Source organism: Apteryx rowi, unplaced genomic scaffold (assembly GCF_003343035.1).
Source record: "Apteryx rowi isolate R43461 unplaced genomic scaffold, aptRow1 scaffold_90, whole genome shotgun sequence".
NCBI classification, from domain to species: domain Eukaryota; kingdom Metazoa; phylum Chordata; class Aves; order Apterygiformes; family Apterygidae; genus Apteryx; species Apteryx rowi.
In genome coordinates this window covers 1,551,579-1,623,667 of record NW_020451205.1, presented here as the reverse complement: position 1 = coordinate 1,623,667, position 72,089 = coordinate 1,551,579, and the positions used below count along the sequence as shown (strand labels likewise).

The 72,089-nt window shown below is 39.8% G+C and overlaps 1 protein-coding gene across 1 annotated transcript; it reads left to right on the top strand.

Moving 5' to 3' along the window:
* The first annotated feature begins 46,106 nt into the window (after positions 1-46,106).
* ADRA1B (adrenoceptor alpha 1B) lies at positions 46,107-64,963 on the top strand. The gene is made up of 2 exons (XM_026091377.1): positions 46,107-47,199; positions 64,148-64,963. The coding sequence occupies exons 1-2, from the start codon at positions 46,227-46,229 to the stop codon at positions 64,708-64,710; spliced, it is 1,536 nt and encodes a 511-aa protein (XP_025947162.1). The 5' UTR covers positions 46,107-46,226; the 3' UTR covers positions 64,711-64,963.
* The last annotated feature ends 7,126 nt before the right edge of the window (positions 64,964-72,089 follow it).

The following is a 72,089-nucleotide window of genomic DNA, read 5'->3' as shown; positions in this document are numbered from 1 at the left end:
GTACAAGTGCATAGCTGTAGCTAAGGCTGAATTGGCATTAGCATATGAAATCCTCAGGAGTGTTTAACTTTATGAAGTCGTTGCATTTGGACTGATTTTTTTTTCTGCAAATTTTCCAAAAGAATTGGTTTTTAAGCTGTTACTAGGGCTGTGCATTTTAACAGACTCGCATTTTCTGGTAGACAATATCACTTTTTCCTATCCACTTATTCTCACTTCTCACTTATTCTTCCACTAACTTCTTAATTAAGAAAATAAAATAATAGCCATTACCCTGAACTGGAACAGCTTTACATCAAAGGTTTTAACAGTGTAAGCGTCTATGAATCTCATATAAAGAGCTTTGTACGGAAACTCAAAGCCTTGGCTGGGATTTTGTTACAGTCCAAATCTCAAGCAATCCCACTCTTGCCCCATTTGTAAGGCAGCTGATGATGAAATTCATGGAACTGCTTCTGTAGAAGGAACACTTATATAGACCAGGGGACCTCAGCCTGGAAAAGCTGCAGGAACGTGCTACAAAGATCTAGGAATCACAAATGGCATGGAAAGAGCAAAGGGGGAATGACTACACTCTGGATCTTTTGAAAGAGGAATGAGGGAGCATCTAGTAAAACCAGCATATGGCAGATTCAAAACTATACTTCTCCATATAGTGAGCTGGAATTTTTTGCACCATGGGATGCTGCAGATGCTAAAAGTTTGCATTGGTTGAAAAGTAACTGAAAAACTCCTGGGAGAAAATCCGTTAAAGACACATCAGCTGTAAACCCAATACGTCTGTGACTTTTCTCATTGCTGTTCCCCATTAACAACACCTAAGCAAATTAGATACAAACTTCACTTTTTCTTTCTTTTATCTTAGTTGGGCTTACACAGTCTTTATATCACTTCACAGGAGAGCACATTATGTGCCTTTCCAATGAAAGAGCCTGAGGCCAGTGTTGGGGCCAAGACAGGCTGCTGCAGAACTGGACAGGGAATTGCATCCTTCCTTTCTCTTTAGGAAACATAGGATAGAGGAAGTCAAGTTTGTTCCAAGAATCCAAATTAATCCTSCTCTAGACAAGATCCTATCCAGTGTTTGCTCAGCATCAGACAAAGCAGAAAGGACCACCACGAGAATCCACGAGCAGAAATGCTGGCTACAGAGAATTGGCTTTCAATTGCTGGATTGCATCCCAGGAAAAAAAGGCACAGGCAGATTCAGCAGGCAGAGGAGAAGTGTTTGGTAAGCCAAAAATCAAGAAGTGTAAGTGAAGTGGGGATGGAATTAAAACCCAATGGGCAGGAAAGCAGAATTTATGCATAATCAGGAAACTTGCTTTATAAAAGCCACAGGTAGCAAATAATAACTATGGATTTACTTGACAACTCTTGTAAGCCTAAAAAATATGATTAATTTTCAGATATATTTAGAAGATGAACCATGATGAACCAGAAGGTGAACCATTTCCTTCTGATCCCTTTCAGTGCTTGATTTCATTTCTTTCTGGTAGCCACTGATCCCTATAACCTAACTGACGCCTTTCTGAAGCAAGAGAAGTCTTTTTTATAGGTTTGTAGCTTTCATAGCACCATGGGGGCCAGACTGAAGGGTCAATGCATTTGCAATATTTGCAGTTGTAAAAGGAAACACTGCCAAGGTTTAAGAATTGTCATCATCAGGGAGATTTTGCAAAGTGTCTGTATCAGTGGTAGATCTACAAATTGTACAGGCATATTTGGCACATTTGAATGGGATGTGACCCAGAAAAGTCCATGTGTAGTTTAAGATCTACTTAATGCCCTGCGCTATACCTCTGCAGCAGTGGAATTGTACATAACATTAATAGTAGCAGTATGCCATGTGAAGAAGTAGCAAGTGAGGAAGCTTTTCCATATTTGAAATAACATTTGGGTCACTTACAGTACATGGAGGACACAGATTTTAGTCACTGGAATGAAGTAGAGGCCAGCTTGTGCTCTACCAGTGCGGCCGGCCCGTCAAACGTTGCTCTGAACAGCCAGGGCCAGGCTGAGACACACAGGAACCAGCAGGACACAACTGCTGTGCAATTCCTAGCAAAACATTTTAAGAACCTTTCCTTCTACTGTGTCAATAAGGTTCTACTTCCAGCAAGTTTAATGCTTGCTAAGGGGTAAAGCTTAAAAATGGCAGAACGGTAGTTTTCCGACATTATTTGTGTTGACTGTTACCATGAATCATGAACCATCTTCCATGCAATGTTGAATTTTTTCCTTCAACAGAAGGAGCAATACTGTTTTCCAAAACATTGCCTAACCAAGGAGTTCCTGGAAAAAACTTGGAGCCCATATGGCTGCCAAACGAAAGTTGTACCACTTGAACTGAAGAAAAAACAAAACAAAATCAAGCTACTGCCCTGTTATCTCATTGTATGTTATTATTAACTCAGTTTACACAGTTTGGTGGTTCAGTATATAAACTAATCAACTTGAAAGAAGAAGTTGTGCTATGGGATTTTTCAGCCTGTAGTCAACAAAGGGGAAATAAGCAGATGTTGTTCCCTTTTTAAGGCACACTGAAAAAGCAGCATTCCTGCTTGCTTGCAATGGATAGTTAATAGGTAACAGATTCAGTAATTGAAGTGTACTGTAAAAGCCATCTCAGGAGACTTGCACAGTGTTATCTCCATATTGAAGAGCTGTTTAAATATCACTCCAAAGAGCTTCAGCGCATCCAGCTGATGAGCTCCCCTTTCCAGAACACCGTACGCTCAGGGAAGGCTGCCGCAGGAACGGCGCGGTTCCAGCTTGGCCTTGATTTAAGCAGCACATTGTAAAAACACACAGCAGAAGCCTGATCTTGCTATTGATTCAGCAAGAACAAGTTTCAGTATTCCAGCGTTACACATCAAAGTATTTCTGCCATATGGGAATTTTCTAGGTGTTAGGCAGATTTTTTTATAAAAATAGAAAAGGAATGGCATTATCTAGGAGTATTCCTGCTATCACATTTCAATATATACTTTCCAACTTCACTTGACCAGTCACAGAACTAAATTGTCCAGGTTTTCCAAAACCAACATAGACTTCCAGGCATTATCATACAATAAATGTAAGAATTATTAACCACTATGGTACTATCTTGAAAGAAACGCACATGAGAAGGGTAGGGTCGATTATTGCTTTTGCGCCATTGTTTTTGCACACACTTGTCTTTTAAAGGTAGATTGACTTTGCCATTATGAACATGCTAAAAATTTGGCCTAAAAATATTGTACCATTGACATACAAGTTTGTGTATTTAATACTGATAATAAAACTATTTTCTGGATTTCTCTGCAAATTTCTGATAGCTCGTGCTCTTGAAATAAGCTGAAAAGTTGTAGTTAAATGGTGTATATGACTGGAAGCCAATAATCCTTTTCATAAAAAGGCCAATGTAATTAAAAATTCTGCTCTTGAAAAATGCTTGGTGCACAGGGACAACTCTCTTTCCCAACCACATCCCAAAAATAAATAATGTCAAACTTCCTCGTAGAGTCCTGTGAGGTATGTAAGGTGAGTGGAACTGGAGTTTCCACTGGGATTTTCTATTCTAATTAGGTCATCAAATTATTTTCATTACTAAATATAATTTAGTTATTTCCCTACCCTCATGTTTGCAGGTTTTAAAAACTTCAGTTAATAAAATTTCATTTTCCGCCATGAGTTCATTTGATCATAACCTCCTTTCTATAAATCACATCGTGGACGTGCACGCACTTCTTTGTGTGACGTTAATTTTGAAACGAATGTGTTCCAAGTATATTGAGCACATTTAATTTTCCTTCCAGAATGTGCCTTCTGTCGTAGTTCAGACAAACTTGTTGCTTAGCGGGATGAACATCCTCCAGAATAATTTTTAAACAAATTGCAGAAGTGCTTCTGAAAGCTTGTTTCGAACAGGCGGTTCACTGTGCTGACTGCGTTTCCGGAAGCCCTGCGGCGCTGCACGGGGACGACCCTCGCGCTCCGCGGAGGCCTCCGCACCAGGGCTCGGGCACAGCTCCAGGGGCTCCCGAACCGCACGCAAAGCGCCGTGGGGGTCAGCCTCCTCCCCGCATCAGYGCTAACATAGCGATTCGCACCGGGACAAGCCTCTAAGGCCCCTATGGTCAGCAGAAAAAGCAGCCGTGAACAGCACCCAATTGTTTTCGTTTTGGGGGGGTTTAGTTTTTATCTCAAAAGCAGCTTGACTGCATAAGAAAATACCTTAACATAAGCATGCTGCTTTAGGACAAAAGGCTCTGGTGCTTACGAGACAGTCACCAATTACAGTTTACTGACTGTACAAATTCCACTTAAAAGCAGATTCATTTTTAAAATTTGTGCATTCATACACAGTATAAAAAGATTACAGACAATATTAAATTAATTGTTTATCCATGACCCAATACCAGCAAAGATAACGGGATAGTTATACAACTATGGAAATTTTAATAGCTGGATTTCCTGATAAACTTCTGCTATCTTGGATGACTTTACACTCCCCATATCTAATGCTTGCTCAATGTGAAATTTTAATGACATGTCTGTTTACATGTTATAATCTTGTGGAAAATGTGCATTTTCTCTTAGGGTTTTTTTTTTGGGGGGGGGGGTATTTGTTTTCTCCTGATAGAATGAGAAAGAAGGAAAGACAGAAAAGCCTATTAGCATTTATCATTTTTGTTTTTCTCTTGAGCATCTTAAAATCATGAATTCTTAAAACTTAATGTTTGCCAGGTCTTGCTCATGTGTCTAGTAGTTCAAATGCCTCTTTGCTCTCTCCTGGCCCTTGAATCTGCTGTCGTAACATCTCAGTAGGTCTCTACTCCTACTTCCAGGCAGGCTCAAAGAACCGTAAGAATATTTTTTCTGCATAATAATTTATTTTATGTCCCGAGAAGAGCTAGTACCTTAGAAGCACAAACAGGAAAACATAGGAAGGCGATGAAAAGAAATCAATGCACCTTTTCCAAAAATCCACTTCTTTAACAAAATTATTGTCCCCGTTCCACCACTTATCTTCCAAACTACCCTTGCCGTAGGTTTGAGGGCTGAAAATGAACTTCTCCTTTGGCTGCCACGCAGCGTTGTGCTAACCGGACAGGCACGCATCACCGTTCGATTAAAAGCGCGCACGGACCGACAGCACGCTCAGCTGTGCTTTACGACGCGTCTCTAGGCAGAACTGCTGTTCAGCGCCCCTGCCCAGGTACCGCTGGCGTCTCTGAGCCCCTGCTCCCGCGCGGGCACCGCCGAGGCTCCCGCATGGGCACCGCCGAGGCTCCCGCGCGCAGCCTGCACGCGGCCCCTCGCCTGCGCCCTGCGCCGCCTCCCGCTCGGCAGCGGGCTAGCGCTTCGAACGCCGACTTCGTGGCTCTCCCGTCGCCTTATCCCACCTCCTTTCTGCTCTGGCCCCCTGGTGTTTAAAAGGCAACTAAAAATAATACAGTTGGGCTCTGGATGTTATTGACACAACCAGGTCTCGGCTTCCTTGGAATAATGATGTATGTGTCTGCCCCGTGTTGCCAAATCTAGTTATTTTCTGGCAAGTTGCACAGTACCTCCTTCAGGCCCCAGCTCCTAGAGTTGTGTAATTACATGAGAAAGCCAGCACCAATTCAAAAAACAAAATAAAACAAAAACAAACAAGCAAAAAACCCCCTTCTAGACTTCATGTTTGTGGCAAAAGGTTTGAAAACGCAGGGGAGCACACCCTAAGGCAAGAAAGATCCTGTGCTATCTTCTGGTTTCTTCATGACTTTTAAGTTCATTTCATAAATTTTCTGGGCTCTGAGCTCACAATTTTCAATGCATGGGTTTGGCACTGCTAATGTAAATACTCAGTAATTAGCACAAAGTGTCCCTCTGTTTTGGAAGCTGCTAAGTCACTTAGTTATGAAAAGTATTCCTCACTGCAAAAGAGCCTTCACATATTAAAGCACTACACGTTATACCCGTATTGCAGGCTCTCTAGTAACATGATCAATCTTACAAATGTTCAGTTCAAGCCACTATATTATTAAGTTATAATGAAGTGAAGCAGGATAATGCTTAAAGTTCCAGTGTGGCTAAATGGTTTTTCAGATTGCTAGAAATCTGTCTTATAAAAAAACCCAACAATGCATCAGTGTGTATTTTGCTTGCTGTAGTACACTAGTAAGGAAAGAAATTGCAATTCACATTACCATATAATTGTAATTCTGAGATATGACCTGTGTTTTGTTATAGACTGAGCTGAAATAATTGAACTCATTTCACTTAAGCTGGCCTTTTCAAACTGAAGAAAGGTGTTTTTCTACTTTATCTCCTTTGCAGGGCAGGAGGAAGACTTCTGCAGTTATCTAGCAAAAAGCAGCTGTTTAATGATTCTCTCCTCTTCTGTCTGTTAGCTGATATCATAAAAGTGAAGCCTTTGAGAGAAATCTTTCCTTTCATTTTATACTCCACATTATCTTACATCTACCAATATTGTCCTTTCTGGAATTATCCTCAAAAAAATGCATAATTATTCATATCAAAATTTCAAGACTGGCTTTTGGTGCTGGGAACATAATTTTGTGTATGCATTTGAGCAAAAAAAAGTTTCAGTACAATATGCACATATGTATCAAGAAGTTTCCCTCCAGTTTGTGGCCACTACACTGATTGGGGCTCTACCAGCTTCCGCAATCGAGTCTGTTGGGTGGCACCTGATCACGTCAGTTCCTTTCCACATAATCACCATTCCTGTAACAATTAACTTTGAACTTCTATTTCTAGTTACGTTTAAGCACACTGAGCATTGTCAGTACATAGAGCCTGTCTAATGAGGGACACTGAACCCTGAACCCTAATGGTGAACAAGATCCTACTAAGATGCATTTGAATGACAGGAAAAATTACATTTCTGCTCTGGCCTGCCTGTTAATTACATATTTCTGAAATCATAGAAGACCAAAGCAGTTAACCACAGCTTGTGAGCTACCACCTCCAAACTGTCTGAGGTGACATCTGGGAGCACACTGAAGACACTGGCTAACTTCATTTGTCCCTTGTAATTTCACATAGTGCCTAAGACATATGCCACCTTGCTATGTACAGCACATCCTGGTCATCCCCAGGAGCTGCTCACCTAGTTGCACCTAACAATAACAGATTTTAGCATCTACTGCCTTAATTAGACTACATTTTAACTAACTATTGACTCATTTAATATTTCTCTCCTGAGATATAACTAACTATGGCTGTAATAGAGACCTTTGCATGAAACCTATTATTACGCTGCTAGGTTGAAATTTAAAAGTGGCTGCTGCAACATGACTGACAAAAGGAAACAGGCATGGTTAAAAATGAGCCTACAGATTTATACTTTGGAAGTCAGATTTATCAACTTACTGTTCATTATCTCAAGTTAGCCACCTAGTTCATTGTCTGGGCACTCTCTATAGGCAATGAGGAGACAAATGCAAAGGACAACTCAACTCCCACAGGCCAGGAGGCGGTGACTATCTCATCCCAGTGCCTGGTCTCTGAGCGCAGCTTCTTCACGTGACCACTCACAAACTGACTCCTATGGACTTGCATATGGCCAACTTCAGCCACATTGAGCAGTCACTCTAACTTCAGCGTGACTCTTCTTATTCATCACTTAAAAGTAAATATTTATATATAGTTTTCTTGGTAATGTTAATTTCTTAAACAAAAAAAAATGAAAAGGGATTTTAAAAATGAGAATCCCATCCACTGCAGCTGTGAGAGTAACTCGGGTTCAGTACAGCACTTCATACTGTAATTGAAATCACTGTGGTCCCACTGACATTGCATTGAATTATGAGCTGCAGCTGAAAGTTGATAAAAAGATTCCTTTGTATTCACAGGAGTGTTTACATTTAATCTGTTTGTGGTGATGTGGCAGTTTGCATTGTCCTGCGTGTTCACCAGCTATTCCCCTCTTTCAYACAGAATCAGAATCACAAAATGGTTGAGGTTGGAAGGGACCTCTGGAGATCATCTAGTCCAACCCCCCTGCTCAAGCAGGGTCACCTAGAGCACGCTGTACAGGATCATGTCCAGGCGGGTTTTGAATATCTCCAGAGAAGGAGACTCCACAACCTCTCTGGGCAACCTGTTCCAGTGCTCTGTCACCCTCACAGTGAAGACGTTTTTCCTCATGTTCAGATGGAACTGTCTGTGTTTCAGTTTGTGCCCATTGCCTCGCGTCCTGTCGCTGGGCACCACTGAAAAGAGTCTGGCCCCATCCTCTTGACACCCTCCCTTTAGGTATTTGTATACATTGATAAGATCTCCTCTCAGCCTTCTCTTCTCCAGGCTAAACAGGCCCAGCTCTTCAGGTGTCCTTCACTAAGGGACCCAGTGGGCATAGTCCAGAGGGAAACCCAGGCACACAGCAGCAAGCAGGCAGGAGGAGCTGTCTAGGATTAGGGCACTAGCATCTCTTCTGCCACATTTCAGCATGGCAGTACAGCACCCACCGTGACAGAGGTAAGAGTTACGATCATTTCAGAATGCAGGAATACACAAAACAGTGAATTTACCTAGGCATTTTAGCCATATAGTCTTTTATTCTATTATTGCAAGGCACTTGCAGAAGCTATTATTATTAATACTGGAACTCATGAAAGTAATCTATTATTAATACTGTATACATTTATGAAAAGGAGGGCTTCGGATCCTGACCTTTCCTGCTGGCAATTTCTTGTCTGGTTCTCTAGAACTCACAGAAAGCAAAACATGCATCCATCTAAACATATGAAAACATACCATTTACTATCCTCTGGTACTTAACAAAATTGTGACTCTGTTACTCATCCAAAAGCAAAATGTGACTTTCTATATTAACTGTATTTACAAGGCACTAGATAATTCCAAAACAAGATGTGCTTGCTGAAATGTAAAGTGATAGGCTGTCAGCAACAGTTGGTGAAGGTCTTGTGCACAGCGTGGCACAACAGCCTGCAGCTTTCAAGTAATTTGCATCATTTAAAGAAGCCATCTTATGTTGTAGTAAATAGAGCTTTTTTCTGCATTATAGGAGGTGGAACATACAAGCAGACAGGCTCAAAACAATTTCTGCAAAGTTTTTGCTTCTGCAGAAGTATATCATCTCTGCTGTATGCCAATGGCAGTAAAATATTTTGCTCATTTCTAAGAGTCTTCCGCCCTAATGAGTCCTCCCTTCTTCCCTATGTCCAGCTGTCACTCAGTTTGAATGACACTGTTGTTATTCTATTTGTCAAGGTTTTAGAAGAGCAATACCAAAAAAGGTATTCAGTTTGGAAAATATGTTGTGTGTTCTTGGAACTGCCTATAATTGGTGACCTCATGACTTTATATTTAAACTCTGAAACATAAGAATTTATCTGAAGGAATAGTAAGATTTCATGCACATTTTGTTAATCATGCTCATTTAGAGTGACTTGAGGAGATTGTTTGTTTTGTTCCTTTTTTCTTAGAATTTACTTCTCAGTAATTGACAGCACTGGCCAGTGTTAAAGGTAGCGGACCCACTCCCACACGCTTCCCCGCTGAGGATCTCACCTGGCTCTTGTGCTAGCCAGTACCACCTCAGAGCAGCTCTGCCAATATGCTTCAGTCACCTCTTGCAGTTCCTAACTCCATCCCTCTCCTCTTCCGCTGTCCTTTTTAGGACTTGTCATTCACCATGCTATTGGGATGCAGTCAAGGACTACAACGTAAATCTGTAACAGAGACACAGCTGACTTCTCCATAAGGAGAGCCATAATGGGCAAGACCAAAGGTCCATCACACTCTCTGACAACGGCCAGCAGCAGAGGCATAAGAAAGTACTACTAGTACCAGAAAGTAATACTAGTACCAGGAGGAGCAAAGCACTACCGGCACATGCCTTTAATTCACGCATGCAGCTACACGTGTCCTTACTCCAGAGTGTTCCATATACAATCAAGATCAGAAACAAGTTGTGACAAGGTGACTTTCCATTACATCTTGAACATTGTGGTCAAGTAAAAATTGCTTCAGAAATATAGCCCTCGTTCCCAAAGCCACATTTACTTATAGATTGCACAGACCAAATCTCAAGATGTTTAGAGATGCAAACAAGAGACAGCTGCCAGTGATCGAAGCCATTATGTGTGCTTTCGGAGAAAATGAGGCAGGATAGGACAAGCTGTCACTGCTGCTGTCCCAGGTGCAGGCATTTGCACACCAGAGGGGCTCTGTCCACACACCCACCCAGGGAAAAGAAAGGCAAGAGAGCAGGAGCTGAATGGTGCCTCCTCTTACAAAGATTCCCCCGTCTACAGACGATTGGGGAAAGCAACAGGCAAAATCACCTTCGTTACAAACTGCTGCACAGGCAGCACTGTGCAAAGAGAGAAGAGCAGAGTTCGTGCAAGAACTCCACCTGCTCGCAGTCTGACTGCTTTTTGTGCATGATTGTAGCCCCAAGAAAAACTGTAATTACTTGCTTCAGCATGCATGGATAAGAGGAGGAGCAGATTTTTCACTTTAGCCTCTGCTTGAATTGGGGGTGGGAGGTGGGGGGGATTTCCTGACTCATTAGCATTGCCTGGAATAAATACATGTGTCACTGTGCCCACACGTACCATACTGTACACATCTCACATCAGGATAAAGTAGGTTCTTCTAGTAATCACTGATCTGTGTGGTTTTAGCTTTCAATAGTTAATAGCTTCTTGTGTTCCCTGACTGGGTTGATGTTGCAGATGTTTTTAATAAATGTTTATAACAGGCTCCCTTAAAACAGCTGGCTACTTATAGACCATATGTACACAGGCACACTTTTTTAGAATTGCTTTGTCTCTTTTGTTCCTGGTTTGTGGTCTTGCATTTTTGAACTTGTAATTTCATTTCCAGTTCCTTATTTATATATTTCAGTACACGGTCCCTGAACTATGCTTTGCGTTTTGATGAACATTTCCTTTGGTAAAAACAGCAGTACAGCAGGCCAAGCAGCCACTATCAGCTGAGCCGATTCTTGTGGTTGGAAGCAGAGTTGCTCTTATTAGTGCAATTAACTTTTGTAGCTTAAAAGAACATGTACCCTTGCTGATCTACAGTATACAGCTGGTGATTAAATTCCAAAAAATTCATTTCACCAAGACATTTTGTTCTATTTCAGTTCTCTTGGGATGATCACATGGTCAAAAGTTGTTGATATCCACTATTCTGTCATTAAAGAGAGCTGAGAAAGCTCCTAATACAGAGACATGAATTATTTCTTTTGAATCAGACTACAACAGACATCCTAAAAATATCGGAGGAGAAAACAGTGTCTTAAAAGCCAAAAAAGTAAGTAAACAATAGATAAACCTAGTCAAGGAGCAAAACAACAACAAAATCAAATAAAATTCCCCCCCCCCCAAAATCAAAAAACCCACACAAAAGCAAAAAAAAAGTTGTGAAGTTTCATTGGAGAAAGTCCCAAGGGATGGCAAAGTCAGCAGCGCACAATAACAAGGGCAGAATAACACCTTCAGCAGGCTGCAGAGTGGCTGGCGGGGAAGGGAAATCTGGCCGTGGAGATGGTATCTCTACGTGTATCCATCGTGGGTACAGATGCGCCATTTAAAGCCAAGTCTCTCAATCTATTGGCTATAACTTACATACCTTGTAGGCACTGGATGTGCAATGAATATTCAGACCTTCTTTTTCAAAGGATCAAGTAGGTTAGATTTTTCCCTGACATTGCTGGACATGTCACTAGTGCTTCTCTGAATCATATTCATTATATCAATGGAAGACAGACAGACCCCATTGGTAGGCACTTCTGCGTATTGACTAATGATTAGAAGGTGTTCCAAGTCTCACCTGAATGCCAAATAAAAAAGAAGAAGGAAAGACGAACCTGTCAAAGTTTGTAGAAGCTTTACTGGGAGACAAATTAACAATTGGTTCTTGAGAGAAGTGATATTCTTGGATATTTGCAAAACAAAGAATTCTTCTCCAAAGGTGTATATTTCCTGTGAAAAATGCAATTTTTATTGCCATTGAAATACTGCCTGAAAAGCAAATCATTTTCTGATGAAAGCTAATTTTGTCAAACAAAAGGCAGTAACTTTCATCAGGTTCATCACCGGTGTCCCACTGAAGCTCTAATTAAGTTGCATAATATTCCTACTTTCTTCTCACAGACCCAGGCTTTTCTCCCAGATATCTCGGGAGCAGTAATTCCCCCCAGGCACTGTCTCCACTCACCCAGGGACAGGGTCGCAGCATAGGCAAAACACTGCCAYGATGAGACACTTGAGTCACGTCTCTCCAAGGTAACTCTGATAGTACTTCTAGCTTCTACCCTGCCCAGCTCTCTGCAGATCAGACATGTTTCTAGATAAGCATCCAAATGTAAATACTTTTTTAATGCCAATGGTTCACCAAAGACTAGGGTCTACCTTAGCATATGTGTGCATACTGTGAATTGTGTAAATCTGAGTGCTCTCCAGACTCTCCTGTATTTTCTCTTGCCTATTTGTCATTGCATCCTTTCAGGTCTTGCCCCACTTTTTTGAAAAAAAAGCACAGCCCTTTGAACAACCTTCAGTTCCTTGTCTGACCACAGATGGGGCTTCAATCCCATATACCTTTACATTCATTTTTTTTATTAGTCCTTACTACATGCATTTCCTCAGCACTTCTCTCCAGGTCTTCTACTAGAAGAATTTGTTTCATCTCCATGCCTCTCAGATCATAAGCTTTTTAGAGCAGGGACTCGCTTTTTTTCTGTGAAAGTACATTCTTACTCTACTTTGTGCAGCATAGATTTGTACATGCATATTGCACATGCAGATTTATAGCACAATTGTAAATCTTAATTATTACCCATGATATATTTCCTGTTTTATAGTCCCATTACATTCTTAGTCAAATAATATCTGTCTTATGAAATTAAATAATACATGTTTTTGGAAACTCCCCTATAGCCAAATGTCAGTCATTGTGGTATGCTTGCTTGGAAGGCCGGAGGTACAGAGAAGCCAACAGAAATACTTCTACCCATTGGTGAGAAGTAAAATAAAAGACTGGCTAGCCTTAAATCTGAAACAAGCAAGTAAATTCTCTTCTACCCCAAGCCCTGCCTAAACCTCAAAAAATGTTAACATCTTACACGTGTCAAGAGTTATTTATGTAACTGTTTGCTTGTCAGCCACTGCAGTACATTCTGTCCCTTTGCTAAGATACTGTAAATTCATGATGATGAGTAAAATTCTCTTTGGCAGGAATATTTATATTTATCTGAAAAAGAAAATTATCTGCTTGCTTCAATGCTGAGATAGTCTTTCAGTGACTAGTGGTATGCAATTACAGCAAGCTTTCTCCCTGTGCAAGAGCACTAATTTGTGGCTGACAATGTTTGTTAGTTCAACAGGAGAATTTCAGTTTGGCTGAAGCTAATTTTCTTCCTGAATAGCTTCACATTTTTCTTCTGTTGTTAGATTTACAGGCTTTGTGCACATGCTTTCCTCTGCCTCATCCGTAGACAACTGTGTAATATCCTCCTGTGGGGATAGCTGGGTGCTGAAAGCACTGTATTTGCCAGCCTGGTCTGCAGCTTCCGTGCATCAGTGCCTGGGCAGGAGAAAGCAGGGCGCTCTGCTTGTAAAGCTGGGCTTGTAGCTCCGTCACTGTATCTTCCCTTCCCATGCAGTCCTAGCTGATGCACTCAAAGCTGAAACTTCTTCCTGATTGGTTTTCACGTAACAGCCAAATGTGCTCTCACCAACTGAGACTAAAGAAAACTTGAGGTTTTTCCTCAGTGGACCAGGACAATTTATGCCAAAAACCTCTCTAGAGCAGCATGTGCCAAAAGAAAGTTGACATCTGAGAGACAACAGTAAGTGTGACTCGGCTCTGTACACTAGTCTCACAAATGAGCCAGTCACACAGATGCTTTCGCTAAAGCACAACATGTTTAGTTTCCTTTTCCAAGTTGTAAAGGAAGCATTTTATTGTTTAGGGGACTGATGATCTGAAACCGGATGAATTTCTATGGCCAGTATTAGGCTGGAGGTTGGATTCAGTGATCTAATTGTCCATCTGCCCATTAAAACGACAACTCYATGAAACACAAGATGTTTTCCAAAGAAACAGAGCTATACAGCCTGCTGTTTGAGAGCAGCTGTAAAGAGCTCTCATCCTATCATTATGAAAAGATCAAACAAACAAAAGGGACAAGAGATCATCTTTTACGCTGCATCCCAAACATCTCCCTATGTGAAGAAGAGTCCAGACCTGACTCCTTTGAAGTTAATCTCTGCATTTCAAAGAGACCAGAACTGGACCCTAATTTTCTCTGCTTTTGTTTTAAACCAGAGTGCAGGAACAATGATTGCCATTAATGAAAACCAAATTGCAAGAAAGTTCAGCAGTTCATTTCAGTAATTCATCCTGAATAGTGGATGCTCCTGGGTTAGCATGGACCCCAAAGCATCGTATAGAAAGCCTTCCTCATGAAAGTCCAATAGTCCCTGTTCCAGAAAGCAGAGTCTGACCAGGAACAGTGGGCTCATCCCTGAAAACTCATGTGAGGAAATCAGTATACACTTGAGACTGGAATGGGAAACGTTAATATAATTGAATTTCCATTAATGGAATGCTAACCTCCTTGCTCATCAGAAAGAATGTGAATCATGACTTTATAAATACATGTCTGTAATTACAATCAGAATACTTTATAAAGAACAACCACCATTCTGGCTGGAAATCAGCTGTAAATTTTAGTGCAAAACTGAGATCTATGTTAAGCAAAATGTAATATTCGGTCTCACAAATGTAAATTTGGTACATGCTCTCAAGCAGTCAGTTATAAATTTAGGTAATATGCTCAAGCAATCATTTACTAGAAGTAAATAGCATATAAAAAAAACTAGAAGAAAAAAAAAGCTTTCCCTGGGACTGACCACAATTCCAGCTCATTAAATCCTCTTTTTTTAATGCAAAGTTTATTCTCATTATTTATCTTTATTTCATAACAGAGCACTTGTTCTCATGAAACATAACTGTTCTCACACCCTTTCACAATACATGCCAAACTTTGTTTCTGACATATTTAACTTTGCTGGTATTCCACTACAACTTGGAAAAACTAGTTACTGAATGACATGAGGGAGCCATAAACTTTAGCACAAGATGATCACAGTGCCAACAAGTTATCTGTAGGATCTATTGCAAAGTTAGCTGAGCTGCTGATCATTTGAAAAAACAACCAGTGATGAAATTCTAATACAAACAACACACATTTATTGCTATCAGGAAATCTTCAATATTTAGACAGGGAAACAACCTCAGATTTATCAGTATTTTCTCTCAGGCCAGACATTTCATTTTTACAAAAGGCAATAACCAGGCAATGTCATGTTTGCAGCTTGAAAGAGCCAAAATTGGAATTGACAGTTTATGCGTATTATAAAAGTTATTCTTTAATGCAACCATCACTAAAAGAAAGGAGATATGCTGTGGGAGAGAAGAGGTAAAAACCCAGATGATTATTTCTGAAAGAAAAAAAAAAGTCAGCTCTGCCTAGCAAGCCCTGCATTCTGCAAGTTGTTAGGGAGAGCAACGTTTTCAACACTTCAAAGGTCAAAGGCTAAGAAGGAATCTCTGAGAATCTTACAGTTTTCACTACTTTTCCCAATGTTGTTGATTTTTCTCTTTGCCATTTGTGACAATGAATTTAGATTCTTTTTACTTATTTATGGATTTTAAACAAACAAGACCTCGCCCACGCAATATGCAATACCCATGAGATATAACTGAGGCTAATAATTAAGATAAGCAAATCTAACTAATATATCATTTGTGACCTCCCATACATAAAAAACTTCCAGAGAAGCTAATAGAGGCTTACTTTGCATTTGAGAGTTCTTTCTAAACATGATTTTAAGCTACTTCTTAGCACAAAAAGAAAAAGCAGCAATCAAGGGGCCTGAAGAATTATCTTAAGTGTACATATAACTGTGTGCGCTACACTGATTCATATGACATAGTGATGCAGAACAGTTGTACAATGGGAGAAACATCAATTAGTGTTTCCATTCAGAAATAAACACAGGGGTGTCAGCCAAGCTCTCATCACCAAGTACCTCTCATCCRTACCCAAATTTCAATTCAAAAGAAGTTCCCATCCTCCTCCTTTTTCTTCCGCTTTGAATCCAGAAGCTGAATAAAAACTGTTAATTTCCACAAAATTTGATGTTTAAAATTCAAGTCTCATTTTTGTGCATCAGCCCATATCTAATTAATATCTGTTTTACTATTTTCATGTTTTCCATTTCACTGAACAAAACAGAGTGCTGATCTGTCCATCTTCTTTTTAAGACAGATATGAAGCTGAAAAACAGTACGATCTTCTCATTTATTCAATCACCCCCAAAAATGATGGCCCTGCCCTCTTTCTTTAAGCTATCATTGAATTTCATTCTGGTTGGAACATTTTAATAATAAAAGATATTGAGATCCTTATAATCGGTGAATATTCATTAATGCAAAACCACATAGCAATTCCTCATAATTATATCATGTGTCCAAAGCATTGACCATTGAGGGAATTTGTAACCAAAGTTATTAAAATGAATTAGAAAAGGAGATAGTAATTAAATCCCCACTACTGGAACGTAAAACTGCTCTGAAGTTAAACAATATGGGTGGCTCCTCCAGAAAGGGGAATRTTAGTAAAATTTCTTTCCTTATTGCTAGTGGAAAATTGAGATAACTTTTATGGAAAAATCTTTTTCTTTAACAAAAATACTTCAATAACATTCTTTATTCAATAAAGTATTTCTAAGATTTTTATCACTTCTATTTTTTCTACGAAAAACATATTGTTCAAGTCTTTCTTTTACAGGAGAGACCACTGTATTACCAGACCTGGTAAAACTCCACGGTTTTACCATTGGCTGCACAAACAGCTACGCGCTGCAGTAGAGTTACTGCCAAGAGCAAAGCAATTTCTCAGTGAACTACTCTTTTTTTTCCAAATGCAAGTGGTAATAACTAATCCTTTTCCTCATCTTGATCTCTCCAGATTTACTGGAGCCAAGACCTGAATTCAATCTCCCCCATCCCCAGTAAACGCCCACAGTAACCGGCTCTCTTTGCCGGCCGGCCGCCCTCTGGTTTGGGAGACGACTCTGCCCACGGGAGGCAGGAGCTGGGGGACCGCGAGCCGCCCTGGGAGCAAATCCACGCGCAGCTGTCCGGGGCGAATCCGGGAGCGACCCGAGCTAGCGCTCGCAGCTTTGCAGAGAAAGCCAGCCAAAACGTGCTAGCTATTAGGCAACAGCCTCAATCCCCCGAGGCAAATCTCCCGCTTTCTCCTCATATCAGGTGCTGTTTGCTCTCCTGAATGTTTTCTCCAGAAAACCAATTCAATGCAAGACTTAGTCCTGTATGTATGAAAAGGAATTTTAAATTACTACTTTTATAAAACCCGAGTGCATCCTTGTCTGCATTCACAACTGACAAGTTAAACATAGCTATCAGAAAATTCAGTGCTCCCATTTGAACCTCTGTAAAGGAAGATGTGTATATTTAGAAGCTAGATAAAGCATTTTACTTTCCTCTTTCTAACAAAGTCAGTCTTCCATTTCTCAAGAGAAGTCATATCAAAGATTAGCAAATTAAAATGGTAAATTTCATACAGAAACATGAATTAATATTTCAAGACTTTTATATAAAAGAAGTGTGAAACTCATTAGGCTGTGTGACTGTGAAAGCCTAAAGTATATTTTTATGAATAACAAGATCATCTTTAATTAATGTTATTCTTGAGACTACTGATGGAAATAATGATTCGCTGTCCATTGTTAAAACAGTATTGGAAAAAACACTCCCCTTCAGAGAAAAAAACAAAAAAAACCCCAAAACACAAGGAAATCTCTCATCCATAAACAACAAACAAAAGAAAATTATAATAAATAATACAACCCCAATTAATCATGCTGCACACATGAGCTCAGAATTTGTGTTTAGCTCCTGTATCAGTATACTGGAAGACCTGGTCTGTGCTGTAGGCAATTTTTAAACAAGCAAATACACAAATCAAAGGGTCAAGAAACAAATAGGCATTAACAGAGAAATTAGCATAGGTCTGTTTTGAATATTTTTGTTCCAATTTCTTGAGGACCAAACCTGTTTTGAGGGATACAGCTTTTGAAATAAACTGATGCAAACTTGTCTGAAGTCCCCATCGAATCAAGAAATACTTTAAGATAAGGGGAACACCGTATGTAATCGCCTTCGCTTTCTTCAGCGGTGCTCTGAGGGAGACGTGAGAAGCGCTGCGTAGTCTAAAAGCCGCTGAGAAAGGCTGAAAGGATCCCCTCGCGTCAGCACCGTGTRCATCGCTATCACCGACCCAGAAGCGCGCTCAGCTAAGGCCGAGGCTAATTCTTCAAGGAGCTGGCGACGCTGTTGAAGCCCTACCAGGGTAACAAGGCCAGCGCCTTGTCAAGCAGGAGGGCAGCATCTTTTTTGTCTTTTGTTTCTCCGTCTGGCTGGCAAACATGCAGATAAGGGCAATAAAACGGATGCTGGGCTGAGGAGGAAAAGCACATTGGGACAGCTACAGAGAAGATCACAGTATACAGGATTATCTRTTCTGTGCTCGCATCCTTATCCATTCCTTACCTCCGACTCGTCCCCTCACTCAAGCTTTAGTTCTTGCCCTCAGATTTTCCCATCAGCCTCTCAAGGAGACATGCCGGCAAGCCCTTGCCTCCCCGCGCTTTCTCCTTCCTCCTCCCCTACTCGCCACGAGCAGCGACGCCTTCCTACCCCTGGCGTCGCCTTGCTCGGAGCGGCGCGGAAGCACAGCCGAGCTCGGCACGCGGCGGCAACTCGGCTGGCCTGCCCGCACCACCCTCCGCAGCCGAGCCCCATCGCCGAGATGCTTCGGAGCAGTCGGGCGCAACCGACCTGCGCGTGAGAGCGCTCCCAAAGAGCGGCCCAACTCGTACCTTCACGGCCTCACGCCACAGCTGTCCTGGGAATGAGTTTGTGGTGCGCACAGCCATTAGTCCTGCTATCGTATCTAGCAGCTGGCTAACGGCTCCTAGAAGCCTGGAGAAAAAGGCTGTGGCTAACCCTCTTCAGAAAGAGTTCATTTCAGTAGGGTTTACGCTCACAAAGGCCTCTGGAAAGAGGCCCAGTGCTGACAGAATCGTACTTGTTTTGTTGGGATTTCTTCAGTAAGTCTATCTGCCTTTTACACCTGCTTACTTCAGCTAGATTTGAATATACTCCCTAGACTAACTCTCTCTTCCTAGCAATGTTACAATTTCAGAAAAAATACATCAGGCAGCAAAGGCGGCCCTCGTGCTGGAGAGATTACACACAAAATTTTATGTGGAGATGGAAAAAATTGTTCCTTTAGAAACCAGAAATCACCACCACCTATCCAGGCTAGATTGCTATACTTATTGAGTTTACAAGTCCGTGTTTACCGTTCTTCCCTCACGCTGGGCAAACTGACAGCTTCCGAGGATGTCGCTGCGTGTCCTGCTCAGCCACGGCCTCCGCCAGAAACCTCCGGCTCTATGGCAGCACGAGTTCCCCGACTGTGCACCCAAGAAATCCGGGTCCCCAAAAGCCTAAGGTATTCAAAACCTGAATATTCAGTGCATAAAAACTGCCCTAGGATTTTAGGCTGGATATTACTGCTCCTGAAAACTCACATTCAGTACTGAGCATAGAAAACCACATTTTTCTATTTTCACATATGCTACTGAATCAGAACTTCCTCCTTTGCCTTGTTATTCAATAAAAATACTGACAGAGAATTATTAAGAAATCATGTAGAGAACTTGCATTTAACCTGAAGAAACCTTGATGTCAAAGTTCAGAGCTATTCTGCTGAAGAAAACATCACTACATTTACTTTTATTCAGCGTGTGGTTTCTAACCAACTTTATTAATTCTCCCATTCAAAAACCTAAATATCTAGAAATGTTAGAGAGCAGAGCTTTTTAAAAAAATAAAAATCTTGTAATATGCCCAGCTCCCAGCTGTAACCACTGTCTTCACACAAAACAAATGGAAAATATTGACATAAAAAGGCAGCATTCAAAAAGGCAAACAGCAGCATTAAAAACTAATTGCTGAGTGTTGTATAAGGAAGAAAAAAAAAAGTGACAACACCTTATTAATTCACACTGCGTAACTCAGAGGAAAGAAGGAATGATGGAAATCAAACTCAAAACATAAACAGTTACATTTTTCAAGCAAAAGTTTGAAATTTGCCTTCACTGTTTTTCTATAAAACATCTAGATACCTACAGAGAAATACAGAGAGAGGATGAAAGGGTCATTTACAGGCGAGCAAGCCTTAGAGCACATAAGCTGCTCCACTGAAATGTTTTCCAATGTGAAACATCCCCTTTTCTACAGCAAAGGGAGCACTGTGAGTTATTGGTTATTATTATCACAAACAAGCTCCACAGTAAGTTTCAGATGTCTTTCCTGGAATCTCATGCAAAATCCTAGTCCCCATATCTGGAACCAACTTGTTCAAAGTCCTGCCATGCTAAATAGGTGGGCTGCAGAAAGAAATTCTCCTTTCTAGCAAGACGCGGTTTCTAGTTGTTCACCTCTGGGTTCTCAGCGAGACATCTGTCTGGATCATGTCTTGAGAGTACGCATCAAGTCCCCCACACCATCAGATCAGCCTGACTTAAGCCTGAAATGATATGTCTTAAAGTATGTCCCTTCTTCACAGAAACGGGTGTTACCTTGCAGCCAATCCAAAGGTATTCAAACACAATAGGCAGTTTTTTGCTGCCTTTCCCTGGAGTATCAGCTCAGGGAATGAAACACAGTGAGAAGATCTCTCTGCTTCTGGATGCTAATCCAAGTTCTTTGGAGGCTCAGCTGTCCTAATACCATTTTAGAAGAAAAACAGATGCTCTGAAGATCCCTTACTGAAACTGAATTCTGACCAGTTTGTAGTGTACTCTTTGCTAAATGTTGAGCTGTGAAGAACAACTGATTTTCTTGACAGCTAAATCCACACAGGAGACTTTAGAAAAGTTTTTAGTATGACTGGCATATGTTGCAACTTCATTTTAAACTCAGTAAAATATGTGTAACAGTTTCAGTGGCAGACAACAGTGTCATCCTTAATACTAAACTACTACAGAAAATTGCTTTATCATTGTTAAAGATGGATTTCATATAGTCCGATACTGAAAATAGCTTAGCTACAGGAAACCAAATCATTTCTAGTGTAGTTACAAACATTTCAATAGCCTCCCTTCTCTCCCAGGAGAGGAGAGATTCTGTTAGCTATATTGCTGATGATATTAAATTCTTCTCTTTCAAAAAAGATATGTAACTCAATTGATTTATGGAAAAGATCTTCAGTGAAACGCAGCAGCTCTACAACCATAGAGCTTCCTTGCTTGTAACAGCACGTCTGAGTGGTGCTATCCTCTTACCATATACTAAGCACCCTAAAGCTGATGTAGACATGGTGTAAAAATGTAGTTTTACTAGTAGTGTGTCATAATAAACTTCTCTAGTATTTTGACCCTATTAACTTATGCTGTTCCTATTGACTTAAACTGTTTCAGCCTTTACAGAAGTTAGATAAAGCACTGTTTGTGAAGAAGACAAAAGCAAATGAATGTTCACATGGTATTTTGCCAATAAGTCTTTTTAACTAGATTTTGTATTTATGTAAATAGCTTATTTAGAAAAATCTAGCACAGTCATAATACATCTGACTCAGAATACTGAATAACATATTTTGATTAGTTTGAAAACCAAACTAATTCTTTCTGTGATGTTTTTCTCCATTCACTCCCATGACCTCATCCTGATATTCAAAATAATATTTTCCCACAGGTCAGGAGATACAAAAATAAAAATATTTCCACAGACGCAAGTTGAAACCATTTCAATGCCTATACCTCACTTCAGAGACGTGCTCCAACTGAAGCTTGCACTAATCATTAAAACACAGCAAAGACACTCTAGTTGTTTCCAGCTGTTTGAAGAACGAACGCAAACTCCTATCTTAGGTTCACCGTATTGGCAGGCATACTGGTAGGGAAACATGGAGTGAAACAGTGAATTAAAAAGCTATTTGACTCTTCAGGTGACTTCCTAATGTTTCCTGAAGTGTTTCTGGCAGCTAATCCTTTGATATCTTGTTCAGGTTTGGGTAGAGAAAAAGCTAAGACTGCTCACTATTTCCTTGCAGTTACCGAAACCATTTCAAATACAGCTAATTATTAAAAGCAGATCTTTTGTTCTTTGGCATATTTGTCAGAAACAATATATTTTGCACATGGTAGATCTGTGAAGTTTCTCTCTCAGTGACATCTGCATTGAATCTGACCATTTTACCAAGCTAACAGATGATTTTTCTGTTAGCTCTGTCAACAGCACAGCAACATGGAACATAAAGCGATTGCTATCACAAGCGGCAAGACTTCTCCCTGCCAAGGGACGATGGTTTGGAGGGAGCAGCCTTTAGAAATACATCATTAGCAAAGCTTCTGTAGGTCCCTTGATGCCACTAGTCCAAGAAATAGCACGTGGGCAATGAACTTCTACAAAGGTCATGAGATATCTGTGGGTTTACAGGCCAAAGCCAGCTTCTCTTCCTATTCAACAAGGGTCAAGCAAATCCCAAAGGAAATGACTGACATGTGTTGCCTAGAGCTATTAACTTGTACTATTAATCCACCTCTAGTTTTATCCTTTCTCCCACATAGCGTCTCAATTTTATACAGAATTTTTATAGTATTTTGATCTCTAAGGATTTCATTCATTCAAATAAAGCCAGACTGAGGGGAGACAGCTCTGTTAAATAAGGAAGAAACATCCAGTAACTCTTAGCCACAAGCAGGAAGAGCGTTTGGAATTGTCCTTTCTTCCACTTAGATTTCTTTTAAAAAGCTAGGCGCTGCTGGTTCCTGGGATTTCAAAGATGCGCTTGTTGTTTTAGGTATGGCTTTTGAAGTTAATGACACACACTGGAGAAAGATAGACACTAAGTAAAAGATTCTAGCTGTGTAAAGAGAAATTAATCAGAAAAAGGCTGGCAGCATTCCTTGACAGATGAGCCTTGAAAACTAGGAAGCGTTCCACAGCAAATCTGCCCTACTCACAATAGATCAGGCTCACTGAAGCCGGTAAGTTTCTCTGCTGCCTGCAATAAGCACTATATTAGCCCTAATAGTCACATCCAGCATCTGTTACCCAAGGGAAGAGCCTCCCTGAACGCAGCACCTTCATAAGATGAGACTAGCTTCATAAACACCTAATAACATGTAAAATATTTTGAACACATGCACTGTTTCTCAAATCAAAATACTAAAAGCAGAGAGGACTCACCCTTCCCCATCAGCAAGGATGTCCATCCAGCCCCCTGTCCTGCCCGACAATAGCTAACACCACCTCAGGTGCCAGACCTGTTAATCAGCCAGGTGGAGTCAATTTGAGGAAAATCTCTCCTGACCCCTGACAGCTGGGCTATGGTGTGAGCCAGGACCTATGGTGAGGGTTTCTAGCCTTCCAAATCTCTGCTTTTTCCTTCCAGTATAGTGGTCACTATTACTCTGTCATTTCCCATTATCATTATACTCCATTTACAAAAACTGGCTAAAGTCTAACCCATGCTGCTCTTACGTATTTGAAGATGTGAGAACTGCCTGTGGGAACAACAGTGCACTCCTGCTCTCAGACCTCTCCTGCTTCTTGTTACATGCAGGAGAGAAACCCATTTCCGGCTATCACTCTCAGCCTAGTATTTCCATCGACAGTGATGTCAGAGCAAGATGCCAGGTTGTTCTCACAGTTGAGAGCTCAGTTTCATATCCTTTGACACAGATGCTATTATGCCACTATGAAAAGCTTAACATCTAAACTGAGCTACAGAAAGATGCAGTGACTTACCTCAAAGCTGCAAATCAGGTTCATGGTTTAGGCTACAGATTTAATCCTGGACCTGACTCTGAGTCTTTCATGATAATTACTAATCCCCATTTCCTCAGCTTAAAATATATACACTGAAAATTAAGTTAAAAGGAAATTAATTTCAATTGCAAAGTCAAACTCCTGAAGCTTAGAAAATGCCACATCTATTGCTGTTCAGCCTAACTGTTTCTTTCTTTGTTCATTCAGTTTGAAAACTGAATGAGGTAAGGGTATCTGTTAAAAATAACATTTAATTGCTTCCAAGTAATTATGATAGAATGATAACTCCTACTATGTTTGCTGGGTTGCTGTACATGTAATAGAGATGCATTAAAGGGAAAATTCAGCCCACCTCATCCTTTTTAATTTGTTCTTCTTAGGAACCCCTATTTCATGAATTGTGCCAAAGAGGAAAAGTGGGAAGCTGGGAATACAGTGGGTGTATTCTACTGGCGAGTCTACCTAAATCAGGTGTGGGCCTTCTTTATCCTTATACCCTTCACTGCAGTACATACTGCTTCTGACCTTAGGGGAGGGGGATCCAGGTCTGTGTCTAGTTTCAGCGTCTGTAGTTATCAACCTGCCAATATTGTCTTGGAGAAGACAAGTGAGAGAAGAGTATTCATGGTTTTTAACTTTTAGTAACACAGCTAAACCAGAACTGCCTGGGAGAATGAAAGACGCAAGGCCTTTCACCCTGCTGAATGTCAAACCTCATCTGAAAACAATGGCAATGTTAGGAAACCTCTCAAAAATAAAAACAGATTGCAAGAATACTTCTATAATCAAAACTGCCAGTAACATCCTGTAATCAAGATGCTGATAACATCCTGTAGCACTGCCTCAGGGAGAGGGCTGGAGAATGGTAGTGAATAATTGTACAGCCAGGATGGGCCTCCCAACCTGCCCCAGAGGCATTCAGGGATGCACTTCAACACGTGTAACAGGGCAATCTGCTCCCCTGATAGACGCAGATCTAGGTGAGTGCCAGAGGAGGCCTCTTGGGCCATCCGCAAAGAAGCCAGCACTGAAAAAGTTGTAGGAAAGCAAAGGAGTTTCCATGGGTTACTCTTTTCCATGCCCCCACCCCAGGCTTTCTCAGAGGAGCCCTCAAGATGAAGGGCAGCAGGCAGCACAGTTATCACTTGGGTCCGTTGTTCTGGGAAACTGAATCCAGCTCAAACACTATAATCAGGGCACCTCTGCTTAGAGAGAGAAAAATTTAACCTCCCCACCCCCAGGCTGTAGTCCTTCTTCATCACCAGTACACTATCTGCCTCTAACACTGACTCTTACTTGTGTCATATGCTAAGAGTCCCAAAATCTTGGAATCGTTTTCACTTTTCCCAGATACTGTCTTGGCATCAGCAGAGGATTCCAGGATGTTGTAGTCATTTATCATTCTTAACTGATCAACAGTGGATACCAAATGTTATTCCTCACAATTGGCTAAAATTCTGCACTCCATTCTCACTTGTAAAACAAGCATTTAACTGCATTTTTACCCTTCTGGCCTTATGTCATGACGCTGAGAAAGAAGATCCTATTCTAGGAAAAGGAATTTTGCAGTGAACTTTAAGCTATTCTGACCACAAATTTGTAGACAGTTATTGCTCCATGCAACCACAAAACACTAACCAAATTTATTTTAATAAAATGTTCATTAAATTGCTATTAGATAAAACCCAGAACATCAGTACCTCTGTCAAACTATCTGCTATGAGTCTGTTGAAAATTCCTCTAAGTAACAACCCATCATACTCATAATCCAATCCATAAATGTCTAAATAAGAAGTGGAGGAGAACGATGAATCAGAAACAGAAGACCGTAGAAATAGCAGCACTCAGGCTGTGAGTTGCGCTGGAAGTCTCCTCATCAGACATAAATCATAGCTGTGTTAAACCAGCTTGATGCAGACATGACTTGACTGGAGTAATAGGAAAACAAACAGTAGTCATTACAGCACAAAATGGGTAAAAGGCATGAATGAAACAATGTCTGGAGAAGCTCAACCTCAGGGGGGTAATAAACAAACTAATTTCATTAAATAATGTTTGAAGCTTTAGGAAAGGAAGCAAGAGACAGTTTATAAGTTATAGGAACAAATGGTTGAAGTAACACTGTTGTTTTTTTCTGGCACCACTTTTTAAATAACCCCAACTTCTGCCAGCCTTCCCACATGTGCTCGGAAAGCTATCATTGCCTCACGACCTCAGGAAACAAGCGCTCCACGCTCTAATTCCAGTATTTCTAGTTCTAGTTCTAGAATCTGTGGAGCCTGTTTGATGGTTTCATTCAAAGTGCATCTGATTTTGTTGTCCAGGATGCTGACACTGCTAATTTAGAGGAGGGAATACACAGAAGTGAGCAGCATTACAGCTGAGATTATACATGCTTAGTTATCCTTGGGTTCAGCCTTCAAAACACACTTGTCAGATAGGAAAATCAATACAATTCAAACTTCTAATGTGATTAATACAGCACTAAGGGCCTGTTCCCACTCCAGGCTTAACAACATCCCCACATATGGCACTAGGTCCAGACCCTAACTGAGGTCAAGTCAGACAGTGATTTGAAGTCAAGTTAGATTTGAAGTCAAGTCAGACAGATTTCTGCCTTGTGCAATCATTCTCTTTCTATGTGTCCATGCAATCTCCCAGGCTGCCACAGTATCAGTGTGCCCACAGACTCAGATTGAGAGGCCCTGGACTCAGATTTTGCCTAAATAGCTACGGGCATGTAGCTCTGATCTGGCAGGTTGGCCCACTCCGATGTGGCTCGATGAATACAGGCAGGTCACGGGAATGGGGACTACTCCTCACTGTGAGACAGGTGACACTTTCAGAGGATCATGTTCTCTGGGGCTCTGATTTTTGCAGATGCCAAGCTCCTCTCCATCCAGATATTCTGTGTAGGTAGAAGAAATCTGAGGCTCTACACTTTTTATATCCTATGAGCCTGCCAACCAGAAATCTTAAGGCTTTTGCAGAGCACCTCTTTCAGCAGCATTGGCAGAGTTATTGAAAATATTTCTTGTTTTTTGGCTAGCCTTCCTCAGCAGGTCTGAGGGTCAATCAGCTGAAATCCCCAGCTAGACTCAAGTAGCATGCTTAGCAAATCCCTCTGAAATATGGGAAGGTTCATCAACTGTTAAACCAAACAAACAGCACTCTGCACCATATCCTCTGGATCAACGCAAATGAAACAGACCATTTTGGAGATATTCGGTTGAATTTAAGTTCTGCTTCTGTCAAACCAAGTAAGTCATCAGCGTATCTACAGATGACATAGCATGTTATCATTACTTAAACCTCTAGGAAACATGGGACAGCTGGCATAATGCTTAACAAAAATAAATATTATGACATGAAATGCTAATGTTGCTTCTTATTTTAACATTAATATTGCTTTGCATATACTCATCCAAGTCTGGGAGGCAGGAGATATATATGTATATCTCTTAAAGGATGTAAGGATATGCTGAGTAACAAAAACTTAGCAGAAATGATGGAACAGAGTGACAGGACAAAGAATGAACTTTCAGTCTTCTTCACTTGTCACTAAACAGTGCATAGCAAAATTAAACTGATTTTTTTGAAAAGTATTTTGAGGTACACAAAAGAAGCTACCATGTATATGGTGTAGTGCTAATGTTATATCTGAATGTTGTTTTAGTAATTCTTTACATTTATTATCATATCTACATTCATGTAGCGTAATGCGATTTCTTTGACATCTATGAACAGGAGCACAGAGGAGCACTGATGTTTTATTCATACAGATTCTTTTTTTCTTGTCTCCTATCTATGTAGAATTTAGGAGCAATATTGAAATCATCATATGCAGATGAAACATTGCATCTGCATATAGATGGGCTCAGAGAGATGAATAACCCAGGTTCCAAAACCATCCTCTGATCACGGGTGCTTCCTATTTAGGAAGCTGTAGAGATAGTGACTCTAGTCAAAACATGAGGTTTGCATATAATAACAATTATGGCGTCATGTTCTTTAATTTGTCTAATACAGTTGTTTTAATGATTTTATTGGTAGCAGCTGAACCTGCTATATTCAGTAAATGCTATTCAAGTTAGCCAATTGCTCTCATATAGGTGGCAATAAAGAATAGAGGAATGAAGCATACTTCTACACGACATAAATGATAGTCATAAGTAAATAGCATTGTTGTTTACTCCCAGTTGTTAAAAGACTTTGCCCTTTATGATGATCAACTTCATTAAGCTTACCATCATTCTGCTAACTAAATATTGGTTTTTTCCAGATAAGGCAGCAAGAAAAACAGTTAACACATAACAAGACCACTTTTCTCCTTAAAATGCATTTTAAATGTAAAAATTATTTTCATATATTTTAGTGTGTGGCTAGATAACATTTATGAGTAGAACAGAAACTAATGTAGACCAATTATTTAGTTGAAGATACTGTGTTCAATTAACTAATTTCATATATGCAGGAGTAAAACATTATTTTCAATAAATAGGATAAGTCCATTTGCTGTAGAAAACAGTATATTCTTTCTAAGAGATAAAAGTACACTAATGAGATCTATTTTTCCTATGAAAGTGTTTTCAGCTAAGATACTAAAGATCAAAGAGGCAAAGAAAAGCTTTGTGTGTTCTGAAATGGAGGGTGAGTTTGACTTGTGCAAAATGTGGCTATGTATAAAAAGAAAATAACACTCAAATGGGTGTAATGATAGCATCACAGCAAAAATGAAATAGCTGATAAAAAAGGTTTTCACTATTGATTTGTTCTGCAGTGAAACATTTTATTTTTGACACCAGTAGTTCTTTTTGTTCAGTAAATTAAAAAATTAATTCCATGAAATTTCCATTTACTTACAGGGCTAATGTTTTACCTGGAAAATGGGAGACTATTATGCAGTTATAAAAGTCCTAAGATAGATAAAGAATACATTTATGATGAGTGTCCATAATCTCAATATCAAGGAATAATCAGGCTTTGGCATAAATTACTCTAAATACAGTTATACATCTCAAAGCAAAATTAGAAGTATGGGATTGTACTGCTATTTGTGAGAATGCCACGAATTTAAGCCACATCTTGTCATTTTCAGAAGATCACTTTAGGTCAGACAGCTCTAAATCACCGCTGCCAAAGCTCTGGTTCTCCATATCCAAGCCAACAGCGATTAAGCTGACAGCCACGGCCTTTCAGCTAAACTTTCACTCACTTACTAACCAGGGAAGAGCAGCAAATTGTAACCAGACTAACTCCAGCACTCGTTTCAGCAGTTTCATTACAGTCCAGTTCCCTATGAATAAATGCCACCAAGGTGAATTTTACCAAACTATTGTTCATTTTAATTTCATTGGAAAAACATGATAGAATAAATAATAAGCCAATTAAAATAAGTCCATTATGCTATCATGAAGATCTGTTCCTGTCTGTGTCCCTGCATAGCACTTTCTAAACTTGTAATAACTTCAATCTAATGCAGTCCTACATATCCAGAATATGTTCAGTTTGGCTTTTTTCAGCTGCATGAATTTAAAAAACCCACTGTCTTAAATATATTTGCTAAGGATGTATGTTTTGTGAATATGTGCTTATTAATGTTTGCAAAGTACTTTCAGACTCTTGACTAATAAGGGCAAATACCAGCTCAGGAGATGCAAAGTTTCAGAAATTCTGAATGTGCCTTTAGAGTCATGAAAATGTGATGAGGTCCCACACTCACACCTCTCCAAAAATGTCAAAATCAAACATAATCACTGTACAATATTTAATAATCTTTTTTGTCATTGTTTTTAGTATAAATTCACACAAGGATCCGCAAATTATACCATGTTTCTGCTTCCTACCTCACAACTTATAATAAGGAACTTTTCAGACAATTAACCTGCTGCCCCTCTTAATTTGCTGAACACATGACCACAGTTGCTTGCTCTAGTGCTTCCCTGGCTACTGTAGGCATGGTGCCTGGGCCGTCATTTAAAACTGGAGATATTAGAAGGATTGTTGTTAGACCTTCAGCAACAACAAAGCACAAATTAATGGGCCATCAGAAGTTTCCCACCAGAGGAGTGAGGATTTCTGTTAAACATCATCCTGCTGTGGCAGCTTCAGGGCTGCCTTGTTGGCATGCATAATTTAGTTGGTAAAGAAGAGATTTGGTTCAGTAGCACAATTTGTCATTTAAGGCCAACAACAGTTTCAAGGACTATCCACTACACCGGTTATTGCAATATACTTTTAACAGTGAGTTGCCATGGCTGAAGAAATCATTTGTCTTGGTATTGATTAGGAGAACCAGTGCACAGATATCATAAACACCCCTATGAACTTTTCTCTGAGAAAAAGTCTTTATTTTAAACTTTGCTTCTGTGCAAAGATCTCAGGAGAGTTGGGCACAGAACTACATTCCTGAACCACTCTCTTAAATTTAATAAAAAAATGGTATGCAGAAATGTTTTTAAGATTGTTTAACCATCGCTCTCCCATCTCTTTGGTGTACCTGTGCCATCAAAAAATATTCTGACTGACAGCTTCCTCCTCCTGTCCTGTGGAGGCAGGAACAGTCTGGAGCAAGAGAATCCCTGAAAACCTGCTCTCACTTTGGTGGCTGTGTCATGACCAAGAAAAGAGATGCTGGCAGGGGCTCCTCCTCACGAAATGACAGACTGCTGCTGTCAGGACACTCTGGACAACCTTATGGCAAACCTATCTGAGCAACAGCAGTGCCTGTCACTCTGCCTCTTGCTATGATCACATCTCAGCAGTCTCCACCATCTCTGGAAGTGCCCACCAGCCCCCTTCCCTTACAGCCCTTCCCATATTCCTGGGGACACGTAGCTATTAATCAAGCTCTATGACCTCTTCAGTCTTAAAGAAAGAAAGAAAAAAAAGCCCTAGTTTTCCCCATATTTGAGGTACAGCTAAACACTGAGCTAAGCATTATTAAGTTGCCAATCCAACATTTATTCTAGCCCTTCTGCAAGTAAGGTGGCAAGTGCATCTACTAGCCAGCTACAACTACCCAAATGAAAGCATTCAAGGAACGGTGCCAGCCAGGAATAGGCAGGTAAAAAGGAGAAAACTGAGAGAAGGGAAATCTCCAGTCTCCTGATAACTATGGGAAAGAAGTGAAATATGAGAGCAATAGGGTGAGCAGTGGGATGTCCCACTTTCAAACAGGCAGAAGAGGAATTTGAATGCTGGTGTACCCATAATTTAGGTGAATAACCTTGTCACAGGGCTATCTCCTGGTGGGCCTTTATCTCTCTGATATTGATCAGAATTTCAACCTGGCACTTAACAACAAGTAAAAGTTTAGCAAAATCTGCATGCTCCAATGGAAAGTCTGGATTACAAAAATCTGAAAAGAATTTATAAAGATTTCAAAGAATTTCTGAAGAAAATCTGTTTCACTGGAAAATTCTGATCAGCATCTCTGTAAAACGTTTGCTAACCAGAGACACAGTTTAAGTTTTAGACATATGGACACAGCAATAAACAGTGAAAAAAATAGCTATTATCCACTACTTGGGAGTTACCTTTATTTCTTTGCATTCATCACACTGCTGCTGTGAGCGAGACTTGTAGTTGGAGACGCATCATATATTCAGCAGCACTGAGATCACAGTGACGTGCAAAGCAAGGCAAGAGAATCACCCCTTCATCCTTTCCAAAAATACTCGTTACAGCCAGCAAGAGCATGCGCTGCAGCCGATCCGTCCACTACCAAAAGACCCAAGCTGTATTTTCAACTGATCCATTTTTCCAAGACTGAAGGACATCACAGAGCCAGGTACATCACTGAAGTTCTCAGTTATTCATTTATTTTTAAACACTGATGTTATTTCTCTCCGTAATAGCCTCAGAGTCACACAACAGAAGAACAGGCATTCACCCTGTTAGTATGCGTAAAAGGCTACACAGGCTCTCTGAAAGATTCACTCTAGCAGAAGCAAAGACAGGAATCATGACTGTAAGTATAAACAGAAGAAAATCACACTTGTACTGAAGCGGGTCTGAGTGTATATATATGTATGTATACATATATGTATATGTAAATGGGAAGGGGGGAAAGCTTGCGTGTTCCATACAGTTATATTTTCCTCCTAGCTAATAATAATATCTTTCTGATATATCATTTTCCAGCCAAATGTCTGAAGGTGTTTTACTTAAAAGAAGGGCATCAGCATTTCCATGTGAAAGGCAGAAAAACTGAGGCACTGGGAGAGAGCATGACTTGTCTAAATTCACTCAGCAATCCATTAGAAGTGCTCAGACTAGAGCTACCATCTTCTCACGCTCAGGCCAGTGTCCTACCTGGTAGGCAACATTGCTTCTCCACACAAGCCCCAGAGGTGGGGTGTATTAGCATATTAGTCTGCTAAGAACAGACCACAGCCCAAAGGCTGTTCTTCAATGTACATTATAGAACTGTTAACTTGATAGCGCCTTGCTGTTGCATATACACACAGGCAAATCACTCACATAAAATCATGCAAGTCTTTGTCTTCATTAAATAGTATGTGTGACAGGAACTTTTCTCTTGTGCATCAGCTCTGGAGAAGTTCAGGATTTATTTTCTGGTTGCAGCTACTTTATGATGACAATCAAGATGATAGTGACAGATGTATTACACTGAGGCAGTCTGATTTGATGCTTGTAATTGTAAATACTTTTTGTCCCTGAATATATGTCAATAGATTTAAGGTAAATAACACTCTCTGAGGAGGTAAGACTGGAGAAAGACAGATACGGAGGTGAGATGCAGACCATAATATTCTGAATATTCTCCAGATTTGTATCTGTTTCTGTTCTAGATATCTACTGCACTGCTTAGATGGAGATAGAGGCAATGAGTGAAATGCAACCTTTCTCCAAGGTATATTCCAAAACCTCTTGCAGGGCTCCACAGAACTAAAATCATCTTAGCTCTTCTACAGTTTCACTGCTATAATGTGCTCATTTAATTTGTGATGGAAATAGCATATTTGAGTTATCATTATTCATTACTTTAGCTTCTCCTACAGTTTCGTTTGTCCTCCTGAAACTCTCCACTGAGTTCACTCAGGCTATAAATAAATTCTCTTGGGATCCTGGATCTTGCTTTCTGAACAAAAATTTCAGTGACTCATTCTCATACATAGTTTCTTCCAATATCTTCATCATGGGTGAATGTTCATGCTCATTCCAAAAGGTCAGAAGGAAAGAAGTCATGATTAGCTTCCTGTCTGAAGTAGGTCAGAATGCTCTTTCCTTAGATGTCCTTAAACTAAGGTGAGTTATTTTTTAACCAGAAACTGTTGGAGTAGTGTCTGGTTACAACTAAGTCTCCTTAAGCCACAGAATTGTAGGGCGATTCCTATCCAAAAAAGGAAAGTGGCTAATCAGAAGAGTGGTGCCATACTGACTGACAAGTCTAATGACTTCATTTGGCATCTCTAAGTTGTAAGCTAGTCGACGCCTTGTTGAATTGTTTTTTCTAATGGATATGTATGGTGCTGGAGTCAAGAACTGTCATTCTTACTTAGTACAAATATTAACCTAACAGACTTGGAATGGAAAAGGTCTCTAGAAGCACTGCCTAATGAGGACACAAATTATCCAACAGACACCCTGCATATCAGTTCATCAGCTGATTATTTCTAAAGGATAATTTCTAAAGGATTTTGTGTAAGTAAGCAACTCAGGGACCAGAAATCATTGGCAGTATCTCAAAACACAACTTTCTGAAGATGCTATCAAGTGCCTAGTCCTTCTTCATAAATTTCAGTGTACGCATGGGTGCACTCACCTTTTCCAAAAAATTCCTATTGCATGTCCACATGCTTCTGACAGATTAATGCAGACAGGTTCACTTGCAGAGCTCTCAGATACTTCTCTGATCTTTCCCTTGACCCAAAGTTAGTCATAGTCCTCCTTCACATTTTAGTTCTTTTCACCAAACACTGGCAATGTAATGTGGTGCCCTCCAGACAAGTGGTTATGACTGGTTGTAGATCATGCATTACCTGATGCTGGGGGAGGACAGCTTATTGAGAATGATTTTGCAAAAACTCTCTAAAAGTGAAACTATTCCTGGTGGGTCAAAACTGTTGCCCTCAGCTCACTTTTTTTTGACTCATTGTGACTTCTAACACTTTCAAAAACATCACTTGCAACAAACTTGTAAAAAATGTGAATTCCACCAAAATCCTATTTATCTCAGTTGAGCTCAGTCTCAGGCAGCTGCATTCTGCAGCATCACACAGCTTTGCTTTGGTAAATAAACCCAAGTAAGAGCAGATATTCATGACCTTATCTTGTCTGCCTGGTGTTCCAGCTCTTATTGTTTATGTAAGAAAATGACAAATCAATAACTGTGTTTACCTTTAATAAATTATTGATAGCTCTGTGAGGAATCTAAGGTAGAGTGCCACTGAACTACACAATCTGTTCTCTACACTAAGCTCTGCACTGCTGCCAGTAAACCTTCAGGTTATAGTCTAGGTGCTGGTTACAGACTATGATGTAACCTAGTGGCTTGAATCTCATTACCTCTCCTTCTCTCTCCTGCTGTACAATTTGCTTTTAGCACTGGAATGCTTCAGCCAACTTTCCCAATGGTGAGACTCCAACGGGTCAGGGACATAGCATCAGACTATCCACAGGAGCCAGCCTTCCCATCTGGTAGTATTTGCCAGAGCTGGAAATCACTGAATTCAGAACCAGAACATAACAGTTACAAAGCATTGTTCAGGCTTCTTGATAATGGTCAGATCATTTTTCTCCCATCGGAGGGTGTTTCTTGTTGCTGCCTTTTTTTAGATGTTGATGCTAAAAGGATTATAGAGCATAAATTCCATGTAATGGTGAATGCTTTTAACTCCAAAGTATTTATTACAAATTTGGGCATTGCACTAGTAGCTGCAATATACCTATGCAACCCATAATAAACATTTAGCCTACTTAGGCACTTGCAAAAATATTGAAGTAATTGAAGCAAGACCTGCAAGGAAGTTTAGGGGTTTCTTTGTTTGGGTGTTCTTTCTCTCCTTTGCAATACAGAGGAATCAGGTGGTTTCCGTGGCTTGAAAGTAAAGTTATGCAGTGATTCTGTCCTGACTGTCATTGCCACAGGACTTGTCCAGGTTTGGCATGGCCCTCTGTTAAACCACAGGAATATGAAAGCTGCAGAGGTCATTCCTGTCCTGCTAAGCAAGCAATAAAGCTGTTCTCATTGTTCTCTTACACTACTGTCAACCATGAGACAATACACATTGCATTTCACTTTTATATCTAATGTATGCTTAATTAGAATTAGATAGAATGCCAGTGGCTTTAATAGTAGATATAATTATTCCAAATCTTGACAGGAAAAAGGGAAAGAGGAAGATGTTTCCTTTCACCTAATTTTTCTCTGGAGAAATAAAGAGTGGTTATAGATTTTTATGGCCTCTCACAAAAAAATGGAAAAGTAGCAAATTCATGAATATTTATGCAAAGAAGAGTTCATCATTCATTTCAACAAAAAATACCAGCTAATCTCTAGTGTCTAATTCTTTTCCTTGAAGTTCTCACAAGAATGTGTTCTAGCTACCGAGCGGTAATATGTGCTCAACTCTGTCACTGATGCACTGGGTGATACTGAAAAATTCATTTATTTCTCTTCTTAAACTCATGTCTAAAAGACGGAATAGCATGTACTTCGTTTATTGACTCTGAGTGGTATGAAATTGAGCCAGTGAGTATTTAAAAGCCCTATGATATGTTTACATGTATTCAAAATATTATTATGAAGGAGAAGAATCTGTAACACTTAAATAGCTGGGTCACATGTGGATCTTAATAAAGTATTATAGAAGAGGGAAAATCATAATTTTCCATTCACTGCTTAAACAAATGTCTCTAATTGTCCTTAGAAGAAAAGAGGCATATGTTCATTTTTCAGTTTCTCCCAGCTAGTTCCAGAGTTCAGAATAGTGCAGATATCCTCCTCCGGCCTGGACTAACAGACTATTATGAGTAGCAAATTTGCAGATATGACAGAAGTCACTATACCAATTCTTTTTGCTATGTTTGCCAAAAACTTCTCTTTCTTTCGTGCCCTCCAGGTACATTAATGAGATCTGTTAGACCCTGTTCTCCATTCTACTTACTCTTCACCTCCCCAGTACTTCTTCTATATGCTTAGCACATTGACTGATGGTACAGATGGCACTGCCACTGTGCTCTCACCCGCCCTTACTCAGTGCTAATGCAATTTACTTCTTCACTCTGACACATTTATTTATGCATCCCAGAATCTGTTTGCATTTTGTCTTCTGCTAAACACTGCACTAGAAGGTTTTTGAGTTCCATCATCCCATGCACTTCTGCATAGCCTGACTTTGAACGGGCCACTCCCTCACCTGTTCGTCCTTTACTTCTTTATTACCTTAATGTTTTCAGCACTAAAACACCACATAAGATTTCTATCTGTTTGCGAGCCTTCTCCAAGCAGTTTTGCCATTTCTCATTATCTTTTCTGCTGCAATGAGTTCAGCAAAGGAAAGACTGTATTATCATTGAGATATGAAGGAGAAAGGTTCCAACTTCTCCAGGATTTTTATCTGGAGCAGGGAACCAGTAAAACAGAAAGCTTCAAATTATTTGCTTTTCTCAGAGTTGGCCATATTTTAACAAAACTAGAACTCAAAAATTTTCAAGAATAAATAAATGGCTTCGTTTGAATAAGGATATCCCAAAGTATATCTAGTTACAAATCTACGAAAAGCAACAGATCAAATTAAATGATAAACTGATGTAGATTTCTTTGAATGAAGATCTGGAGTCCATATTTGAGGACCTGTATTATTACACACATAAAACTCAGTCACTGCCTCTCCCAGGCATCTTCATGAAGGCAAAACATCAGAATGGGTTGGTATATCACCATTGCAAGATGAATGTTAGTGTTTATCAGCAGTAAGCCCCCATCCACTTACTGGCAATAAGATATTTATACTGCCATGGCAAATTCTGAATGCCATAAAGATGTAATGAAGTACTGTGCACACCATGATCAGAACTTAATGAACTGGAGCGAGGAGAGAAAGAAGTTTATGTTATTTTTTAAAAAGAGGAAATATTTACCTTTCACAAAAATATCCCAAGCTGTAAAATTCAAGCTTATGTTTCAAATGCCCCAGTATTTAGGGACACAAATTGCTATGACCTGCTAGAGGCAAAATAAACCATCTGGTTATTAAAAAAAAAAAAAAGGAAGGGCTATCATCAGGCTCAGAAGTAATCCTGGCTCTCTTGCGCAGATCTTGGGGGAGGTTTCAGAAGTTCCTAAGGGCCATTAAGGTGTTCCGGTGCTTAAAGACGAAGATCAAAAGTACCAAGCCAGCACAAATTCCCACTCAGTGCAACTTCGTCACTGAGCTAGCCCAAATGTCTTTGAAAAATCTCTTCCCCAGCCACATTTCTCTCTGTTAAAAATGTTACTCCAGGCTCAGGACCTAACTTTCAGAATGAAGAAATGTATCAGAAGGAGACGTAGAAATTAGACTAATTACTTTGACATAATCTGCCAGTATGAGAAGCTTCTACCGAGCCTGAATTTACCTTCAGGTTTATTTCTCGAGGCATGGAGATTTACAACCCTGCTGGCATCTTAGCTAGTTTATCAGTGATTGTTTCGTTAGCCACATGAATGTCTAATCTGCTTCTAATCTTGCACAGCTCTTGGCACAATGTTATTTTATGACAATGAGCAACATGAGTTATGTGTTGTGTTAAAAAAATGTTTTCCTTTTTTCAGCATTTAATTCCTGGCCTTTCAATGTCATGGTAAACACTTTAGATGAAGACTGTTTCCAGCAATGTGCATTTTTAAAAAAAGACTGTGCAGTCTTTGTTAATTATTATTTGTACGATATAGAACAGACTGTAATACACAGAGTAAAACTTCAAGTTCATTCCATTGTAATTCTGTTCTAAAACATTCAAGTTAGGAGACAGTTTAAATGTGCAGGAAAGGAAAGCAGTCCTTCAGGAGAGCCCGGCATCCCCCCTGCCTCACCACCACAGCTCAGCTGCTTCGCCCAGGCAGCCCCAGCCAGGATCTGACAAGCTTTCCTCTTCACCCCTAGGACTCAACAGGAGGTGACAGTGCTCAGAGCCTTGCAGAACTTGGCACCATTTATTTTAACAGAATAAAAAGAATTCTTCAAATAAAGTGTTGTCACTTTCTAAATAATGGATGATGGCATTTAATCCCACCACCAGGATGCAGTTTCTATCCACTATTTCCTAGAAGAAAAAATATTTGGTAGACACAGCTGGTTTTGCATTAAAACCAACAGAATTTGGCAATTCTATTCATTCAAAATTCCATTAAGCCAATAAAATCCATTAATTTTAATTTCATTAAAACCAGTTGAATTTCAGTTACATAAAACTTTCTAATTTATTGCTGACACAAATTTCACTGAGGATTAGAATGTTCTTATTCATTTTATTCCTAAACTTAATTTAGGTCGGGGGAAAATTAGAGAGGAAACTTTCCATTTTTAGGAACTTTGAAACCCAGTTCACAGCAAGCACACATAATGGCTGCCTATTTAGAAACCAAATGTTATATAAAGCTAACTGCACTTTTAAAACTATGTTAATGCTCCTTGTCAAATATATTACTATTCTATAAATGTCACAAGGGAGTAAAATATTCGCATCAACAAGATATCTTTTGCATCTGAAATGTGGTTACATGCTTCATACTGGTTTACTTGTGACAGGGATCAGGTCAAATACATCTTTGGTAATATACCATCCAACTTGTATAAAGTTCAAATTCTCTGCTTTTTAATGCAGGGCCTGGAAATTTCAGGAAAGGCTTTGGTTGTCTTTGTGGATTCTGGGTCCCTGGGTTCATTAGGGCCGTGCCATAGAACAGGGTCTGGTCTGCTTTATGTTGCACTCGGCTGTGTATGGTCCCTTTTCTTTGCTGCTTCTTCAGAAGCAGGGAACTGGATTACACAGGGAGGCTGCATGTCATTTCTGAATCCTTCTTAGGTGGGAGAATTCCCAAATGATCAAAAACCCTGAATACAGGAAATCAACTCCCTGTTCTCCTTATGCAGCGCAATCTGCACTCCTTGTATCTCAAGATTTGTCCTTACCAGAGACAGAGCTTGCTTGCATCATTCGCATTAGAATTCCATATTTCAGTCCTTGGCCATAAATGTCCAAGGTTGTTAAAACAAATTTAATTTATCAGATACTGAGATCCAGCTCTGGGTTATATTTGAATTGACAAAAAGGTATTGAATGACAAAGAAGCATTTCCTCTACAATGATTTTTATATTATTTTCCTAATCATTGATAAAAATATAGAATATGTAAGGTAAAGGGCAGGTCCCTTCAGGATTCCTTTTGGAAACATTTCCTTGAATGAAGATTTATCAATTGCATTATGAGATGCATTAAAAATTGAAAAAACACTATACACAATATTTCCTTTGTACAGAGCCAATCTTATTCTGACTGTTGCGTGGGAGTATGTCAAATGCACTACAGTGACTGGAGATCTCTGACCTTACTTTGGGAGAGCTGTAGAGATTTCTGCCCTCTATTGTCTGCTCCATTCTTTTCTAAGATATTCTCACACCCACTATAGACAGCTGTTCATACAGCAGATCTTGCACCACTTGGTGCTAATTCCCAGATAATTTATCTTAAAGCACTGGGCTCAGCAGCTGTTCAAGAAACTGAGTCTTTGCCACCTAGGGGTTAGTAATCTACCTGTAAGAATGGGGCTGGAGCCACTGTTGTCATCCCAAACTAACCGATTGCTGCTCATCAGACAGCACCTGAAATGTGTTGTGTCAATACTGTTAACTTTTTTGATGAGACACTTAATTCCGTCAAAAAATTGATAGTGAGTTTCTTTGACAAGGCAGCTTTTCTTTAAAACAAGACTGACAGGCATTTCAATCTTTCTTCAATGCATCTTGGACTCTGGGGATTTGAGGCACTTATTAAAAAGACATTAGAACTTTAATTATAACATTTCCTATCTTTAATTGCATAACTTTGCAAATTCAGCACATAGCTACTCATAACTTACCGTGAAACAACGTTATTTATATCCATAACCCGGTCAGTCATACCGAGATTAGTACTAAGGCACACAAAAAGACTGGATAGTAAGGGTAACTCTTCTGGCCAGGCATGGACAGACATGCCTTGCTCCACTCATACTTCACTTTGGCCAGGCATAAACCACCTCCACTCCAGCGGCCACATAACTGTCTCAGAGAGGTCAGTGCTCATGCTAAGAAGCCTTTCTGGGAGAAACTGTGACCTGCGCTGCTGTGCCACTGCTAGGCTGAGCAAGCTAACAGTCAGCCCATGCGAAACAGAAGCAGGGAAACTCATCCGGTTCCCATAAATGTCCCCTAATTTGATTAAAACACTGAAAAATGGCATATGTCAAATATGTCACATAGACTTAGGACTCATTTCTAGCTGGGGTCAGGAGGAAATCCTCCTTCCTCAATGCAGTGGAAAAGACTTGCACTTTCTTTTGGACAGTCTCTATACATGTTATCCTTGATGATGGGATACAAACTAGCCATGACCAACCAACACACTTTTCCAGAAAGACAGCTCTATTTTCTTACATTCATCAAAGCCAGAATCATTCCTTTTGTAATTTTCTCATAGAATACTTATTCTGTGTTCTGTTGTGTTTTATTTAAAGTGCCAGTCCTTCTAATGGCCCGAGCTTTTTGGTCATTTGTTGTGCCACATGATGTCTGTGATGAGCTGGCAATTGACTTACAGGCAGGGCTTCTTTCTGGCACTTGAGCCCTGCCAGACTCTGTCGTATATAATGTTTGGACTGCTGGAGCTTAGATTCATTTTTAGCTTACAAATGAATAAGTTCATAAAGCAATCTAAATGTACTTTAAAAGGTCACAGCCAGGACTGCAGGAAAATCTGACTATTAAGGAAGGCTGAAAGATGAGAAAGAAATAAAATAGCAGTTTTGATCAGTCAAAGCAATAGATGTGCCCATCAGCTTCCCAAGCATTTTCAAGCTGGAAGTTACACACACAGATTTGCACTCATTCCTCCCACTGCAGGAGAGAGAGGCCGGGCTTTTTCATCTCTCTTTAAGGCAGGGATATGCTTCTTCCAGACTTCCAAATATTGATTTTTCACCAGACCTAAACACATAGTCCATTACTCTCTGCCCACAAAAGTTCAACTGACATCATCCACATACAGTCTGTTTCTGGTAATTTTGGGGTCTTCACCTCAAGTCTAGGGAAATGCACAGCTAAAGGAGTGTGAGAAAGACATCTTTTAATGTGGGAAATGAGTCTGCAAAGCCTAGAACTGGCTAATGATTTAGAAGCCAGTATTTTAGTTCATTAGATACATTTTATTTATAAAATGTTCTTTAAATTCTTTTTATATAAAAATGACAAGCACTAAATCACGGCAGAAGAAAAGATTATTCAAAATGTTTGCAATCATCTTTTGGTGAGTTCAAGTTGATAACCTTAGCTTTTAATACAATCCGGTGACACATTTTTCTTGTTCTGAAAACACAAAGGACTACAAGTATTTCAATACCATTACTGGACAACTGAAATATGATCATTTTAAATGCATTTTTTCTCTTCTTATCATGGAAATGGACCCTTTCCTGAGGTTCAGCATGTATGTGCACATATTAAAATGAAACTAGCTTCTGTTTAACCATGAAATGCAAGGAAACCATAATCCTGTGCATTTCCAATGTCTGTGGAAATTTTGCACTACTCTGGTCAAGCCAAAAAGTTTTCTGTGAGAAAAACTAATCAGCAGTGATGGAAATGAAGGAAATAAATTTTGTGGAACACACTATCTGTAAATCTTAAGCATTGTCCAAGGGTCTTTAGAGAGAGAAAGAAGACTTCAGAAAGAGCACTTGTACCAAGAGTAGTAGCATTTTTGCACTGCCTGTAATTAATAAAGCAAGCAATTAAAGAAGTGTAGCTACATGGCTAACACTGAAGTTTCTAATGAAAACAGAAAAAAGCTTTATATTTGTATTAATATATTACATTTTAAATGACTGACAACATCTGAAAGAAGCCTAATTAAGTAGGAAATTATCTAGAGCCAAACAATCAGAATCTCACATTTTCTCTCAATTGCAGATACACTTTATGCATCACATGAGTCTACGTACAACCCCAAATTCATTAATAAAACCTTCCTCCAAGCCCACCTGCTCACTCTATTTCTCAGGAATGGTTTAATATCAGAGACAGTGTTAGGCAAGTGGGATATTTCTACAGCCTCATTCAACACTCTCCTCATTGCTTCTTTTTTCATATTGCCTCTTTTACGAGAGGAGGCCTTTCTGGTTTGTGTTGATATGACAACAACACTTGTATCAAATATGATAGCATGTTCACTATACTGCTCATGTCAGAGTGAATAAGCCAAACTACTTCTGACACTATAGCCTTGTTTTTCTTCAGTCACATCTGTTTATTTATTTCTTTTGGTTTGAGTCATTAGGGGTTCTAATTAAATCAAGGAATTAAGAGGAATTATATAAAACTATACATAGGTATACTCATTTAAATTCTGTGGCCCACGTTCCCATGCCCAATCAGGTGCGGTTGTATTGTTACTCACCAGTGTTGCAAAAATGCTCTGGAAATACGTCTGCTACGTTCCTGAAATCAGATCAAAATATCAGTACATATTTTTAACATCCTTTTGTAAAACAAAAACAAAAGGAACATAGCTCATTACAAAACTGAGCCATGACAATAAGACTCCTTTTGCATCATTACTGATTATTACTGTTATGATAAAATACATTTTAAAAGTTCAGCAGATTTCAAGTTTTGGACTCATCTAAGAACTTATGAAGAGCTTCTCCATGTTTCCACAAATGTTTTGTATTCAGCTTTTTATTGCTTCAGCAAGTTCTCAGCAGTATTATATTAAATGGCTAAAGGGCATTATGTCTTGCTGTACATCATTATTGAATAATATTGAGTAGAATCTCCAGGCTCTTAAACTCATTTTTTCTTTGGAAACTATGAATCATCTGAATGAAAGCAATTCTGCAACCAATATTAACTTACATTTCTCTGATCAGGTGTTTTCAAATGCACTAACTTAAGTGCTACCTTGAACTCAGTAGAAAAAGTAGCCATTTTTCATGGTATCTATTCCATTATCCACCCAAAGGAAGGTAAATAGTTAATATTTATTTCTCGGTTTCGATACACTCTCTGTTGATGTTTTATTTTGGCACCTATCACAGAAGATCTCAAAGCAAATTGCAGACATTAATGAGCTAAGTCTCATGACTATGCAGCCAGCATGTTATTACATAGAATGGTAAACAGAGATGTGAAAACACATCAGACTTCATAGCAGGGCTGTAAAGATGAACAGTAGCTCTGTCTTCTGCTTTGTCCCCTAGATAAGGACTTTTCTGTCTGTTGTTTCATCCAGAAAGGCACAAAAAGGAGCACTACTAAGGGAAGGAGACTGGTCCCAGTACTCCTGTCAGCAAAAGATACTGGCAAAGAAATGGGTGTTTTAGTCCAAGCACTACCAGCTGGGATCCCCATTCCCTTCCTTTCTGCTCATCCAGCCCCTGTCACTGCCACTGCCGCTGGTGGGATGGTGTCCTGGCCTCACCAGCGAGCGGGGGGAACCAGCTGGCTCATGGTAATGGCCACTGCAAGACCTGGTGCTCTGGGGCTACAAACTATTGTCATTGTGTGGCCAAAGTCAGGGAGGAGTTACGGGCCACTCTGTTGTTTTTTGCAGACTAGACATGTCCAAGATATTGCCAGCTAAAAAACTAAAGTGCACCAGTTTACTCCCTCACTGGTCTTTTCTTCTCTGGCCTCTCCTCATTTTGCAGTGAGGGTCCTTTCTTACATCCCAAACGATAACCAATGAAATSTTCTTATGCCTGCACATTGGCTCCTATCAAACACATTGCTTATACATCTGGCCTGTATCTAATCTGTATTGGGAGGTAACATTACTACCTGTGTAGACTTCATTAAATCAGCTTTGATTAAATTATCTCAAGTACTAAAAGACCAGTGATGCAGCTTCACTGCAGGCTACCTAATCCTACCGGGACCCCTGGGCCGTTACCCGAGGAGGTACCCYGTGCGGCCTCCCACACTGCCACGCTTCCACCGACGGTGGTGGGAGGTAGCAGCGGCGGTGGGGCGGYCGGGTGCCTGCGGCACGCAGCTGGCAGCCCCGCTCCCCACAGCTGCGTAGGCACGCGCACAACAGGAGACGGTCCCTCGCCTGAGCGAGTCACAGTTTAAACAGACAAGGCAGAGGAACATCATCAGGAAGCACACACACAACTGAGAGAGGGTAGGGGGAGTCTGGCGAGAACGGGCAAGTGTGAGGGATAGATCACCAGAATCAAAGGCTACTAACGGGTTTTACAGCAGTGAAAGCTGTGTCTACGAGAGAGCAGAGGCAGAAAAGCTGAGGCAAAGCTCATAAATTGCATCTTTGTTCCTGCTCCCTTCAGTGATTCCCTGACATGTTATCCTGTCATTCTTGCAAACATTTCAAAGAAAAGTTCTTGAACGATAGTGCTCTGCTGTAGTCACTGCTGTTGGGAAGGGCTATACAAACATCTGCCATACACTCATCAAATAAAATTCAAACAGAGCTTTTGTTTACMTGGTTTGGTCCCTTAAAACTGGCGGCACTCAGCTGCAACATTCAGTCATAGCTGCCGTATTAAAAATGAACCTTTTATTTTAAACACAGTACATTTTGTAACAGGAAAATCAATATACTGTAACCTAGAGTACTGCAGACAACAGCTGTAGGATATAATCTGATGACAGAAAGTTGAGAACAGTATTTTTGGCAGTTATATGTTGAGCTAATCTTTGACTTTTTGTTTTTAACGGCACCAGGCTATAAAGATCTGAATTTTCTCCCTACTTGGTGACCCAAAGCTACACAAAATGAAGAAACCACTGTTTGTAACATTAAAGTGCCATTAACAGTGCTAGAAAGTAAATCACTTGTTCCTGGATTTTTTGTTCATAGGATATTGTAGGTATTCCCAGAGCTACAATAAATTAACAGGCCCTGTCTCAGAGATCTCACAGCCTTTGGCAAAGAGAGAACAAGGCACTTAAGCACAAGGAGTACCTTGCAAGAACTACTACTTTTCACTGCCTTTCACTTTGGCTGTAGTTAAAGGGTGCCCAGCAATGTTCAAGACTGGGATACGCAAGCCACCTATGCTCAGCGAAGTTGCCTAGTTAAAAAAAGTGAGATGCAGCTGTAGATGTGCCTAGTACCTGGGAGTATAGAACAAACATAAAGATCTTACTAGAGATTTGGATTTTGATCATCTGTTACTTTTTCTGTATTAAAAGAAAGTTTACCACTAGAAACAATCTACTCCAGGTACATTTCTATGTCATCATTAAATACTGAATCTACATATAAACTAGGGATTTTTGGAACCTGCATATTTCTCCTTACAAGGTGGGACATCATTAGTTCTCTAAAAAGGCATGAGATTCACTTTGATTACAAAACAAAGACATTTACTTGGTGACTGAATGTCGAAGGGTGCTAGATCATTTTGTACTGAAATTGCTTTTTTTGCCACATCCCACTGAGCATATTTTTCTTAGATAATGAAACTGCTTTTTTAAAGGTTTCCGATCTATATGGCAAATGCTTTAATTAAGATTGATACATACCATTTGTTTAGCTTTCCGACTTCGATTGGGAAGCTTTAACTGGAACTTCATTGCCCTCTAGCGCCGCGCCGCGTGGGGCTGCGCTGATGTCACCGGCGGCGGCAGCGGCGGCAGCGGCGGCAGCGCCCCTGCTCGTGCGGCGCTGCCTCAGCGCTGACAAACCCTGCCCGGAGAGGCAGGTCCCCGCAGCTGAGCCTTCCAGCAGAACCGCCAGAGCACAAGGGAAACCAGTAAACCTGTCTTTTATTTCAGGGACGTCATGATCAGAACAGCTACTTTCAGGCTTCAGCCAAGACTTCTGCCTGCTAATTTCTGCTTAAACGAGTTGATATGAGAAATTAAGCAAGTCTGAACAGCCTAGGATTGCTGACAGGCTTCAGAGGACTTTACGCTGTGCAAGTTTTATGCGCTCATAGCTGACAGCTTGCTGGGAAGATGAGTTCTCAATCTAAAACTGGCCGGGGCTTCACAGCAACTTATTGGGTAGAGAGATAACTTTCAACTGAACTCAGACCGTCTGTGTGTTGTACAAGGAATCCAATCATAACTTGCTATGGAGGATGATTTTTAAGATGAATACCTACTTTAGTGATAAATCCAATTCATCAACACCTGGATATCTGAAAGTGTCTGCACTAAGTAATGGCAATCTTTCTGCAAACAACTCCAATGAGACAGCAAGCAACCTGGATTCACCTGCCTTGGATATCAGTAGGGCTATAATTGTGGGGCTTATCCTAGGTGCCTTTATACTCTTTGCTATTATAGGTAATATCTTGGTAATTCTCTCTGTTGCTTGCAATAGACATTTAAGAATCCCTACAAACTATTTCATAATTAACCTCGCAATAGCAGATTTGTTGCTGAGTTTTACTGTCCTTCCATTCTCTGCAACACTGGAAATCCTTGGCTACTGGGTTTTAGGGAGGATATTTTGTGATATCTGGGCAGCAGTTGATGTGCTGTGCTGTACAGCTTCTATTTTAAGTCTGTGTGCAATTTCTATAGACAGATATATAGGGGTACGTTATTCTCTCCAGTATCCAACTTTAGTAACAAGAAAAAGGGCAATTTTGGCTCTGCTGGGTGTCTGGGTCCTTTCCATGGTAATCTCTGTTGGGCCTCTTTTGGGCTGGAAAGAACCAGCACCCAAGGATGATAAGGAGTGCCGTATCACTGAAGAACCGTTCTACGCTTTGTTTTCTTCCTTGGGGTCATTTTACATTCCTTTGATTGTCATCCTCGTGATGTACTGTCGGGTCTACATAGTGGCCAAAAGGACTACTAAAAACCTGGAAGCCGGGGTTATGAAAGAAATGTCCAACTCCAAGGAGCTGACTTTACGGATTCATTACAAGAACATTCATGAGGACACATTAAACAACACCAAATCCAAGGGTCACAATCCCAGGAACTCCTTAGCTTTCAAACTTTTTAAATTCTCTAGAGAAAAAAAGGCAGCCAAGACACTGGGAATTGTGGTTGGCATGTTTATCTTGTGCTGGCTACCTTTCTTCATAGTTCTGCCACTAGGTAAGTTGGTAATCAAGGGATGATGCGGGAGGGGAAGAGGGTTAAATTTTACTACAAAAATATCGCAGAAAAAAATCAGGTGAATGATAAGTAGATATCATTTTGAGAACTGTAGTGAACAGATGAGTGAACAGGGAGAGAAATTAAAGTAATTTATTTTTGATGTTGGTTCTTTCAAAGAGTCATGCTGAAACTTTGCAAAGTCTGCAGTCTGCAGAAAGTCTGCTCATTTGTCAGTCATTCTCAGGGATGGAACAGGTGTCAAATCAGGGGATAGCATCTTCAGAGTTTATATATTTAATCCCTGTTTATAGGCTTTGCTTAATTTGAATTAGCTTTCAGAAACATTTTTATGGGATATTATAACAGAAATCCTAGACAGAAACACAAAAAGAGTTTCAGCATTGAAATGTTCTTATTTTATTTTACTGTTAGATGTTCAGACTATAATACAGAAGGTCTTCTGGCATTTTTAGGTGTCTTAAATGGAAATGGGCCTGATCTAAAGATGAGGTGCAAAATTCCCCTGAGCTTCGGGAAGCTGAAAAAAATCTAGTTCTCAGCTTGAACTTCACTGATCAAATCCCCAAAAGAAACGTGCAAAGCCCATCGATCCCACCAGAAATGTTCTCATTGATTTTGGTAGGTCTTAGGTGTTTCAGGAGATTGTCATGTGAGCTTGTGGCAGCCACTTTGTCACTTTCAATTTAAAATATTACTAAAGCATACAGTAGAGCCTCTGCACAGGGCTCTGTATACTCCTTGTGAAGTTTGCCTTTGTCTTTAATACTAGCACCAGCTCTAAAGTGGAACATCTCAAGACCTGTTAGCATTGAGTTACTAAGCTCTCAGAAATATCTGTCCAAAATTCACTCTTCCAAGGCACAGACAATCTGGCAGTCTAAATATGGAAAGARGTGGAAAACAAAAGGGGGAAAAAAAGCCTTTGTTAATATTCTGTATTCATGTTTACTTAGTTACCCTACCTAAACATTTCTAATCAAGTGGTAAGCTAATATTTTTAGACACAGTCACAGAGAAAACTAAACTGAGTTCAACAACCTGGTACTGGTAAAGTGTTTTTTAAAATAATTTCAGTGAATGTGTAATGTCATTTGGACTAGAATCTCTATTACAAGACAACTGCCACAACTACTGCAGGACAACTTCATCATCTCTAGTTTATTGCATCTAAAACAGAAAAATCATTATAATTCAAGACCTACATAAAGCTAATGTTAAGGATGTGACAAATTCCCAATAGAAGGAAAATTATGAGCAAAGTTCTCTTTGGCTACTGAATTTTAAGTCCTTATGGTAGCTCCTAAAGAAAGTCTACAACATTGAACAAGTTGCCTATTCTTGCAGAAATGCATACCCACATGGATAGAAAYATATTTACATTATATAGTATCAGTAATAACACTAGATGTGTAGTTAGTGGGTCAGTATCCCATGATAAAGTAGGTTAGCACTCCCTCAATGCTTTTAAATTATTGAAGGAACTTAGGAGAAAAAAAAGCAAACATGAACACAGTAGAATAGATCCTTATCTAGCAAAGCCAGTGCAGCTACTGATGCTACTCAATGAATACCTGATGCAGACCAGTCCATTAAAAACCTTATGGTCCCAAGGCAAAACCCACTTAAAAGAAACAATCTTCAGCTTGGAACAGTCTTGAAAGAGGGTTTGAATTCCCCTTGAGAAGTTATTGCAGAACTCCTAGTACTCCCCACGAGGTTTAATGGGTTATTGCTTAAGACACCTGCGTGGAGAATTTCTCTCTTGTCACAATATGATTTTCTCTCTCACCTCAATCGTGTCCAAGGCCTAAATGAGGTGACCGGCTGAGAGCCTCCACCACAGCATGCTGTGCGCTGGCAGCGGTGCCAGAGGGCTTCAGCCTGGAGGGCTGCAGGGTTAAACCCTCTGCTCTGGCACACCACACACCGAGCACCTGTAACTCCCAACACGCTCACCAAGGAGCTGCCAACACCTAGTGCCTCGCAGAGCTGAGCTTCAGAGAGGGTGGCTGTTGTGTCAGTTAATATCCCTCCCTGTTAGAAGAAAATATCACCAGTGAAAATGTCTTGGCACCGCAATACAGACTGCTGGCTCTGCAGCTCTCTCTGTCTAGAAATCCTTTCAAGGGCCCAACTCTTTATTGACAACTCTTTATTGATCTCTTTAGGCTAAGAAAGAAAAAAAGAAAGAGGAGAAATATAGTATCCAAATCCGTTTAAATAGTAGGTGCTTTTCCTTTGTTTTGCTCACCAGGAATAGGGCTGGTTTTGTTCCTTGTCCCTGATCTCTCTCTTTAATTTGTTCAGCCCACTCCAGAATCTTTTGCAGTATTCGTCTCTGTATATCAGTGCAAAGCAAATTAATAATGTGAGGGATGAGAGCATTGCTGACTAAAGCAGGTGGGGAAAACAAAACAATTATAAAATAGAAATCTCTTCCTGACATGCACAGTCCAGCAATTCTTAACTGAGAAGGACGAGGAGAAAGACTTTTTAAGGCAGCACTTGCTGTGTGCTGTATTTTTCATATCAGAGATCTTTTGCTTCTGTGTCCTGAAGTCATAAACTTAAATGAAAGGCTATTAAGAACTCATAGAAAAAGCTTACAGTGGTAAGAAATTAATTTCAGTGACAGAGAAACTGCAGAATTCAAAGAGCTACCAGTGATTTATGAAATGTTCCATAGGTGCCCTGGGCTACCTAAGGACATGCTGTAATCACACAGGCCACTCTCTTGTCAGTGCAGGACAGCAAACTACACCACGTTTTCTACTACTGAGTCCAAACTAGGCATTCAAGCCACTTCCTTCACTATCCTAGAAGGATGGGCTGCTCCTTCAACCTATATTATTCTTGCGTTATATCTGCACCACTAACCCCGGTCATACCTTCACAGCCTCATCTTTACTATCTATTTTCATTCCCTGTTTCACTCAGTAATGTGATGACTCTACAGAATGGTGTTAGCAGAGCAGCTTTGGATTTCAGAGGATCCAACACCACAGCACTTCACAGCTCAGTAATCCTTATTCCTGCAACAACCCAAAACCTTAACAAATCTGCTTACATACAGATGAACTTTCTTCATGTCAAAAGCATTTTCAGCTCTTCTGCTAGCTTCCTGAACAAAATTATAATTCTTTGGTTGTGACACTGCACTAAATTCCACAGCTACCTATTTTGATGTCCCAGACAAAGGAATATTGCACCAGGTGGCAGATACATACTGGGAACTGACTCAGTGCTGAAAGCAGAGATGTTGCTTGAATAAATATTCCACAACAAAGGAAAAGATATAATAGCTAGTGCTTACAGGCTGTTTTTCAAGCAAGAATCAAAAGGCTTTGCAAGGAAAGCTCTGTATACAGAGCTCTGTGTACAGCTACAGAGAGAGGAATTAGAGCACCGACACTATGATGCGTTGAGTGCCATGAAACTATTCGTATTAAGAACAACCCACAATCTCTTACTGTCCAGGGCTGATTGACTGAATCATGCAGCCTTCACTGTTAAGTACCTGATGATTCAGCAAAATATTGTCAAAGAGAATAATGTGAGGAATTTGTTTTTATTCCAATAGCTACCAGTAGCGGATATTCTTTCCAGATAGGAATAGCGCTATAGCATATCCCTGTTATGCAAGTTCAGAAATGCTCCGGGGCTTTCTAAGCAGTTGTTTTGCCATTTGAAATCACTTATGGTACTGTGTAATGAATAAAGTGAAGACATACATGCCTTTGAGACAACTCATTGTGCTGTTAATTCAGTAACTCTGTTTTGAAGAGTAAATATCTTGCGTCCTTTAAAATTAACGTTTCCCCCCCCCCCATACAAACACATTCTTAGGCATCAGGACCATCTTAAAAATCTATTGCTGAAAAATGCTGAGTAAAATAGATGATTTTTATATCAAGACTGGAGCACTGCAGAAATAAGGTAACAGTCATGAAAATTCCCTCCTTTAAACAAAAGATGATCAAATTTTATGCCAATACCTCTATTATGAAAATTAATCCTGAATGAAGGGTCATATATTTCCCCCTGGCTATTAGGTTACAGTTCAGTCTCATTCCTGTTAAGCAAGACATTAAACTGGGCTTGCAAATCCTAGCCTTAGACCTCACTCCACACACACACACGCACGCACACACACACACTCAGAGTAAGGGAAAAACTCACAACCTCCACTACTATGACCAGAGCATATTAACCTTCACAGCCTATCATCTAACTCCAGTGAAGATCCACAGAGCATCCAAGGAGTTCCTGGTTCAGAGGCTAACTCCCTCTGCTCCCACAAAACCTCCAAACTTATCTGCTAAAGTCAGAAGCAAAATTCTTGTAACTTCACTGGCAGTGGCATAAGGTCCCAAGAGCCTCATAATGATGATGCAACTGTTTTGACTATCCTAAGATATTAAGATTTTGAAACCCCTCTATAAAATAATAAAAAATAATATAAAATAAAAATATTCTGCATGCCACAGGTCATCCAATACAAAATGATTCCTAAAATAAAATGTTATTCAAGTACAGTATGCAGATTTATGTTACGTCAGGCCAACCTCTGTATCCCTGCACCAAGAATACCAAAATAGGCCGCTTAGTTTCCCATGGGAACCACACTTCAGGGCATTAGGCCCAGTGCTGTCAACGCTATTGGGTTCTACTTTCTGCAAGACTTTAAGCCTGGTTTGCCTACCATCTCATTTTGGTCTTGCCTCATATTCTCCTCCTGAACCTAGCTATCTAGATTTGATGTCAAAGTTAATGGTTAAACAGAATTTGGGCAATTTACTGATCTATGTGGCAATCTGATCCTCTGCCCACTTACAGCCCAATCTCTGGTACAACGTTCAATTGTACAGGTGACAGGAGAAATCTGCTTCTGTTTTCTACCCAATGCCTGTAAGACTAAAGACCATAAGGGCACTTCTTGACCAGTACAGCATATTTTGTCACATGTAGAAGTTTAGCATATTTCAAAATGATTCATTTTACTACTGAAATAGCCTCCCTTAAGCTCTGGTTTGAGCCTTCTGCGCAAAAGTAAATTGCATCCAAAGGACTCCAGTTATCAGTTTCTTACAGAGTTCTACTTCTTAGAACAAAGCTTTTTTATCAAAACAGATGAAACTACAAATCTCTGAGGGACTGGGCACTTCTTATGTTGACTTAGGTTGCCACTGGACAATAGGAAGTCTCAAAACTATTGAAATCAAAGACAGGAGAGAAGTGATACTTTCAGAGAGAATACTGCTAACAGCATCCAGCAGGGCAGTGGACGCAGGGTCTTTACGTCTCAGGCGTCTGCAAGCACATGTACCTTTGCTCAAGTTGGTAGTCTTGAAAGGACTGAGTAAAGTTACATGTGTGCATATGCTTCTAAAACATCTAGGCCATACCTCAGGATCTCAGCTGCYGGGTCTTCAGTGTCCCAATCTGTGAAATACAGACCATGAACAAAAAGTGAAGGCCTTTTTAGTATCTTCAGTAGGTTCTGCTTCGTAGCCCATTACAAGATTTTGCACTATTTTGATGGGCTTTCAAATGATACCTAGAGACTGAAAAGCAAAAATAATTAGCCTCTAAGTAACAAAAGAGAAAATATAATGGAAGTTAAGGCAATATCTCTGTAGCTGTGCTATTCAATTCCCTCTTAAAACCTTATTGTTAAAACCCTATTGTTTACCAAAGGTGTCCAAGACAGATCACCTCAGTTGTAAGTCAGAAGCAAGAAGGGGAGAAAAAGAGACTAAAGAATACCCAGTAACTGAAGATTTTTGAGTATAACAAATGAAATGTCAGCAAACTTAGATTAGCTTTTCTTGACTCCTTAATCAGCTAATTCTTTGCAAAACAAGCACAAGCTTGGCCATATTCTTTCTATTTAGCAAGCTGCAAAAGTTTGTAACTCTTTTCGACAAAATAATAATAATAATAATAATAATAATATCATATTTCTATCCCTATTTAAATCAATTTTAGAGTACTGCACAAGGTTCTTACTAAAATTGTTATTGATTTTTATCTTATTTATATGAGGGAAACACTATGTAAACACAAATTAATTCTCTCCCCAGTATAATTCATCATAGCTATTCTGGATCGAGGGGCGGTAGACTACTATATACCAGGATATATGCAGTTTGTGTAAAAATTTTAAATGATTGGTTGAACCTTTCCATATCTCCTTTTAAAAGACTGTTCTTTAAGTTTGTAAATAAAGGAGAGAAATGAACTTGAAAGAATTTTTTTTATCCAAGAAATGCCCCAAATTTTTGCCAACTATTATGACACTATAAATGGGGCATAAGAAAACCTAAAACTTGTTGCTTTTTTGATGTTTTTTTAAACTACAGCTTTCCTCTTTCTTTCTCTTTTGGGCTGGGGAAAGAAAGCTCCTGTTTGTCTTTTTCATCACTCTCTAAATACCAACTTGCAAATGGTCTGTTGTACCATAACCTCTTTAAAAATCATTTTCCAATCTTAAAGTTTTGCATTTCAACAGCATCTTTTGTATGAAGCTGTATAAAGGACACTCATGGACTGCAGAAGAGAGGATTTCTGGAAATGATAGATTTATCTCGTACCATCTGCCAACCAGAAACAATCTTGCTATGCCAGGAGTGCCAATATTGGTACACAGAGAGACACTGTCCCTTAAAAACGTAAATATAGCTGCTTTACTTTGCAGTTGCCTGTAATAGAAAAAGCTGTAACAATTCCGGCTTGTGGTAAAAAGATTGGATCTATACTACCCTATCTATACTACAACTTCCACCAGCAAAGCTTCAAAGAAGGCAAAGTCCTGGCTTTATTCTGGCCACTATAGGTTAGTCTCTAGTTTTGGGCCTTTAAAAGTACCTCAAGTTTGAGCCACTGTGCATGAAGTTCATGCAAGTCTTGTAGAAGTGATTTGTTCACCTGAAACATGAGGCAGAGATAGATAGCGGGCATGATAAGAAATTGTGGATTTTAATTAGGATAAGAAGATAGAAACAATAACCTCTCCCAGTTTACAAGAGAGCAAGGAAAATCTTTGCCTGAGCTTTTGCTCTTATTCATCAACACATCTGTATGGGGAGGAACTTTTGTTGTCACATTCTGCATTCATGCACATCTCTTAGTTTCACTTACCTGCACAGAAGGAGCAGGATCAGGCCTTAGATCTGCAGGGGCTGTTGAGTATAGTCAATACCAATAATGTATTTGTTTGCAGACATTTAGTTCCCTGTTTGGATGGGATGGAGGAGTGAGTATAACGCACTTACAACCTATCAAGACAGATGGTGAGATTTCTTTGTGCAACTCCATTGACTGAATTGGAAAACATAGAAATGAAAGCCTCAAGAGTCCTGAGGACTAGATGAATGGTATTTTCATCACGCATCACAAGTGTTTGTTCACCCTGGGCTCAGAAGCCTCCAGCAAGAGAATCTCACAACTGGCTATAGGTAGCCAGTTCTAGGACATAAATACTGCACAATCGGGGCTTTTTTCTTAATATCTGGCCTAGAGCCTCTGACATATAAATAACATACATATTAATACATTGAAGAATGAGATTGCTGTATTTGCAACAGCATCGTATTTCTATTTCTCCCACATTATTTTCTGCGGTATCATTGCCTAGTCAGTTATTGCTTATTTGATATTTCTCCTTGCTCAGTGTATGGCAAGTTGCTCCCCCCGCACACACCCAAGTTACCCCCAAAGACGGGAGTGCGGCTCCGCAGCCCAGTGGTGACTGTGGGGTGGCTGCCGATGCCAGTGCTCTCACCCAGCCCGGCAGCCTGCGCCCAGCCGGGACACGCACACCTAGACTTCCCTGGAAAAGCCACTGTGCTGCAAAGCCACACCCAAATGCTACCACTGTAACTGGTTTGTGTAGTTATAATTTAATTAACTTCCTTTTAGTTTTCTTTACTGAATTTAATTCTGTTGCTTTTGGATGCTCTTCCCATTCCTCAAGATCTTCTTCTCACTGTTATTCTAACCCTCTCCTCCAGTAGGCTTGCAGTCTCTCCCAGCTTGATCAGTTCTTAATTTTATAAGCGTCCTCTCTATTTCGTTCTCTACTGTTTGTAAACTGTGGGGGTTTTTGCTATATTAAATAAGTCCAGGGGAATGTAAACAAACACTGAATGCTGGATGGAAAAAAATCAGGAGCTTTAGAAATCCAATTAGCTTTAAAACCCTGGCATGCTGACTTGGCTAAGCATGTGGTAAAAAGGACCGCAGAAAGCTTAAATAAAAGTCTAACACATSCTTTCTGCATTCTCTAAATTCAAACTCATAACAGTTCTGGTCAGAGGCAGCCTATTATTTTTGCAGGCAGAATTTTACTAGCTATACACATGTAGCACTTGAGATATGCCTGTTCCCGAAGAAGCGGTTAGCACTCAGCCCGTAGCTCCCAGCACCCGCGGCTGCARCAGGACTCACAGCATGAACTGCAGAAAGGTGGAGGTTCCCGGTCAGGCCATCAGCAGCCGTCTGCTGACTGGCGCAGGGCAAAGTCTCTCACTGATCAAATCACAACTTTGATCGAATCACTTTTCATTGGAAGATCGAGTTCCAGCATCATATCAACTTCTTGCAAAATGATCCTCATTTCTGCTAAAGTTGCCTTCTCGAAAACAGATCGAGAGAAAAGGTTTGATATTGTTGAAGCCTCCTGTTTTTCATGTTTCAGAACTCATTTGTTGTCATTTTGTATTTTGACATGCTTTTCATTGTAAAAGTGATTTTTAAAATGTTGGAATTTTCACTTACGGAGAATGTTCAAATGGTCAGATTTAACCCCATTCACTGCACAAAAATGGAATAACTCTTTCCTGAGTAGGAAGGAGGATATGTCTGCAGGTTACATAAATCTGTAAAATTTGACCAGTTTCTATAACAAAACTTCCAAACATTTATTATCCARTTGTCTGACTACTTCTGTTTTATAGCATTCAGACAAGCAGGTGGTGTTCTCTTAAGAAAACCTCCCATTTGGTGTGTTAAGTTTTGGAACACTTCATTTTCTATTTGCTATGAATAGCGACAAGCAGTTTCAAATTATATTGTTATTTTTTTAATCTTAAAACAATGATAAAAACCTGTCCAGTGAAGCTCTTTCTCCCCAGTTATTGTTTCATGCCATATTTTACTGTAGCCAGTTTGTTATTACTGGTATATCAACTGACATACAGCAAAGCACTGAAACAACTCCAGACTATTCTATTTCAATAAAAACAAGTGTTGTATTTGTTCCAGTAAATAGGAACGTACACTCACCATAGGCTGGCTCTCATCTAAGCAAAACTGGATTTAGAAGATTTTCAAATGTGATTTTTTGTAACCGGTAGAAAACATAACATATGGCATCCCAAAAATCATCCATCAACCCTTTTTTTCCCTTAAATCTAGGAAATTCACAGTACTTCTGCTAAAATGCACAACAGTTGTCCAATCTAAGTCTCAAATACTTCTTTCTAAAAAGATCCAGTGATACTATGAGTATATACTTAAGTGGTATCGAATACACAAGTTATTAAAAATAGATGTTTGATAAACAGAAAATCTATTACCACAAGAGAAAATTATTAGAAGAGAGATTAGGAGTTGGAGATAGAACTAAAGAAGATATAAGGAAAGTAGAAATAAGTATGTAGAGTGAAGAGGAAGAAAAATGAAATAAAGGTAACTGGAAAGAGAACATGCCTAGATGAAAAAAGAAAAACCAGAAGAGTTAAAGAAAAGGTGGACAGGAAAGGAGAATGCAGGGAATTTTAGATTAAAAAAATCATTTATAGTTTAAAATTTTCCTTCCACAGGGCACAAATAGTAAATATATGGCATTCTTGAAAACTCACATGCAGAGAATACCCCCTCCCATGAAGAGGACTCACACAAACATTAATGTAGGATGTGTACCTATTCAAATTCCCTATCAGTGAAGAAGGCTGACAGCAGAGTGGGCTGTATCAACAGGAATGTGGCTTATAGATCAAGGGAAGTGATTATTCCCTTTTACTCGACACTCATGGCTGGAGTCCTGCATCCATGGGGGATGCCCTACTATACAAGAAAGATATTGATAAATTGGATGGTGAGGGGGCTGGAGCCCATGCTGTGTGAGGACAGGCTGAAGACATGGGGCTTCTTCAGCCTGGAGAAGGGAAGTCTTGGGGGGAGCTTAATGCAGAGCTGAGCCTGCTTGGAGCAGGAAGCAGGACTAGTGACCCCGTACAGTCCCTTCCCACTGCAATAACTCTGTAATTTTATCACCTTCTTGGCTTCCAATCCCATCAAATATATATGTGTGTGTATGTGTGTATACATATACATATACATACATATGCATACATATATTCCTTGTATGAAGGACGAAGGAAGGGAATATAAGCACACAGTCAGAACCTAGTGATATTTCACAAATGTCTGACTGTCCACTGTATGTTGGCCTTTCATGCACAGCTGTTTATTTCCTCTGTGTGAATGGAAATAGCATACAGGGCTGAATGACACAGGGATATCACAGGCAATTTCAAAAGTTTTCTTTAACTCATAAATAGTCTTGCATCTTACTTTTCAGATTTAAACTCTTGCTAATCCCTGCAGTATCTGATCACCTTGCATATACACACAATTGGATAGCAAGTTTTCTCCCTTCTCCTGGAAGCAGCCTGAGGGTTTTGGTTGGCTGGTGGGTGCTTTGGCTGGTCCAGTTTTGATGCTAAGTTCTTTCTTGCATAAAGTAGAAGAGGAAACTGAAACATGTCCTGTATGCTACACTTCCATCAAGAAGCTCGCCAGCTATTACATTAAGGCTCCTTAAATAGAAGGTCTTAACTTTCCCACCCTCCTTCTGTTCGAATATAGCAGCTACTGGAGAGAAGTAACAAAGCAGTAGATATTCAGATGGAAAAAAAAAAAGAGCAGGAAAAAATATGAGAGAGCAATGCGTGTGCATGTGTATGTGTGTGCCTCCTCTGTAGGAAGCTACATCAAAACTTCCTTCAGTGAAGAGTTTTCCTTAATTAACAGCATTGGGATTAAGCCAGTCCAGACAATTTTCCTGTTGCTCACCCTGCTATTTTAGGGGTTGTTCCAAAGTCCACTGAGTCATTATGAGCCTTTACAAAGGCTTTTAAGGGCTCCCACTGACTCCAATGGACTCTGAAATTTAATGGCTCCATGACATTCTGGCCAAATATTCTGCAGAATATGTAATGACAACTAATATAGCAAAATCTTTCCCGTAATCTTCCCTAATTTCATTGAGAATGCTTTACATACTTTTAGTGTAATAAAGCATTCATTACAAAACACTAATCAGACCCTAAATGAAATTAGCTTTTACTAGAAAAAGTATGTGTTAATTCCTTACTATGATATTTGCTGTTGCTCAGTACATTTCCAAACTGAATAGCTCTATCATGTCTGGTAAGCACAGTTGGTTGAACTAATGTTCAAAATACAATCCAAACTGGTCAAGTTGATGAGTTTCCGAAGTATTTCATGCTCTGCATTTTTGCCAGACACATGCTTTGCAAAATCTTCATGGGTGTCAAAGCTGCAATCAGCAGTAAGCATGTGGTGCTATGTTTAATTAATCACAGAGTTTAACTCAGAGAAGTAAGAGAGGATGAAAACTATGCATTCCCTCAGAGGAAAGCTGTAAAACATGAGCATCAGGAGAGAGATCTTTTGGAGTGGGGAAGTCATTGTGGCTACCCCCATCACAAATAAATCACCGAGGAGATAATTATAGGCAACATTTTCCAGCCATTTTGAAATGCAGTCTAAATCAGTACAGGGAAATATTTAATCTGTTTATCAGACTGCGATGGGAAAATAGCTGGAGATTAGAGGAGGAAATATTAGTTTGATGTTTGGCGAGTGTATCTGGTAGGCTTAGCTTTATCATTTTATCAAGGTACCAAAATAGCCCGCAGTTGTTTGCTCCTGACAGGTTAGTTATGCGGTAAAGCATGTGTACAGTTAAATAAAAGGTATTGTTAATTCCAAGAACAATGTAAGGAAAAGTGTAATGTTAAAAATATATGAGATAATCAAAATATTCTTCATATCTTTATACAGCAAGAGGCAGTGGAGCTTTGWACAACAGTCACCAAATTAAACTATATTTATAAGTATGTGGCATGTATAGGGACGTCCATCTAAACCACCTTCTGGATAATAAAGATCTTTTCTTCCCTCGCTGTAGAAGACTCAGGCTGGCATTCCATCCAGTCAGGAGGAACTGAACACAAAAAATCAGGAACTTCTTAAAGCCCTGAAGAGAATAAGTGCCCAAATAAGTATCTGCCTTGTACATTCCATTTTTCTAACAGTTAATCCTCACCCTAAATAACGGATATATTTACCAAGGGCATCTAAGACTACAGTGTCAAGTGAGATTCCAGTTCTGCAAACGTAGGACTCTGCTAGGTTGCCAAAACTTAAGCTATAAAGTTTTCCTAATGAACAAAGTTATATTCTGCAGAGTTAATCAGAGAAAGCAGGACTAGAAGGGATCTGAAGACGTCACTCAGAGCACCCTCCAACCCAAAGGCAGGATCAGCTATACATAAATCAGTAAATGTGCATCTACTGTGTTCTTAAAAGCCTTCAGTGTTGTGTTTTTACACCCTTCTTAGGCAATATATTCCAGAACAGAAAGCATTTCCTAATCTGTACGCTTGATTGCTCTTGCTGCAATTCAAATCAGTGTGTTTCATATACCAGCCACAGTGGACATGGAAAACAATTTCATTCTTTTCCTCTTTGCTGATAACTTTTACGCTTTTCAAGACTAATTGACATGTCTCTCCTCAGCCCTCTTCTTCCATGATGAGAGTTTTATTATGAATATTATTTTTCAGACGATCTGTGGCTTTCACCAGTAGTCCTTTTCATTAGCCATGAACTGCATCATAGGTGGGGTTTTGCTAAGGTCACAAAAGTGACCACATATGCCCACAGCCTCTGCAGTGCCAGCAAGGTATCTGCTCGTGTGGATCAGTTTCAGTTCTTTTGCTAATTTCAGAAAATATTCTTGAATTCTGCTTTTCTTTTGTGGGGAGCAGGGGCAGTAGGACCCACCAAACACATTATTGCAAAGCACCATACTACCCACAGTGTGTTCTAGCAGTTAAGAGAGTTGTCCTAGGTCTCATGGTTCTATTCCTGGTAAAACAAGGACTTTCTCCTGGGTGAAAATGATTTAGCATGTGACCTTCTGCTGCTCACTTTTACCTTTYCCTGGGTCACATTGCCCACTGGTAAAATCAGGAGGATGGTGTAAAGTATTGCAAGATGGCCAACAGCTGGAAAGTGCTAAGAGCAAATGAGTCATGCTCCTACATAGGAACTTATTTGCACTGGGATTGCAGTGACCTCTCTTTTTGCTAGGGCCTTCTTGAAATAATTGTCCTACCACTGTATTTTTAAAACAATTAGGCAGTAATAGTGCATTATACCATAACTAAATGAAATTAATCTCCCTTCAAAACAGTTGTATATATATATTAGGAAGGACAGAGGAGTTAAGAAGAATTCTATTCAGTTTGAATACATCAGCCAGAAATAAGAGCTATTAGCACAACAGTCTATAAAACAATGGATTATTTATCAAATTAGTATTTCTTGTTGCAAAAAACATACTTCTTCCCCACCTTCTTGTGAAAAATTAATCTTATACCTTGTGTATAATTTCAAAGAGTCTAAGCAACATTCTGATTGTGCTGTTTGCAGAACTGAGAAAAAATGGAGAACAAAGAAGTATCATTAGTGTTGTAATTAACTATCTTGCATATTGTTCTTGAATTTCTTAGACTTTCAAAACCTTTCTACTATCGTAGCTAAATAGTGATCTGTCCTTTATTTTTAAATCACACCACCACATAGCTTTCCAAACTGATATATTTCTGGATTTTCTCTGTTAATCACTCAGCTAGGGAAAGTAAGGATGCACCATATCATGGCTTTTAAATGATCGATCGGGGCTCAGTGATATTTCTAGAATCAGGACTCAACACAAGGTGCCTCTCTCAGTCATGTTGTTACTAATAAATTCTCTGCTCTTTTGTGTAGCTGTCCTTTAATATAAAAAAGCTTTAAAAATGCTTGCTGCAACTGCTGAAAATGATCTGCTGTCATTTTTTTCAAATGACATTTAAAAAATAGATTATCCTAAAAGTATAAGATAGACATAAGCTCCTTACCTTCTTTTCTTAAGCAACACACATTTCTTTAAGCACTTAACAAAGATTATCCATTTTTTAACACTTGGCTTTTTACCTTTTTCCCTAGTTGGTCTCTTAGTTTTTACAGTATGTGTTTAAATTCTGTTCATGTGCAATATAGCTTCAGCAAGCAMAGCCCATTTATCTGCATTGGTTCCCAGTGTTTTTCTCTATAGCTTAGCTTATTTTATTTGTCCTTAGGGAATTTCACAAAATCTGTCAGTAAGCTTTCTTAATGAATTATTTTTTAATTTTATTGAAAACTGTAAACTGTGCCCTAATATTTACTATGCCCACATTTAACCTGCCTAAAAATATTAAAATCTTGTAGAATAAAGTCCTAAAGTCCTATTTAAAGAATAAAGATTTTCAGTTATTACATAAGGAGAGAGAAGCAAACCCACTGATCTGGAAAAACTCACGACTGCCCATTCAGGACTTGCACATAAGAAAAACTGGGAGCTCTTCAGCCACTCAGTGAACTTTACTGGGCTGTAAGAGATCATCTATATTTTAAAGGAGTTCCAGAAAACAATTTAAGAAATTTAACAATTTGAGCTCCAAAAAGTTGCTCTTTGTACATTATCACATTTTTACTTGTTGTACAGTCACAGAGCTTCTCTTTTCCCTAAATTCAATGGAAAAAAAAGTAATTATTACTTATAAAACTAATCCTGACAAAGTTTGCAACTGTGCRTGTGGGGACTTTTGGAGCATCTTCCTCATTTCATCTGCAGTTATAAATTTAAAAAACTTTTAGTAAAGCTTTATAAGAATCTGACACCCAATTAATGGCTTATTCATTAGAATCACATAAATTGTTGCTGAATCTTTCATCGAAGAGTATTTAACACTAACAAAACAGTTTAAGTACTTGTATTGTTTTGATTTGTCTGTTGCAAATTTACTGGATACAATTCATAGTTTCCCCAATGTTAGATATGTTGTACTCAGTACTTTCTGCAATATCAAATCAGGACCAAGACTTAGGACCTGCATCAGATGGAGAGAAGAGGCATTTGTGAAAACCTGCAAGCTAAGTGCAGCGACAAAGCAATACRGGATGTGGGGTCAACTTACAAGGGTCTTGCACACGGAGAAGTTAGTCAAGTGCAGGAGTTGTGAAAGAAGTACTACGAACCTTGAAATTTAACACCTCCACTTCAAGCTAAGGGCAGGAGTGTTGCTTAGCTTCGAGGCAATAGGCAGAACCGGTGCTAGCCTGCACCACCCCAGTAAACTGCCGAGGGAAGGAAATCTTCCTCTGGATTCACATTATCCCTCCTGGCTCCTACTGCCCAAGTGAGGGGGAGGATGAGACTCTCCAGATGGCCAACACAACAGCATGTTATTTTCTCTTCTGAGCCCACTCAGGGACTAGCTGAGACACAGAGGAGGGCAGGCAGACGCGTGAGGAATGGCACGTACTTACCTCCCTTTGGCTTCCTTGTGAGCTAAGCAGACTCCGACCCCCATAGCCAGCACCAGGCCAGCTGTGTCATCCAGAAAAACAGCAGTATCTGCTGCTGCACATCAGAGCTATTTACCCAAGTAGCTGGGAAGTGCTTTTGCATAGTTTTGAGGCCCAAGCCATGGCCTCTACATTGCTACGAGAGGTGGGAAATATGCCTAGAATGATATCCCTCCCCGCTAAGGCGTACTGACCCCGCTGCTTTCACAGCCCGGGGCATCTGAAACCACTCCAGCGTATCAGGTCGCTGCTCCCAGAGACGTGACACTCAGGTTTGAGTGTACACTTCCTCTTGAAAAATTCTTAAAATCTAACCCCTGTTCTTGAAATGAGGCTCCTTTCCTAAACCCCTTGTCTTTTATTACTTTAGCCAGGCACAAAGGTGATTTCCCAAATGAGTAACTGTTGAATTCTTCTTTTGCTTAAAAAATTTCAGACATCCTTTTAAAAAGCTACATTTGCTAAATTTAGCTGACCAATTGCATGTTTTTAATGCTAAAAGTACACTAAATGGATTTCCCAGTATGAGTTTTTCATTTGGACAGCTTCTGTAGGGAAATTATTTAGTTGTAAATGAAAGAGGAAGTATTCATGAAATAATCTCATTGTTTGGGTTACGCCATTTCTATGAATGGCTATGTGAACTACCAGAATTAACCTCAGGTTTCAAGAGGTTTGTACTATTTTAATAATCTAGATAAGATGTGGTGATGTTTATGAGCTGCTAGAGAATGTATTAGAAGTGATGAACTATGTCTGAGCACACTCCTTCCCAAGATAAGGGCAAATGAAAAGCCTGGGAATAGTTAGATCTTTTTCTTCAAAAATGATATTCAAAAGCTCTTTGCAGAAAGCACAGCCTTATTCCATGTGTGTATCATGTAGCACCTTGGACAATGGAGGTTTGGTCTTTCTTTGGGATCCACAGATGTTAGTGCAACAGACATGTACATATAAACACAAAGACTGCTCTTTATTTTAATTCTACATTAAGTATGTACTCCTTTAGCTTTTGTATGGTGGATAGAGCATTTCCTTATTAGCTTTAAAAATAAAAATGACATATTATCACCAAAAGACTTTAACAAAAGCAGCAGGCATGAGGGATATCTAACAAAGAGATTCTACTAGTTATCTGAAGAGACATCTGCCTTTCCTAAAGACAGGAAACCAATCACCTCAGGTATTGTCTCTGCTTGTTTCTTCTGGACAGGCTCTGTGTTTTCTGCTCTGAAGCCCCCTGAAACGATCTTCAAGGTGATTTTTTGGCTTGGCTACTTTAACAGCTGCTTGAATCCAATCATCTACCCTTGCTCAAGCAAAGAGTTCAAGAGGGCTTTTATACAAATCCTAAAATGCCATTGCCACCRTCGGAAGCAGCTGGGGTGGTGGGCCTACAGCTACAGAAACTGGAATCGATGCTCCTTTGAACACCCTAGGAAGGACTCTCTGGAAGACAGCAGGAGTTTCCTAAGTGGCAGTCAGAGGACATTATCTTCAGCATCTCCCAGCCCAGGCTACCTGAGCAGAATCACTCACCCGCATATGGAGATGTGCACATTCCAGGAGTGGAGAAACTCCAGCTCCTTCCTGAGCCCCTTACAGGAAGGCAACAGGCAAAAGGACCCGTGCCAGTTCTTTACCTTCAATCTCTTACCAGAGCGCAATGGACACATTGCTGCTGGCAGCCAGGCTTCCAGCAGTAGGGACCGTGAGGCCATGTRTGACACACTGAATGGCAAAACCAACTGCAGAGCAAACATGACGCTGGAATGAACAAATTCAAAGCACTGTCTGCCCGGACTCTGTTCTCCTCTTCATACACTAACTCACTGGATGTTAGCCCAGGTGAAGAAATGGACCTACGCACAGTTTCTCAGTATGGCAATAGCAGAAAGCCAGCGAGGGACAGGCAGGCTCCCGTCACACGAGTGGCAGAGTCTGGGGAATAACCATATTTCAAGTCAATTGCCAGAGAGGCTACAGAATGCAGGGAAGGGGCCAGATAAAGCGAGGGACGAGCAGAGCCAATTATTTAGATATCGTGGAAGTGCTGTAGAACAGCCAAACACATATGTGTATAGAAAGAATGTATAAATATGGGGGTGGGCGGGGGGGATGCGTATGAATGTGTGTGTGTGTACATGTGTGCTAGCCGCATATTTGGATGCCTGAGAGTGGTCGTGAGCAATGCAGTTGTGCAGTATTGTTTGTACCTCTCCAGGGTACTAGTTACCGCTGATTTCGCCTGTAAAATTCTTATTGTTGTTGTACTTCACTGTACCTTAGCACTTTAGAAATGGAAAACAATGTCAAAGATTAAAGTAATTTTACAAGAATTTAAACACTTGCACCTATTAATACAGAACTGGAATTCAGCCAGGTTCCCTCATCACATGATTTTCACTTCAAAACAAAACCCTCATAGAGGTCAAGCTGGCCATTGTAACTCCTAGTATGCTCTTGAAGCTCTCTACAGTTGCTTCTCTTCCATGTTTCCCTTATCACCAACAGATGTAAACTCCTCTATCCTTCACCATGTTCTTTTTTGAAAGCTTGAAAATACCAGCACTGATAAAAGCTCACAATCCACATTTCAGCACATTAATAAGTGTCCTGTAAACATGCAGGCTACCAGAAGATCTGATTTCTAAAAGCAACGTTCATAAATCACTCCAAATCCCTCATAAACAGTGCTGTGGACACAGCACAAAAGAGCACTGACCRTTGGAGGCCCAAAACCTAACCTTAAAACAGCTATGCGGAGCCCTTTGTTCTTTCAGCACACTTTGAAAATAGCATTGCATTTTTAGCGGCTTTTACTTTGCCACTTACATCAGAAAAGAAACAGTCAAAAACATGCACTAGAGTAAGAGGTTCACTTCCATTAATATTTTTCACTTCGATACTACACTACTTTAACAGAATTCCTGAGAATATCTTCTAGGACATTTTAGGTCATGTTTGGAAGTTGTTTTCATCTCTTGCAATTAAGTGTGAATCATGAAACTAATGACTGAATTTTTACATGAAGTGGTACAAACCATGAAAATTGGTATTTACCCTTGCCTTTAACTGAGGCTTTTATTATTAGGAGTTTTAGTGACATTTTTGAAAAGCCTGAAACAGAGAATGAGCCATAAACAGATGTATTGAAAATACTTAGGGTCAGTTTAACAATGCTAGATCCCAAGGGAGAGCCATTTCCTTTTGTGTCCTTGAATGTGTATTCTCTCATTAAGTGGACAGGGAGGGATGTGGCTTGTGGTTAGATCAAATATCCCCCAGCTCAGTGAGCAAAGATAGGAAAGTCATGTTCTAAGGTCTTCCCATGGTCATATGTTATAGTGAGACCCACATAAGTACATTTTGAGTCTAATCCTGATCCCATAGGCCAATCTCCTATTTAAGCAATTCCGTTTTGATCGTGGGGAAGGCTGTAATYTCCTCTTAAAAGGCCAACGCTTATAAAATTTAAAAGTATTATAGAACAGATAAATTCTTTTTGCTCATTTATTGCAACTCTTTATGGTTACAATAAATCAAGAATTTGTTATTTGGCTGTGATGTACTAGCATGAAATGATCATCTTTGGGCTTCTAAGTGGCAGAGAAATATCTTTCAACCTATTGCTATAATTTTTGGAGTGACCTTACAGAGTGTGTCAAGCATTTTTACTCACATTGGGCTTTGCGAAGCCTCTTAAAAACTACTGTAAATTGGAAGTCAACTTTTTTAATCTAACCAACTGATGGCACACTTCAGCTAAATTTTGAATCACACATGACTTGTACAGAATAAAGTAAATCCAAGTAACATTATCCATATTTGAGAATCCCTAAATGATATGGTAGGTTTCACAATAACTAGCATTCCATTACTCTAAAGCTTTTAACAATGTGGCTTTCAGAGATCGATCATTCTCTTAATTAGTTTCTAGTTCTAACAAAGTTTCTAGTGGTCTCTGATATCATTTAAGCTCCTTAAACAATATGATGTAATTCTCTAGTTATCTATGAAAGCTGACAGGTTACTACCCCATATCAGAGTGACCTATGGGTAGCTGTCATCTCTGTATATTTTTACATGTAATGGTACAAACACTGCAAGGGAATATCCCTTACTGCTTTTTAGAATCTACAAAAAAACAAAAAAAACACACTGATTTCATACTAACTGAAAAAACACCTTTCTCTAAATACCCTAACTGATCAGAGGAGAAGATATATATTAACAAAGGTACAGATCAACATTATGCTAGCCTATGCCATTTAGAATAGCCAGTGCCTCTAACTCTACGAATTACATGCAAAAATCTTCCCAGCACCAAAACCCCAAGACACATGTCCTGTATGCCTCAGAGAGCTGAGGGGGAGAAGGCGTTCCACAGGCAGACGGTAATGTTTTTCCCCAAGAGATCCATCGCTCTTCTGCAGGTTTGGGCTGGGAAGGCTGCTGGGCTCTGCAGGGACTCAGCACCATGGACGCATCCGCCCTCGCTAGCTTGGTTCCTCTCACAGCCAGCCACAGGCTCGCTGCTCTTCATGTGATAAAGTCATAGCATGGGAGGCACATTTGAACTGCATGCAAACATATGCGGCTCCATAGCCACAGAATTGCTACCCTCTAGTGCTTCCCTAAGCCCAAGTTCTGCAAGTATGTTAAGGGCAACCTCCTTGGGGACATGACGGGGTTATTCTGCCTTGCCAAGAAAACAGGAAACTGAGAGAGGCTCTGCTTCAGGATCTCTGATAGTAAGGAAAACAAGAGGGGGAAAAAGTTTCTTCAGCATGTTAAAGCTGGTAAATAAGAACCTGGAAATAATCATATGCAATCAAAATAAATACATTCTGCCATTTCTAAGACAGGCATTTCCACCAGGCCCATTTTTCTTGGCATATTCATTAGGCCACATCCTGAGGCTTCATCTCATACCTCCCTGGCATCAGATATATGAGGGAGTGAAAAACTACAGGGTCCAGCACAGCAAAGAGTATTAATCACTACCCAATACAATTTTAAGATTGAAGAGTCTGCAGCTTACAATCATAACAGATATAAGATGGAGGGATTCTTAATTTCTCCCCACAATACATTTCTCAACTGGATTTTTTTTTTTCCTGGTCATGTACTTATCTTGCCATGCTGGGCTCTTCATGGCCATCCACTAGATATTACATGACTTACCCAGACAAATAGATTACTGCTCTTCCTCTAAGCTCTTTACCTTTAATCTCATAAATTTCCATTTCGTAGGGTCCCATACAGCCAGTTCTCCTTACACTAAGCAGCACTGGTACCAGCAAGGACCAATCCGTGTGAACATGCTAAACTGTATAAAGCTCCAAAAAGGTCGCATCACATCTCCTCATAAGCTACCAACAACGGCTTCTTCACCTCCAGCCACAGCCTCAGTGAAGGTACAGGCAACCAGCTGATTGTAAAATCAGGGAAAAAACTAATATGTGGGCTTGAATGAAGGAACGGAAGGATTAAAGAGGAGAAAGTCTGACATGCCAACTTAAAATATGAATCCCTTTCAGAGTCACTTGGTTTCTCTGGATAAATCTATTCTAAATGTCTTTATTTTTACCACTGGAATCTTCTAAGACTGCCATCAGGCAAAGCCAGTCCAAATGAGCCCCAGGTCTCCCCTATTCCCTTTGTTAGTCCTTCCTCTGTTGTAATGCTTTTCTTTAAACAAGAAACTATTTGGTTCAGGGCATCATCATCAAACCTCATGGGACCAACACATATCAGCCCAATTTTTTAGGATAGCCAAAATTCATCTGAGAAGCAGAATATCCGCAGTCTAGTGAAATGGCAGTTGGCACGCTATGGCAGTCTGTGAGACGCAACTATACTCTATTGTGCATGCTTTTTTTCTGCATTACTAACAGGCCTTCTGATGAACCCATTTGGTGGGCAAATAGATTTGTCTCCAAAGAGGAGTTGCTGCCATTTAGCACAGAAGGTGCTCATAAAACACCATGAATTTCTCCAGGTTAAGCTACTATGTGGAGTTTAATCACTAACTAGGGGCTAGTACAAAGCCATTCAGTTGAGAGGCACAGCTGTAATGGCTCACAGAGTATTGTTACAACCCAGCTGCACATAAATTAAACCCATTAGGCTTCAATGCACTCAGCTATCACAGAAGTGCTTCTTATTTTTTAAAGGGGTTATGGTAAAATCAATCCAACTAAATGAGACTGAAACTCTGGATCATTTTGCATTCTTTATTCTTTGGAAATGCGACATTCTATTATCTTTCCAAATGGGACAGGAAGAGAAGAGGGCACATTAATATTATAAAGTATAGTTCTTGTCTGGAATATGTAAAAATAGCAACTTTCTATTCAACAGATGTGCTCCCTGTTCTCAGTCACTGTGCTTGACTTTCACCTGATACAAATGAGCATAAAATTGCACAATGCAAGAGATGGTAATTCACAGCAGCTATGGTATGAAAGTAGTGGTATACAACAACTGGTCATTCCTATTAGTGACCCCAAACTAACAAGCTCAGTCTCAAGAGAATAGACCAGATCCTGTTTTGATATGTTCAACAACAGAACTGCTTACCTTTTTTCCAAACCACCATGCTATGGCTTACACATTTAATAGGGCAGACTGTGGCCTCGTGGGGACAATGCATCAGACAAAGAAATGCCACTTGGGTCCTGAAATGGTCATAAGGAAATATTTCAGCTACAACTAATATGAGGACAGGTCATGCTAGTTCTAATCACTTTAATGGAACCAAAAAATGTTTCCATCTACTAAGACTTTTGGGGGACTGGAAGGGGTACTCGGCATCCTCCTCGTGAAGCATGCTATTGTGTAAAGTGTTAAGTCAAGATTCCCAAGGCCAGGAAAAGCACTTGAACCAGTAACATAGTGGTCAGGGCACCAGCCTAGGAAAATTCCAGTCTCTGCCTTAACAACTGTTTTTATGTTTTCTCTCCAGGCTGTATAATAAAATCTGCATAGACAGTGCAGGGAGAAGAGAACAGTACTCCTCCCTTCCAGATGGCTGGGCACAACACTGTGGCACGGCATTCCCTCCCCGGCACAATGCATCGTGAGGTCCTAGCTATACAGTGGCATGGCTTTTACAGGACACATCCACCAAAACTTGTTCTCTAGGAGTTAAGGCACTCCCCAAAGTGAAGAGAAAATTGAGCCCAGGAGTCCTTCATATAGAATGACTATTATGCCAATTGCCATCATATAAATTTTGGGCTTCCTCTAACTTATTTTTTAAAAGGGAGAGTTTTACTTTTCCTTTCAAAGAAGAGCTGAAAGTGCCTACCCTCCGTAGAGACATCAAGACTGTGGATTCTAAGTGTTTGGAGATAACTTCCTGTAGCATACAGGAAGGTCCCTGGAGAAGACAGGATTTCAGGTATGCCCTGTGTCCTCCCAGAATATCCCACTTCCTACCAGTAAACAGCTTTCAGCTCATATTTACTCAGGTAGTCTGTATTAGATCCCATTGTCAAACACCTCTGCATGCATTGTACAGGAATCACAGACAACAGCATTTTGTTGTCTTTTGTTTTTCTCCTAGAGAACACTTATTTATCCAGGCTTAATTTTTCCTTTATCAAATGTTTTTCCATATATTTGTCTTACAAGAGTTTAATACTTTCCAGAAGACCTATGTATAGCATTGAGTAAGTATGTTAAGTATGAAAGAAAACCTCCAAAGACTCACATAAGTAAGAGAGGCAGCTATTTCACATATAAGTGGTTCATTAGAGCCATCTGCTCAGCTGACATTACAAATAGACAGAAATGATGTATCTTCCTAAGTTCTCTCTATCCATTACTTCCTATTTCAGGTTTGTATACATATATATCCAAAAAATTCTAAACTCCACCATTATTCTCTTGGGATGTGTAATTAGTGGTTTGTCTATGCACTGGGGGAGATGCTTCTCTCTGAACACATACTAATCAAAGTATCATGAACAATGATTTTTGTGGTAAAAGTATATGGAAATCTTTTACCCCATTCTCCTGCCTATGTAGATATATTTGTGCCAGCCAGCTGAGAAAGTATGATGTTTCAAAGGCACCAACAAAGTTCATATATACTGGACAGTGTGTAACTTTAATATTTTCTGGGAAACAGAGAATGAAATCTAGATATAAAAATAGATGTGGTTTAGCCTGTTCATAGAAAATTCTGGATTCAGGAACAAACTGAGTCCTTATTCTAATATATTATGCAAAGCTGCTTTCACCTTCAGTTATAGATGAATACATGAATATATATGGATGTGAGTAAAACGGCTCATTAACTTGCATGAATCTTTACCCTGGTATTTTAAAGAACTGAGGCTCCCACAATCACACTCTCTGTCCATCCATCAGGTTTCTTCCCCATTCTCTTTTTAATAACCTGGAACCTCTTCACTAATTTCAACCAAATTGAACCGAAAGTTAAATTAAGCAAGAAAATCAATTACAAAACTATTAGGAAAACTGGTGGTTGAGTATGGGGAAGGGACACAAATTAGAGTCTCCTCTCAGGAGAAGACCTTTAGAAGTCTGTCCCTCAACCATTTCCAGAGCCTGCTGGCTACTAAGCTTGTTCATGCTGACTGGCTAGACAGCACACAGGTAGCCCAGAAGCAGCTACACAGCATGTTCCCATTTGCCCATTAAACAGGGATGAGAGGAAGAGGACATGTGGGAGGGAGCTAGAAAAGGGGCCATGTGACAGTCAGATGAGGGTGCTGGAAATACTAAGTGAAAAGGAATGGTGTTAAAGAGACAAAGGTCACAAACCCATAGGAGATCAGCCTTCATTCATTCTGTTGATCACAGGACAACTTTTTATGCCATGCTTATCTGATTGGTTTATAACTACAATGTGGAGACAAGCAAAGCCTCCCTGTAGACAAAAGCAAGACTGATGTCAATTTATGTCCCTGTGGCATGGGCAGATGTATCTACATTTCTCTGTTCTCCCTCCTTGGCTGTAGAAGCATAAGCTGAGGTTCAACTTTATATTCAGTTGTAATCTATGGTTTGGCTTTTTCTTAAAATACCCATAATCTTAGGAACTTTAGATTCAATTTGAGTATACAGTTCTAATAAAGCTTTTATCTGAAACATATTTTTTCTACTTTTCTGGTCATTCA